Below are 72,089 nucleotides of genomic sequence, written 5' to 3' on the forward strand. Positions count from 1 at the left end.
CTGACCATCACATGTAAACCCATGAGAGTAAACAAGATCATTGGATTGACTTCCCTCCACCTACAGAAGAAGAACCAGACTGAAATTCCTAAGGGGACCTTTTAACCTCTGGTCTCCACACAGAACGTCCTTATGTCAGAGAATGGCACAGGAAGTGTCTCTTATAGATGTAGTTGCACCAAGATGAACTCAAAAAGACTTATAAATGAATATCAGTCCATTGCTTAACTCCATATTCATTTATTTGTAACCCACACATTTGACTATCATGTTTCTAATCACTTATTGTGTATGTCTTTTGACGACCTGGGTATTCATTGGGTTTTTTTTTTCCAGTAGAAGACTGATGACTCCGTAACCTGGTTGCATCCGTGACACCTGTGCCCAATTTCCCTTGCCTCTTTAAGAGAAGCAAGCTCGATGGCAGTGGGTGCGGGCGGCCAACTTGATTGCTTTTCGTTATGGTTTGATAATGTTTCTTTTTGCATACATCACGAGACCACAGCACAGCACATTACATTCTCACACATACCCTTAGGACGCCATTACTGACTTTTGAATACTACTACTTTGTTTTGTATATTTGTCTTATCTAAATAAAACGTTTCTTTACGAATTGGCTCTCTTATGTCCCAGTTTTGTTGCGTCCCCTTTTGAGTCACGGGGCGTAACAAATGTAGGGGCTTGTCCGTTCTTAGGCTAATTCTATGCCTTATTTGAATATGTTTTGATTATTTGGATTGTTTTGTTGTTTTTCTATTCCTTTAAAGGGGATTTGAAATTATTTGGTCGTGACGTCTGGGGGATCCCAATTTGAATAATTACGTCACGATAGGTGATTTGGGACATCTGAAAGCATTTTGTGCAGTTGTTTGGTCGTCGTTTGAATCCTCCGACTGGTAAGTTTCCTTTGTGCAATAGTGTTTGTTTTGACTTGGAATTTATCCCTGTTAGGTTTAGCGGTGTGTTTCCTTTGAAACATATCGGGTTTTGTTATTTTTGTAGTGTTGTGGTGAACGCGGGTAGTAGCGGGTGTCTGGGGAGCTTTTCCATGGTGTTGAGAATTGTCGCTGGTTTAACCAGTTGCAGTTCCACCCACTGGGCTTGTGTGCTTAATTTCCCCCCGCCAGTATCCACATGAAGATTAGGTTTTAGAACAGATTGGGTTGAGCACGATATTGATGTGGGTAATGCTTCCCCTGTCAGACAGCGTTATTATCGTCTGTCACCTGAAAAAAGAGATTTGATGGAAGCAGAGATTAAGTATATGCAAGAAAATGATATTGCAGTTTCTTCGTGTTCCGACTGGGCGTCTCCATGTCTATTAGTAGGAAAACCTGATGGGTCTGTAAGGTTTTGTACAGATTTTCGAAAGGGCAAACGCTGTGACAAAGCCTGATTGTTTTCCACTCCCTCGGGTGGATGATTGTGTTGACCATGTAGGCTCAGCTAGTTAACGCCCCTCTGTCTAAACCCAAAGAGGTTACTGGCAGGTGCCTTTGACTCGGCGAGCTCAAGAAATTTCTTCCTTTATTACTCCATCAGGTCTTTACTCCTACAAAGTAATGAGTTTTGGGCTTAGAAATGCTCCTGCCACCTTTCAACGCCTGATGAACCGTGTGGTATCAGGCCTTGAGGGGTGTGCTGTGTATTTAGATGATCTGGTTGTCTTCAGTGACAGTTTGGACTTGCACTTACAACGTCTGCATGCAGTTTTGATGCGCCTTTCGGAAGCTAGCTTGACTGTGAATTTAGCCAAGTGTGATTTTGCTCGGGCCACTGTGACATACTTGGGTAAAGTGGTCGAAGTGGTGAAGTTCGACCATTAAATGCAAAAGTTCAAGCTATTCAAGAATACTCTGCGCCTACTACCAAAAGAGAGCTTATGCGTTTTTTGGGTTTAGTGGGTTATTATCGTTCCTTTTGCTGTAACTTTTCGTCAGTTGTTGCACCACTTACCGATCTTTTGAAAACCAAAACAAAGTTCATATGGTCGTCAAATTGTGCGCTAGCTTTTGAAAATGTTAAGTCTCTATTGTGTTCATCTTCTGTCCTTGCGGCTCCTTGCTTTGAAAGGTCTTTCTCCATTGCAGGTTGACGCAAGTCAGGTTGGAGCTGGAGCTGTTCTCCAACAGTCTGATGAACAGGGGGTTGTTCGGCCTGTCAGCTTCTTTTCGCGCAAGTTCAACTCATACCAGCTAAATTATTCCGTGGTGGAAAAGGAGGCTCTAGCTTTGATTTGGGCGTTACAGCATTTTGACATCTATGTTGGCTCAAGTCAACCTGTTGTCATTTATACAGACCACAACCCATTGACGTTTTTAAATTCTCTTCACTGTCCTAACCAAAGGCTGATACGTTGGTCTTTGTTTCTTCAGGCTTATTGCCTTGATATTAAGCACATTAGAGGGTCTGAAAACGTTGTGGCAGACGCACTGTCACGTTCCCCTATGAATGATGCTTAAGTTGGTGTTTAAAAAAAAAAAAAAAAACACAAAATAAAAAAAAGCACCATTTTTGCTCTGGTTGCTGTCCTTGGTACTTTATTTTTTTTTTTTCTGTATGGGGCTTATGTTTGTTTTAATTGTTTATGTGTTTGTTTGCAGGGATTCTTAACAGATCCCTGTTCTAAGGGGAGGAGTGTGACGACCTGGGTATTCATTGGGTTTTTTTCCAGTAGAAGATTGGTGACTCCGCCCCCCCGTAACCTGGTTGCATCCGTGACACCTGTGCCCAATTTCCCTTGCCTCTTTAAGAGAAGCAAGCTCGATGGCAGAGGGCGCGGGCGGCCAACTTGATTGCTTTTCGTTATGGTTTGATAATGTTTCTTTTTGCATACATCACGAGATCACAGCACAGCACATTACATTCCCACACATACCCTTAGGATGCAATTACTGACTTTTGAATACTACCATACTTTGTTTTGTATATTTGTCTTATCTAAATAAAACGTTTCTTTACGAATTGGCTCTCTTATGTCCCAGTTTTTGTTGCGTCCCCTTTTTGAGTCACGGGGCGTAATAGCCTTTTTAATAACTATTGAATAAATTAAGTATTCATATTCATGTTTAGTATGTGTGTGTTCAAATCTTCTTGCTTGAAACGTTTCTGACCATCAGTTATTTGTCAAATGTATCATATTCTTATCATAGGAATCATGTCCAAAATTATACCCTGCAAGAGTGGAAAAATTTGGACCACGTGCTTGATAAGATAACATATGATTTATGAATGGGGTAGGACAAACATCGCAAAACACAGAGCAAAGACAATATCTAATTGGTCAAGACAACATTTGAGGTGTGGCCAAAAGGCCAGTTTAAAAACTCAGGACACCATCAAATTTAGCTTTTAGCTTTTGCTTTTAGTCATGCTTTGTCATCACTTTTAGCATTCTTTGAGCGCTGTTCCAGCGTGCCTCGGCCTGCATGCCTGCTGCTACTTCTTCGCCACGATGAGAAGAAACACCACCTAGTCTCGTCAAACTTTACTTCTGTTCTTTTACTTTAGTTTCTTTTCTTTTCCATTGAGAGTTTCGTGTTCTGAGTTAAGTTTTGTCTCTGAGTCCGATCTCGAGTGCCCGTCTAAAACTACAACCAGACCACAACTCCGCATCGTCAGCCAACGCCCAACCACGGGCTTCCCAAGACGTCACTTCAACGACTACTGAACTTCCAGCCAAGCTCGGGAAACCCCCTTTTCAACGACAACAAAGGGAACCCCCTTTACACAGGCAACGCAAGTAATGTACCTCCAGACTCTGATCTGTACTGGTGTATCTAATATAATTTTAACCTCATTGAGGAACTCAATGTGAGGCTTAATTAGATGACTGATGGTTGTTCATGTCTATGCAATTTCACGTATTGCTGTAAACTTGGGATTTCACATTTTCATTCTTAAACCCATTCTTTCCCAACTTTCTATCCTCCTGCAACTTGTGTGAATGTGAGTGTGTGTGCTTGTGTGTTAGAGTAGTTTATATGTCTTAGATTTATCTAATAAGCCTTATTCATATTGAAAAGAGAAGTATCTTGTGTTTTGTGCTTACAAGTTAATGTCTTAAACCGCCGATCTTGTTACTGTGCTAATTAATAGTGTTTTCACTATACTTTGGATATTAATATCCAGCGCAGATTTGATGTTATACGGCTCCTTCAGTGAATCGCTGGTCGTTTCAGTGATCAGCCGTGAAACAGCTCTCTTCAAATTCCCTTTAAAATCTTAAATGATTCCCTTTGAGCTAAATTGACCTGTTTCCCTTACAGTATTATTGTGACATCACGGATACTACGTCCATGTTTTTATGCAGTCTATTGTCCATGCCCATATTCAGTTATAGTCATAGCACTACCTGCTGGCAACAGGAAGTGACATGTTTAACACTGTTATGGACTCCTAGCAACCTATTAAAAAGTGTCAGAAAGTGTTAAATAGCCTGGCAACATACTAGAAACATGCTAAAACATGCAAGCAACACTTAGCTAAGTGTTAAAGCATGCTATTTATGCCATCAAACAGGAAGTTTTTGTAGCTCATGTATACAATGTCCATTCTGCCTCAAACTTCATGTTTGATAAGAATCCTGGCATGAAGACATCTACATGCTCATCGGTTATAGTTATAGTGCCCACTACTGGCAACAGGAAGTGATATGTTGAACATTGTGATGCACTATTAGCAAATGCAGTAAAACATGCCATTATGTGCTAAACTTGCTAGAAATATGCTCAAACATGATAGCAACACTTACTAAGTGCTAAATTTTCCCAGCTTTTAATGGAACCAGTTCCAGCTGTTGCTTGTTTTGGGGAGTTTCTGCCTTTAGTCTCCTCTTCAGCTAGTGAAATTCATGTTCAATCAGATTTAAATCTGGAGATTGACTTGGGCAATCTAAAACTTTCAATTTCTTTGCCCTTATAAACTCCTTGACTGAACTGGCAGGGTGTTCTGGGTCATTGTCCTAATGCAATATGAAGCACTTTCTGGTGAGTCTGATGGCCTTTTCTTGAATATTGGTAGCCAAGATGGTTTCAAACTAAACCCTTCCAAACTAATTCTGCTACTGTCATCATACATTAAGTCATCATTAAAATTGAGAGGGTTTTGAGCCATTTGTTACGGTTTTGTAAATGTTGTCATAATAATTATAATTCAAATTCATTTTGTTTTATTGACCACAGTATTATTGTTGATAATTGTTGAGATGGAGCACTGTATTCACTACATTTTTAAGCAAATGAATACAGCCTTGGTGAGCATTAGAGTTTTTTTTTTTTTTGAACAAATCTTACCGACTCCAAACTTTTGATAGGTAGTGAATTTCTTCCCATTTTTCAGTCTAATGAAGCCTGTAGTACAACATGCTGTATACTACAGGGGCTGCACACACTACAGAATGATTCACTTACTTACAAACATTCATTCATTATGGAGCACTATATACACACTCACCTCTGCCTATAAACAAGCACACCCATAAACAAGCACATACTCAATGGAAATCCCTTCAGTCAGATGCAAAATTCATAGTATGTCTCTTTCTACACACTCACTCACACTCACACACACCTAGGCTTCTTTTAGTCGAGTGAATAATTACTTTGCCAAAGGGCACAGCTATGATCCCTGGCTGGTATTTAAAGTCCCGTCAGTGAATTTAAATCACTTCCTCTGATTCACGGCACCTCACTCTGAAGTGGAGATGTCCTTTACAGCTGCCCCACTGAGAGAGAGAGAAAGAGATCTCTACTGCTGTCACAATGATCGACTTGCAGTGTCTGTTTTAGCTTTGTATGTCTGGAGGCATGTAGGTGTGGGGTGTGAGATCACAGCACAACCCATCATAGGTTCTGTCTGATGCAATGTAAAGCTTGTCCAAGGTGGATTGCTTTAAAATACGTAAACAGTGTCAGGAGAGACACTTAAATATTGATCATTCACATCCTGCAAATTTAAAATTCATTTGTAAAGAATAAATTTATAATAATATATCATTTTTACAATGATTTGAATTAAAGTTATAATAATAATAACAAATGTAACTACTTTTAGTTACTGCTGGGTTTTACAATGTTCATTACTGCTGGGTTTTACAATGATTTGACCATTTTAGGGTTTTTAGGCACCTCAGTGTGAATCATGCCAAAGAAACACCCTCCATGTTGTAAAATCTCTGTAATCTGTGTGTAGCCCCTCATTGCTGTTTTTGTTTAATAATTTATTATTTTTTAAGAATAGAAGTCTTTTCAGCATCCTGACTAAGAGCAAAATAAGCCCTTAGTTATTTAAAAGTTTCCGAGCTGGATGCAGGAATTGCTCAAGGCTTTATGTATTTGGTTGGGTTCCTCTGTAGTCTCTGGAGGAGATTTTGTCAAGCCAGATCATTAAAAAAGACCAAGTCATTGATTCAAGGTGAAAGGTAGTCTAACACTGTGGAGACAAACACACATTTGCTGTAAGAAAAAAAGAATGAAACCTTTGAGGAGTCAGTCAAGCATCTCTCAAATTAGCTATATACAGTAATCTCAGTCTATCTACGTTTCTTCCAAGAGTAAACCTTTTTTTGGACCATGGCGAAGGACCTAGATCTACAATCTAGGTCCTTTGGCCAAAATAATTCTAATAAATACATCTAATGAGATTATTATTGCACACACCATTTCCTCAAAATTCCCTAAAATAATTTAAAATTAGAAATTATCCATTAACAAGGCTGATGGAAAAGACTAATGTGTGCTTCTCCGAACCATTTGTTAAAAGACTCGCACCTTTTTTAGGTTTCAGATCTTTTGACAGCATGATTAAAATCTTCATCATTACAATTCGATTCATCCTATTACATCCATTGAGAGGTCGAGTTTTCAGAGCAATGGAATATTGTACTCACTGTATAATCCAGCCATTAATTTAATTTTGCAAGGTCTGTGGGAGATTATTCTAATTAAATTAGAATGATTAGTTTATTCATGTTATCTTATTCTGGCCCCTGGGGCTGTTTCTCTTCTTTTATTCCTAACAGCCTCGCAGATGCTCTTTCATTTTGTTTTCTCAAACAAGATCTCTCTCTCTCTCTCTCTCTCTCTCTCTCTCTCTTTCGGCCTGTCATATTTTTTCATCAAGTCTTTGGTCTTCCTCTCCTTCCATTTCTCTTTCTGGCCCACTAAAACATGGTGCTGTGCTTTCTCTCTCTCTCTATCTTCTGGTGTGTGTTTGAGTAAATATTGAGTTTTGAGTAGCAGTTGGATTGTGTGCTAGTGACTTTATCTTTGTAAGCCCAGGCTGTGCTAATCTCTGTTGTTGACGTCACAGTCACCTATCCCTGCCTCGATACTTTCCTGGCGTCACGGCGATCTGGAGAAGCTATTAAAATGCCTATACATGGAAACCCTTCCCGAAATGTTTGTGCTCAAGGTTTCGTTCTCTGCTCACAATTCTGAGGCGAAATATTATTACCGAAAGAACAAGACAGAAAAAAAAATATTCACACATATTTGAATTTGATGAGCAGAGCTATGCTAATGACTAGCCTCTGGACTCTTTTGGTTTCCAGGTAACCACTCTCCTAATTGGTTTTCATAGACATGGAGGTCTTCGTCTTTCTACTTATCCTCTCTCATGCTCACTCTCTCCACTTTTTTTTCTGCATTGGACTGCTTTTTGTTTGATGCCTTTTTACTTCGAGTATTCGGGAAGCTTTTTGTGGATCCTTCAGGTTGGATCATAAACTAGAGAGAGCACATCAATATTGATGATTCGTTATGAAAATCAGGCCAACATCTAATGGCAAAGGAAAAATAGCACTCGGCCCACCAGTGCTGGATTCTGCGTTCTCAAGGCCTGCTGTTAATGCCAGATTTGTCAATCTATTCCGTCAGGTCACAATTCAAAACAGACTAGACTAGCCTTTCGTTTTCATCTGAATACTTACATATATTACCACTTACTAGCTTCTGGCTTGGTCTTATATTAAGTTGCCCCAAACCTCTCCAAAAATATCTTCTTTTGTGCTCAGGAGGAAAGAAACTCAGGTTTCAAACAACTTGAGGATGACTAAATGATGATAGAATTTTCAGTTTTAGGTGAAAATCCCTTTAAAAGGGGTGGTTAATTGGCTATTTCGAAGGCTTTATTGCGTTTATGGGGTGCAGTGTAGCATGTGCTCATACTTTGTTTTAAAAAAAAAAACATATATTTTCACACTTTATTCTACACCTCTGTTTCCATTCTCCTAAAATGGTCTGTTGAGTGTCTGGCTCAGAATGGTTAGCTGGCCCAGGGTGCTGTGATTCGCTAACCACCCATTGCAAGTTGTCTAGAAATGTTGCGCCCCCTTACCATTATACTGTAGGTAGCTGCATGTTCCCGGGGGCAGGGTTTAACATCAGGGTTAGTGATGTCACAAACCCAGGAGGAAGCTCATGTAGTCCCTACCCACCTTTTTTGTAGTCCTTAAACAGTGATTTCTTTAAAAGAAAATATCTTACTTTGCATTGAACTTTGTGTCGTAACTTTGCAGATATTGTTTATGCTCTAACAGCAACATTACACATTAACTAAAGGTCGAAAAGTGAAATCATAATCAACCATGCCTTTAAAGAATCATTCCAGGTTGAATATAAGTTAATCCTTATCGACAGCATTTGTACCATAATGTCTGTTAGCACAAGAAATAATTTGAAGACATGTCCCAGAGTGTAGATCTGAACCGAAAGATTCTCACAATGAGAATGATCTGGGCCAGTGATTCTAAAGCAGAAATGGGAAGCTTGTATACTTGTACACACTTCAGCGAATTATTCATTAAAACCTGTTTATTGTTTGAAATTATATAACTGATACAAACCTCCAGAGTCACAACCACTTTACACTTTTTAAGGTGGAATGAAAAATGTTATGTTATGCAATATCAAATTCTGGATGGTGTTCCACATATTTGAGGTCAGTAAGCAATTCTGTCTCCTGCCAACATTATTAGATATTAATCTTGTGATTAAACTTTTGCATTTTAATGTTTACTCATCTTTATTCTATTAGGTGGCTTACTTTAATTGTAATTTAACCCTTTACACATGTAAAGACAGTAGCTATAATAATAACAATAACAATATCCACAACAATCACTTTAAATGCTTAAGCTCTTTACAGCAGGATGATTTTATAACTATAGTTTTCATCCTAGTTGTGAAGGATTCTGATTGGCTATCAAAGTTTTTATCATTCATCAGGAAGGTGACTTTATTTAGCTTATTTTATTTATGTTTGGAACAAGACAAGGTAAAATTAATAACTATAGTTTTCATCCTAGTTGTGAAGGTGACTTTATTTAGCTTATTTTATTTATTTTTGGAACAAGTCAGGTTATTATTTATATAAGGAACAAGTAAATTTTTGTTGTTGTTGTTAACAGTATTTTTTTTTTTTTTTTTTTTTTTACATATGCGGTCAAGACTGCATTGTGTAGAGGACATACCAACCATTATCACCCTTTGTATGCTATTCTCAACTTCATCATCACATTTTTTGCATTACAATCAGTACTAATGTTTTAGTTTACTGAGCATCTATGTTATGATGGTCTGAAAGTGCTTCTCACATGTCTTGTATCATAAATAAGGCCTGCATGTAATTGTCGGAGCACTCCGGAGGATGTAGTGTTATTCCTGATTTCACACCTCACAGCCATTTATTAAAACTCCCAAAAGAAGTGTTGGTGTTTTGCTTCATGCTGCATAGACAGGCAGCTTCTTAAAGGCCTGGTACATTTACCAATATTAACACTAGAATGAAACACAACAAATTTTATAAATAATAACAGCTTCTTAAAGGCCTGGTACATTTCTCCAGTGGCACAGCAGACAGTTTTACTATTATTATTATTAGTATAAAACATATCATCTTTGCTAAAGAATATTAATTGCATGAATAAATATTTGTAATTTATATGTTGCTTGCCAAAAAAGCTTGATTGGGATTTTCTTATGATTTTCTCCAAGTTTTTCTGGTCGGTTGCAAACCATTTATTCTCTTCAGAGGACTGGCCGTAAAACTGACCACTTGTTCAGGGTCACTATAGTGTCCATGATGATAAAGCTGTAGCCACCTTCTCAAGTGTCGGACACTGAATTGGAAGTGGTTTGTCACTGACAGACATGAAGCAGCTTTATACTGCACTTAGAAATGGCTTTTGTGACCTCCAGAACAAGAGAAAACTAGATCGTAAGGAGTAACAACTTGAGACCAAATCCACTAAAAAAAGTTTGGTAAGCTCTGGAAAAAAATAAAAATAAAAAAATAAATAAAAAATAATAATAAAAAAAATCCTATATTGAAATCGCAAGAAAAAAAAAGTGACAGAAATGAATAATAATACAAAGCTTCTGCATTAGGAATCCTTTATGGCAATTAATGGTTGATGAATGGTTACATTTTAATAGCAGCTTACTGATCAAGTTTCTTAAATGGATGTTTATGAATGATGCCTGTACAGAATACGAAGTGACCCCCCCCCCCCCCCCCCCCAAAATGTATAGCATCAAATTCCGTTTACAGTTGCTCTCTTATATTCAGATTGCATGCAGATTCATTTAATGACATACAGGCTAACTTTTAGTTGATCGCAGGCTTTGCTATAAACCTGCTGGCTTATGAAAACACAATAACCCCAAAGCAGCGGTCTGATACTCAGTTATTTATTAACTGTAAAGATTTTTCAGAAATGTTTCAACAATGTGCTTTTTTTTTATTCACCTCCTGTATTTGTTGTACTCCTGCCCTCTTAAACTTGTTTATATCCTCTTATCTTTCACTCCTTTTGTCAGTCTTTATTTATGCTTTTCTCCCTGTTCTCTTCTCGCTTGCTGTGTGATGTGCTGTGGGGCGCCACCGCTGGTTTGTTTTGAATTATGTTATTAACGTTGGGTTGAGCGGGAGCACACAGCCCAAATTAGAGTGGTTTCATCACTCTCTCCAAGGTTATCCTCAGGCAGGCTGTGCAAGAGGCCGGATTGGGAGATGAGAGGAAAGAGAGCAAAAGAGGAGAGAGCGGAGGGCGGTTAGGGACGTGAACTAACATATATAAAGACAAAAAGAACAGAAGGGGGAGCTGAAGTTGCTGTCAGATACGACGTTGTAATCAATCTGCTTTACGACACTATTGTGACATTATTTAAGCTCATTTGTATGCTATGAAATGTCAGGTTTAATTGCGATGCTGGACAGATTTAATGCCAATTATGTCCAAGAATGAAAAGAAAGTGAGAGAAACTTTGTAGACGTTTTGAGTTCAATGTGACACTGTTTAAGTGCAATTTATTGTATAGTTCCACTGTCTCCGTAATTCTGTCATCTCTTTCTCCGTGTCCCTGTGGACCATTGCCTCCTGTTTTCCCCGCTTCTTGCCATGGGCACTGAATACAAGTATGCAAATAGAGCGATAACATAGACTTTCATGTCGTGCTCATGTCATCCCCTCTGTCAATCAGCAGTCAAAACAAGACGAGACCTGAGACGACAGTCACTTTAGCCCTCTGAGCTCGGGAGCCAAACTCAGTGCTTTCCTTCTAATTTATTCAGATTTTTTTTTTGTCAGATGTCAGAAAACCACAATAAATGCCACCATTGTCATCCATACACTATATCAATATGACACACACGTAAAATAAACAATGTAAAAATAGAGAAATAAACGGTAAACCTCAAATGAACCAGAGAAGAGTCCACTGTATGTCTGACATGTAATACAGCTTCATCCAGTTCCCGGGAGTTGGATTATTGTATATATCTGTATTCATATATATATATATATATATATTCATATATATATATTTATAAATATTCATTTATTTATATATTTATGTGCAGTATATGTCTGTTCAGTACATGTTGTACCACATTTCATTGTACAGTTAGTTGCTTACAGAGGCTGCTAGCACAGTTCTGGTTCTCCGGATTGACCAGGTGTCCGATGCTCTGTCCAAGTCCAACAGGCCAGCCAAGGAGCCTGTTGCTATGACAACTGAAGAGTTCCTCCACTTCAACTTTTATCCTTGCTTTGGCAACGCCCAGCAGTGCATGACAGTGTACTCTCCTTAGCCATCTTCTGCAGTCAGAGGGGTATTCGGAGTTGTTTTGGAGACTGGATATAATTGTATCTATACCTGTAGGGGACTAAGTTCTGTATGGGTATAAACAGATTTGCAGCCAGCTTTTTGTGGGTAAGTAGCATTCAGAGTGCTACTATTACCTGAAAGCAATTAGAAGCAAATTAGGATTGATTTCTAAACTACGTTTTAGTGCAGCCCACTTGTGCTCATGTTCAGTGGTTTAATATAGACACACTATAGTCAGCAAACTCTTGTACAAAATCACCAGGGGAACACTTAATGTTCTGTTGTTAGCTAAGTGTGAGAGCGCTATAAAGAAGGGCTCCAAAACATACTGTGACCATGAGAACAGTGAAGGGAACCACTAGGGGTTTGCTGAAGATGTTTCTTGAGGACCAGACAGAAAGAGAGCGAGAGAAAATGAGTGGGAAGGAAGGAAGAAAGAGTGAATGGAAGAAAAAAGTGAAAAAATTGGGGGGAAAAAGGCAGAATGAAAGAAGGAAGCAAACATTAAAGGAAGTGAACAAAAATGGAAAAAGAAGGGAAAATAAAGATTATCAGAAAAAAGCGCAAAAGGGATGCAAGGAAGAAAACATTGAAAGAAAGACAAAAATGAATAAAAAACCAAACAATTTAAAGGAAGTGAACAAACAAAAAAGAACGAACAAGAGGAACAACAAATGAAAACAATTCCTTTTGAAGAAAGTGGAAAAAGGATGTAAGGCAAAGGAAATGAAAAAGAACCAGACAAATGAAAGTAAGTGAACAAACAAAAGAACAAATGAAATATAAAAAAGAAAGATTCTCTATATTTCAGATATAAAGAGAAATGCAGCAAGACAAGAAAGGGAGAATGAAAAGAAGAAAGTGACAGAAGGAATGAGAAAAATGGAGGAAGACTGAATGAAAAACAAATTAAAGTAACTGAACAAAGAATACAAACAAAAGATAAAGAAATGATAAAGAAAGTAAATGAACAAATAAAAGAGAAGGAGAAAGAATGAATGTAAAAAAGCAAACAGAGAAAAGAATGACTGAAAGAATAACTAACAAATGAATTGAAGTTGAACAAATAAAAGAGAACAAAGGACTGAATGGAAAAAGAAACAAAAAAGAAAAATTTGAAATGAACAAATGAAAGACTTAAAGAATAAACAAAAATAAGTGACATCAACAAAATTAAGTTTTGAAATGAACCATTGAAAGAGAACAAACAAAACAGAACCAATAATAAAAAGACGAAAGATTCCTGCAGTTTGAGCAATTACGCTATTACGTGAGCGGCTGTGTGTTTGTGTGTGTGTAGTTAAGCTGCAGGAGATTAGGAAGCTCAGTCCAGACTAGCGCCTGAGGGGAGAAGAGAGCAGAGAGCTGTGAGCCCCGATGCTCAGTTCACCAGCAGGGCAGACCAGACATGCTGCACTGGGCAAAGCCTGGAGCACTGGCAGAGGTGTTTTATTTTCACGTGTCTGTTCTGAGAATTAGACTGAGGCAAATTTGATATGACCAGACTGGCCAAACATTTCCACACGGTTTAGGAAGCAACAGAGACAGATCAAAGCAACACAGTCTGGATCAAACGCTCATTTACACAGATCAGACACAACCTGTTGAAGCAGTCACAGGTGACTCTTCTTCTACATTCTTTAGCAATTATAGGGTACAAAATGAACAATGAGAAGGAACTGCAACATGGTTTAAGTTGGATTGTATGAATGGTAGAGGTGATGTAAAATCAAACCATCTACAAAGCTGAATGGCGATAATTACTTTTCACCATTGTAACTTCATCTGTGATGTCTAAAGGTTTTGTTTAACTCTGCTAATCACTTTTCATTACAGTAAGGACCCATTTTTTTTTTTTTTAAACCAGCCTATATATGATGCTACAAGTTTCCAAATGAATTGCTGGTGATATTATTTTGGACCCTAAGCACTTTTCATTACAGTAAGGACCCTACACAGACTGAAAGTGGAATACAGGCTGTTGTCAGAGTATTTTCTGAAGCTTTGCCTGTAAGTAAAACAATACATTTTAGATTAGAGAGAGGATAAATAGTATGTCTTTTAAGAACATGGATAAACTGATCTCTCCAGCAGGTTATTTCCGTCTTTGTTACTCTCTAAATTGCGTCGAAACCCACAGGGGTGTATTCACCGTAGTGAATTTAACTTCAGGCAAAGAGGTTTTTTTTTCCCTTCGTGGGCTCATAAAAAGCTTCTTCCCTCCAACTCTCTCGGTAAGACGACACTTTGATGTTCCATATTGTGCTTTTATGTTACTCTATTTAGCATCCTGAGTTTGTTTTTCAGTCTTTTTTCTGTGATTCTCTCCTCTTCCCCTCCCCTATATTAATTCTTTCTCTTTCTCATCTGTTTGTTCCTGATCCATCTCCTGTTCATTTTCTCATGTTGTGCATCACATTTTTCCCCTTCCATATCCTCATTCATTCTCCTCTTCACTCTATCATGTACACCCGCTCGTCACTGCAGACGTCATAACTCCCACTGCTGTCTTTTACTTTCCATCCTTCCTCTCTCTTTCCTCTTCCGTCATTTCTTCCCTTCTTCACCTGGCCTGTTTTTGGCTGGTAACATAAAAGGTCTGCCCATCTTTTATCTAAATCCACTTGAATTTTATATAACTGTTTTTCCTTCACAACAATTATCAATAAACAGTGTATTCATTGAAGGTCAGCTTGAATGCCGTTTATCTAATGTGGTAATTTTTACATCCAGAAAAGGCCTTGGCCAGGTAAATCTTATAATGTAATGCAAGCTTTCCCAGTGCAGTGTGATTAAATTATGCAAAATTAACATAATAATATTTCTCGTTTTTTCTCAACGATAAACTGGCTGACTGTAAGGGAATGTTCAGACAAGGACGAAGCAATCGTGCGTTCAGCAGAACAGTTATCACAGCACAAAGTCAGGAATCCTGACCAAACAAAACGTCTTTTCTGCTCTTCCCTAACAGTCAGAACAATAGAGAGATTGGGCTCAATGCAGACTCAACATCTCTTTTTCGGTGCTGTATTTTTAATTAAAGTGCTTTCTATCCTGCATTGGTTCTTTCTCATTGATATTTTATCTTTTTGTGAAATCTGGTAATTTTGTTCTTAGACTTTTGCATTCTGCATTTAAAGTTCTGGCTTTCTTTTATTCTTCTTTTTGTGTCATCCTTTGTTTTTGCGTTTAATATACAGATGTGAAAAAAGTGACAGTGAGTCATGCTGTGTAAATTTTGTGTGTTAGGTTGTGTTAGCTGTGTTTGTTTTTTGGGAAAACAAGCTACACTCTTAAAAGTAAAGGTTCAAAGGGGTGGTTTTAGCGATGCCATAGATCCACAGTTTTTGGTTCCCAGAAGAACCTTTCAGTGAAGTAATAATTTAAAGAACCTTTTTCCACTCTAAAGAACCTTTTGTGCAATGGAAAGCTTCCATGGATATTAAAAAGCCATAGATGCCAAAAAAGAACCATTATTTTTAAGAGTGTACACCAAGTCAGCAACGTCTTCCACCTCTGCATAGCAGCCTGTGGTGACCAGCGTATTTTCTTGTTCCCATGTGTTTATTAGAAGACCGTAACACTGAAAACTGTTAAGCACAGCCAATCAGGGACTCGGAGCGATGTAGCAGACACTTCCACCCTGAGCACCTGGGCCTGACCATTTGGTTTTGCATATATGTGTTTTTGCAGGTCATATTTGCCAGGTTGCTTAAGAGGTTCTTCAAGACATCAACTGCAGCACATCGAATACTGTACATTCACCTTTTAGAGAACCACCTGTGATGTTCAGATCATGAGGGGTTGTTCCATATCAGCTCAGTGATAAGTTTCTGAAGAGTCTTTAGATTAAAAAAACCCTCCCATATTAGCATTGCACATTCATCTTCACATCCGTAATAGAACTGTTCCTTTGTATACCAACTCCTTTCCCCCAACCAGCCCTCCTTGCCCCAGACCATTGCTCCATGAAGCTCTAGCCTGAGGGTAGGTAGGGCATCTCATTGTGGTAGTTATAGTCTGGGCAGACCTTCTGAACCAGTCGGTAGTCTGTGCTGTAGAAGGAAATGTAGATACAAATGACCTTAAAGGGTTTGGAGCAGATCCAGGACACGTGGCTTTGTGTCTGCTCCTGGAAGCAGGTCTTGGAGGGGTCATAGTTGCAGAGCGAGGTGCGTTTGCTGCGGTCCACCTTCTCGTAGTCTACACGACAGTTGAAGATCTTCGAGTCTTTAGGGTATACGACGCTCTGGCGCTCCAAGTCAAACTCCACTGCCTTCACTGGAGGTACCAGGCTCACTGAGATGTTCCCCTGGCCGGTGGAATTGTGACGGAAGTAGACGCTGAAAGTGCCATTCCCGTGGTCCACGATCTTACCCGTGATGAGCAGGTTGAGGCGCACCGTCTTGATGTTGGAGTAGAAGTCGCCCCAGCCGAACATCTTCTTAAATTTGCCAGTTTTGACGATTGGTGGGCGGCGCTTGACACGCGAGTTCCCAGATGCGTCCGTGTCTGATTTGAAAAGATCGCTGCCCAGCATCTCCCAAAATTCCTGTTTGGAAAAGGGCACCGGCGAACGATAGGGCAGCTCCATTGTGGAAGTGTTGGCGGCACGGCCGCGGCTGTGCATCACCCAGCGACTCAGGGGTGAAATCGAACCCTGAGATCCCAGAACCCCCAGAGTTTTGGAAGAGTCTGCTGAGGAGGAGGACTTAGACGTAGATGAGGGGATGGAAGATGACGAGTGGGTATCTTCCTGTCCTAGAGCCAGCTGGAGGAAAGAAAACAGGAGCAAGAGTGAGCCGGTGAGTGAAATTATAATAGAGAGGATGAAAAATGTGACATTTAAAGAGAGAAGAGGTTACACAGACAGGAATTTGAATAGGAACTACATTTGCAGTTCCTGAAGGAAATACTAATGATTGCATGGCAGCAAAAGAATATTGTTACAGTTTACGTAGGCTTAGGTTTTAGACTTCACTTCTGCATAACTTTGCTGTTGTCATGATGTTCGGCATCTGCCTTGTTTTCTGTTGACTGTGAATGTCTGTTGTGCTTCTTTTGCAGATGTGGGAATGAAAATATGAATAAATTAATTGTCGAAACAAATGCAAAGAAAGAGCACTTGCAATTCAGCAAGCAAATAATGCAATAAAGTCATTGCTGTCTGAGTTTTTGAATGGATTCAAGTAAATCTTGGACTGCGATTATGTAATTGTTATTAGCATACTGAATTGCAAAGGGAGGCTTCTGAACATGAATTTTAAATTACAAAAAAATTGTTACGTTTATAAAAGCCAGAATGGATAGAGCTCCCAAGGCTAAAATCTACAAAACAAAGTTTGAATGGTGTCAAATTACTGAATTCTGTTAAATGGTTCAAGCTGAACTGATTGCATAAAATTATCAAGAAGATGAAGAAAATAGGATGTTTGAGGAATATCAGTACAGCTCTGCCTTGTAAACACTGTGATAAAAAGAAGAGGAATATTAATGCTGTGCTCGCCTTGCAATACAGCATAATTGAGAAGGACTGAACTGAAAGGGGGCAAAGCGTCATTGACACCTAAAGAACAACTAAAAAGGGAAACATCATCAGCACTTGAATCAACATTCACCCACAGCAAAGCGTCATTGACACCTCACTAAAAACCGTCCCGTCAACCAGGAATTAATCTCTGTGGTCTGACCTGTACTCTACACTCAGTGGTTCACAATATTGCTTTAGATATTGCACGGGAATCATTTGATCCCTTATGGCTTATCTATTTTTTTACAGAAGATCTTTAGGACTCCCAGAGCTAATCTGACTAAGAGAGAGGAGTGAGAAAGATTGTGAGATTTGAACTCCTTCGTTCTCAAGAAACACACATTTTTATTCCAAATTAACATTAATTAATTAATTTTAATGTATTTTAACATTTTATTTATTAAGGCCCTTCTAGACATGAACAGATACAGAAAACATACAATAGAGGGAGAGGCCTGGGGATGGATGGAGGTAGTGCAAAAAGCGAGAAGGATGTTAAAAAATGGTGTGTTTGTCTCATTGCTTGTATATAGAGAGCTGTGGAGGTGGATGAGAGGCCTCTCTACGTGGGCTCATGGATGGGTGAAGAGCCACAGAGTGGGTGTAACTGATAATTACTAGATGGTAATGATCTATTTGAAACACCTCATATACAGGTAATCCAACAAGAGCTCTCATACCTTGGATCAAACAGTTGGATGTGACTCTTCACAGGTTTGTGTGTGTGTTTGCAGAGTGTCAGAGAACAATGATGCTTTGATGTATTGTTTATTATCTGATGAGCTCTAAATTCTGTTTGGTCTGTTTCTCTGAGCCATGGGCCTGAGATGCATTGTATCTGCACTGTCATGGTTCAAAGAGCTGAAACTCCCCCCAAAAGACACATTAGCTTCTAGGAAACAGTCTCATGCTGTAGAGAAGCTCTCTGACTTTTCCAGAGAAAGAATCACTTCCAGGTTTATGGATTGCAGAGACCTTGTGAGTTGTGGCAACATGGACCACAACCAAGAAAATTAATTCCCGATTTCAGTGGTGTCCAAGTCAACTGATGCCATTTCACACACTACCTATAGTCATGTGACCTCTTGTCTTCACCTCCATCTGTTCCAGGGCATAAAAATATAACTGAGACTTGCCTCTGGAGTGCGAAATGTCTCTGAACTTGAGGTAGGTTCAAAGAGAGAGGACAGATTTAGTTAGCATGTTTTTTATTTTATTTATGTTTTTTTTTCTTTCATATGTCTCTATAGTGCACAGTGTTAATTTTGACAGCAAATTTTGATTTAGTTTTAGTCATAGTCTTTTGACTAAAATGCCATTTAGTTTTAGTCATATTTTAGTCATCTGAATTGTTTTAGTCTAGTTTTAGTCGACTAAATATCATAAGATTTTAGTGGACTAAATCTACAGTAAAATTACCATTAGTCCGGCTAAAATCTAATGTGTTTAGTTACAGTACATTTATTAAGCATTTCTCAATAAATTTCTAAACTCATCATATAGGGTTGATAATAAGGTTTTAGCATGATAGACAAACAGATTTAACTAACCGGTGACACATAACATGCCTTTATGTTAAAATTAAATAAAACCACTTCTAATAAAAATCAAGAACATAGTCTTCTTTTTAATGAAATACCAATGGTAAAATAGGCTAATTCTGCATTTTTTTAAAGTAACTTGTTTACCATATTCTTCGTTCTTTCAAGTAGACATATTTATTTCTATAAATAAATATAAATAAATAGATTAATCTTTAGGGCTACTAAAGTTTTTCAGTCAAGAGCAGTGTGTGATTTTCTGTATTTTATTGCTTGATTAACCTCAATGACTCGGACAATAGCAACTACATTAGGCTCCTATTCCTTTAAAACTGAATGCACAGCTGCAATGGATGCAATATACTGATACACGTTCTCCCTGCTGTTTACATTCATTTAAGACGTAATCAACTGTGTTTACGTGAATACTTATCAAAACGGACAATTCAGCATAATTTTGTGTGTAATTCTCCGTTCATGCGACACGAAAGAGTACTCGCTCTTTCTGTCTGTGTATGCCTCAGTGTCTGCGCTCAGAAAATGAGACCGAATTGAGTTCTGTCTTGCGTCGTCAGATTTATCCATATGTCTGCTCTTCTCTTACTCCCACATATTGACATTTTTTTTAAAGTTTTTATGCAATGTGCAGCAAGTGTATGTTAGCTTATGTCCCGCCGGTTCATACTGTATGTAGGCTACGCATCTAACCTCCGAACTATGCAGCAGATTCGAATGCCAAATGAGAAAGAAAATGAGCATTTTTTGTTTTTGAAAAAGTTGCATAAATTGTGTAAAGTGTTGTTTACTGAATATAAACAATAAATTTAAAAAATAGGGCATAATGTACTGTGTTAATGGAATTTTACATTCTGATTTTTCACAGGTGTTTACCTATATTTTGAATTATGGGTAGCCTATTGATTTTGGGATTAGAATTAGGATTAGGGTTAAGGTAAGGGAAATGAGTTACACTTTATTTTGATAGTTCACTTTAGACATTCTACTAACTATAAGACACTTTGCAACAACATGTCAACTAATTCTTATTTAATTTACCAACTACATGTCTTACTAACTCTCAGAGTAGACTGTTAGGTTAGGTTTAAGGTTAGTAGAATAAGTAGACATATATTTGTTAAGTTTCTTATAGTCAGGATGTTGTACAGTATGTTTTGGACCCATCAAAATAATGTGTTAGAAGATATTAAGCAGACAGTCTACTAATACTCTAATGACTGCTAGTTGACAGGTAGTTGCAAAGTTACTTACTGTTAGTAGAATGTCTAGAGTAGACTATCAAAATAAAGTGTTACTGGGATATGTCCGCAAACTTAAAGGATTTTAAGTTTTTTTTCTTATTGTGTGCCGACACTGTTTTACTCCTACATAGAATTCTTTTTTTTACACAGTCATTGCAAAAATTTAGCAAATCGATTATGCTCAAGAGATTTTATGGACATTTATCATGATTTATCAACCAAAATCATAGTCATGATTAAAAAGACATAGACATGAACAACAGTATTGAACACGTATACCCTTCCATGTTTACAAACACAACACCGGAAGGTGGCAGATGTTTAGAGTTCATTTCCAGTTAATGATGTCACAGAATTTACCGTTTTTTTTTTTTTTTTGTTTCCTGATGTTGTGAATGGCGCTTTACCAATAAAAAGATGGAATGTAGTTGCCTGTGTGAACAGCGCATTTTTGTATTTACCAGTAAAGTCATTCTGGTAATTTTACGGCAATTTACTGGCATTACTGTGTGAAAGGGGCTATTGTTATGATCCCCAGAGAAATCACTGGTGTTGTTTTTTTTCAGGACTAAAATTGTATTACTATTATGCCCCCGATTTATTCTTGTCATCTACTAAAACGATTGAGATATTAAAGAGATATTAAAGGGATGTGTGATTTTTCTTTCATGATGGGTAAGTGTATGATAGTGGTTTTTAAATGTAGAGCATGAAAACGGAAAAGCATAGCAGAAAAGAAAGAAGAGAACAAGGCATTGCCTTAAGAGACCTTATTTGAAACCTGCCTTTATTTCTCAGTGGGTTTCGAGTATATTCCAACCAGAATATATGCCAGTCCACCCTCAGAGTAAATGTATGCAGTCATAGTCAGTGTTTGAGGATTCTGCCTATCTTGTGTGTGTGTGTGAGAGAGATCCCTGTCAGACTATATAAGCATGTATATTCATACAGTGTGTAAGTGTATGCTGTGTGTGGTATATATATATAAGTCTGTTCTCGCTGTCAGGGCAGGCCTGATCCACTGAGCTTAAGGATCTCTCTCCTCCATAATGCATGCTGCCCTGTCTCAACCCTGATCTTTCAGCCCACTCTGATGCTTCACGCCCATCTCATCTCATCTTATGCAGGGTTATTCCCAGCTTAATCAGGCTTACTCATGCCTGATACTCATTTTACTTTACTCTAAGTGCCTATCTTCAATCTTGATAAGACAGACTCCATTTTATACAGCATGGATTAGCGCAACACGCTCTAGCTAATTCAGTCTTCTGTAGTCGTGCTGGTTTTTCTCAGGGCTCTCAGTCGCTTTGCTTGGATCTTACATGGACCTTCTTTGTGCCTATATAAAAGAACGTGTGGATTAATAACTGGCCTTGACAAGCATGTAACACCTCCACAGACTGAATAATTCCAGATTAGCACCATTGCAGATCTGCTAATCTGCTCAGCAGCTATTCAGAGCAGGTCCTGCATGAATGTCATGCCAACTAATTGGGGGTATATAATATTAAATTGCATTATTCTGCAAAGAAATACTGTCTTGTCGAGCCTTTCTATGCAGTGCACATACTGTTGGCTGAGATTCCGGAATTAGTATGGGTTTTAAGTTTTATGTCAGGTTCTACTAAAAATTTATGAAAGAGACATTATTACTGTATATATTATACTACATTATGCCAATATGTTTGTATAATGACCACTAAACTGCATAATTCGCTTTTTGTCCCAGGTAACTGATATCCTACATTGCTGTGCTAGTCATTGCTGTAGCCAATTTTTATATATTTCTTATCTAATTTAAATTTAAATTAAATTAACATTATTTAATTTAATTTAATTTAATTTAATTTAATTTAATTTAATTTAATTTAATTTAATTTAATTTAATTTTTCAGCACGTCCCAATTGTCCTGTCAGGGTTTATTTTATGTTCATTTTAATTTATTTGAATGACCAGCTGACTGTACATTATGCCATGTTGACTCAACGGTTTTATGGCATTGATTGTGGACAGCATTGTCATTTGTGTGACTGCAGTGTAACGAGTCTATACTGCAGTCTAGTTTATAGCCTCCAGTTCATCTCAGATCTGTTTGTAAGAATTTCTTAAAAACACTCATCTCTTTTTATATCTTATTCTATATTGGGTTAAAACTGCTTATAAATGGCACGCACATACACAGTCACGCACACTCTTTGCTGTGTCCCTGTGCTGAATGATGCAATGTTGTTTTCACCAACTAAAGCTTTGTTCTTCATCCTATCTTCCTCTGAGGAGTAAACACTCCATTATGGATACACCATTCTGATGAATCAAGTGTTGTCACTTTCTACCAGAAGGCAGAAGTAATTCCATAATGTCCTGTAAGAGCAATTAATCAATCAATCAGGTCCCAGATATTCATGTCTATGCATCCTTTTCTTTTTCAGTGCTTTTTTTCCCTTGTTCTGCTAAAACCACCTTCAAAAACGGCACACAGGAGGCTCGCAAAGTAAAATCCCATTCTCCCCATATCTCCCTGGAGAAGCATCTTGGCCCCAGATTAATAATGAACAAAAATAAAAAGCAGGTAGACATATTGATTTTAATCTATTCAGACTTCACTCTCATTTTCTTTCTCTCTCTTTTTTTCCCTCACAGAAGAGAGGATGAATGTGAAGCGGGTTCAAGAGAGGAGGGGTGAGGAGGACCAACCGCACCATTACCCCCTGTTCCTATAACCTGATCTCAATTTCAATCTTCATCTGTCTCTCTCTCTCTCTCTCTCTCTCTCTCTCTCTCTCTCTGTCTCTCCTTTACTCCCTATATGTTGGGAAATGGTTGACTTTGCATATTGATCTGTTGCCAGTTTTTCTCCAACAAGCTTACAAGCCTTGACCTCATCAAGAGCAATTGGAAAGCCTGAACAAGACAGAAAGATTTTAGAAATGTCACAAATGTAAAATGGGAACAACTAATTACTTATTATGACTTCATATTTGCAGTATGCAATGCTAAGTTTAGAAGACTAGATTAGTACACAGGAATCAAATGCAAAAAAAAAACCACACAAAAAAAGTGTTTAATACTGCACAAAAAAGTGGGGCAACTGTTTAGTGAGGAGACATGTATTAAAATGCCTTAAAAAGGAGACTTCCTTGATCCTTTTTGGTCAAGAGAACTTGATTTCAAGGTTTCTGTTGACAAATTTCCATATGTAAATAAATAACAAGGAGCAGGCTGTAGGGAATTGATGGGATATTATAATCCACACTATGTATCAAGTAACAAAAAGAAAGCATCTCTGAATGAGATGAATTGGATTTTATAACTTCTTTGCCCTTCATGTGAAATTAAGGACATAATTCATCTAATATCACTGTAATTTTCTGTACCTCTTGACAGGGATGTTCCTCTGCCTTTCATTATTTAAGATCCGTAACTAAATCAACCATTTCATCTCCCTGCAGACTTGATGTGGTATTGACTTCATTCGCTTCCTTATACCACTTAAAGTAAAAAAAAAAGGCAGCCCAGCCATGCTAAACACTGCACATGCGGCTGGAATAACACAATATGTTTTTTTTGCCAGATGAAACACTCATGGGAGGGAAAGAACACAGCTGGAGGTGTTGGTTGCATACGCAGGACTGAAAGTGTAACGGCTGTCTAGACTGTCCAGCTCTCTAATCCTACACTCAACTTTCATGTGGATTACAGTGGGTTGAGAAAGTAGAAAAGGCTCGACATGATAAACAGAGCTGGGGAAAGACAAGACAATAAGGAAGAAAAATAGCTGTGCGGTGAGGCTCAATTAGGGGAGAGAGATTCTCTTTAATATAACATTGTGTGGTATAAGCACACTGGGGTGAGCACAGTAAATCCCATTTATTCATAGAGAATTAATTTGTATGAGTTCTTTACGCACCAGTGACTTGTTTATGGGGATCGCAAGTAAATTTGGACTTTAATGAGTATATGGCGATGATACTTGCTTTGAGCTGCCAAAACTTGTTTCCTAAGAACTCACAACCTCTACTATGCACAAGGACTAAAAGCACAAACATTTAAACACTGAAATAAATGTTAACATATAATGAGCACTGATGCCAGGAATAGAGAAGAGTTAACAACAGAATAGCTTGAGCCTGGCGCTTAGTAAATGTGCTTCTTACGTGAGAAAAAAAAGGCATACTGTACATTTAGATCTGTTTATCATGCAAAGTGATTGTTTTGCTTCATGCAACTGTATTGTTAGGACACTGTACAAAAGTTTAAAAATAAGATTTATTGGAGTACATTTTTACCAGATAATAGCATTTCAGTCTTTATACTTCAAAAATTTCACATTTAATTCAGTTCAGTGTCTTAGTTGCCAGTTCTTTAAAAGTATTTGTAAAATTCACAAATAAGGAAAAATTGCTTTCTACATCATTATTAGTATGTATGTTCATGTGGACAAAGCAGCAGAAAAAAATCTTCAAAATGCTTTTTTTTTGTGTTTCACAGGAGTAAGAATGGCATAAAAGTTTGGAAAGGCAGAAGGGAAGTGAAATGATGACAGTGTTTTCAACTGTTTTAGTGCTATAACACATTTAGCTTTGTGTGCTCGTGGTGGGCAGAGAGAGTTTGAGTCCAGCTTACATCATGTCTTTTCAATTATTTCTTGAATTTTTCCTTATATTGCTATGAATTAAATATAACAAAAAGAAAGAAATGTGAAATACAAAACTAACTGATTAAAAGTGGAGGCCACTGGGAAGACACCGCACACGCTCAGGGACCAAAACATAAATAGTTTTAATAGTTTTAACAGTGAATAGGTCTAGAGACAGCAATCAGAATGAGAAGGCTGTTATAGCCTGTGTAATGGGGCATTCACTGTTAATTTATTGCTGGGGGTCACCGAATGGCTGTATTGTTTGTCGTAGTGTGCTGTTTTACTGTTGAATGTGCTTGTGCTATCAGTGGACTGCAAAACTGGCCATGGCTTTTGAAAAAAATAGGATCACAAATGCAATCTTTTCTCCGTAAAATGTGATGTACTGTATAACAAGGAGTAAGAGGCACTATATGGACTAAAGTACTGGGAAACCTAACCATTACACCAACAGGGGCTTTAACAGGGTGACCATACGGGCCATTTTTACTGGACAAGTCCTTGCCAGGATTTCTGTATTGCCTAAAATAAAATAGAAAGAACGAACACATCTAACATGTGCGTGTATTTGCACTTTGACCATTCTCCGTAGATCCCACTGTCTCATGCACCACGATTGGTTAAATATGTACAATGCCAGGACGTTATGTATGACAGTACAATGACAGCAGTATGACAACAGGAAAACAGAGCCAAATACAGAAATCCTGGCAAGGACGTGTCCCATAAAAATGGCATGTATGGCCACCCTAGGCTTTAATGACACTGCATTCTAAATACACATCACATTCTAAGACATTAATGAAGTTGTTCCTCCTTTGCAACTATAACAGCTTTCAATCTTCTGGGAAGTCTTTCCACAAGACTTTGGAGTGTTTCTGTGGCAGTTTTGACCAATTTTACCCATTCATCCAGTAGAGCATTTTGTGACGTCAGGCACTGAAGTTGAACAAGAAACCCTGGCTCACAAACTTTGTTCCAGTTCATCTCAAAGGCATTTGATGAATATATGCTTATGTTATTAATTTACATTTTATAAAAACTTGTAAACAAACTCATCCAATCAGGTCTTTATGGACCTTGCATTATGCACTTCGCCACAGTCATGCTGAATTAAAAAATGCTTCAACTTTCCAACAGTACCACTTACAGTTGACCATAGAATATCTAGCAGGGATGAAATTTCATGAACTGACTTATGGCAAAGGTGGCATCCTGTCTCAGTTAGTGATGTTCAGTTCTTGAACAAATCGTTCTTTTGAGCCAGTTCTCAGGAAGTAAATGGTCGAGCCGGTTCACAGATCAAACTGAACTGAACTTTAGTTCCGGGTTGATGATGCAGGATGCACAGCCAAAGTAGCACGTCCAACTCAAAAAGAAACCGACTGAGCCGGTTCGCCGAGGATTACCATGGACTCAACAAGAACCGAATGAACCATGGTGAAGTTTGCTGAGGATTACAGAAGATTCTGTTGAGTGAGTGGATGATACTTTGCAAGTTGCTTAAGCGTACTGAATATATGCTTATGTTATTAATTTACATTTTATAAAAACTTGTAAAAACCTTTGTCGAGTGATGTAAATAAATTTTACAATCGTTTATTGTGCATGCATATTATATTTAATGTTGCTTAAGCAAAATCAAGGAGTTTATAATTTATAATTATAATATATATTATTCATTCTTTATACTGTAGACATGTAGAACATATTGTGTTTGTGTGCATCAATGTCTGTAATATGTGCTGTAGGTGTGAAACTTTTAGGAATCTTCTACTTTTAGGAAGTTGTAGGCTAGTCAATATTGGTCAGTCAGTCATATATGACATAAAGGATCCGCAAATGAAAACTGTGACCACAAACACCATTAACTTAAGTTAATTATATGGTAATAATCAGCAATATGCTTTCACACAAATACATTTCTGAATGTTTCAATATGTGTTGACACAAAGGACTTATTTGAATTTTTCATTGTTACAATGAGTAGAGACGTTATTGCTTGATGACATCAGGAACCGATGAATTGGCTTTTTGAACTTGTTCAATGAGCCGATCTGTCCGAAAAGAACCGGTTTGCGGAAATGAATTTTTCCCCGCAAATGTTTGTAAAGGCAGACTGCATGGCTAGGTGCTAGGGTCTAATTGAAACAGCTGTATTCAGGAAATGTAGACCTGTGTCACAATACTTTTGTCAATATAGTGTACAGTATATTTCAAGAGTGCTGAAGAGACAGTGGTCACTGACTTTGAGCGAGTGAATCAAACTGTGGCTGCATCCAAAAACTGCAAAATGCTGCATTCCAAGGCAGGAAGGCATCAAGAAAAAGAAAAAAAAAGAAAAAGATGGCATCTGAAAGTTGCGTTTGGTGGTCAGTTTGTGTGCAAATGTATATTTCTGACTAACTTTTTGCACTTTTGATGTAAGTTCTAGCGAGAAATCAGTATTATAGTAATTAAATATTTGTTTAGTTGTCACAAAAAAACTCGTTCTATTTTGTTGTAGATCATTAAACCATTAGGCTGCCTCAGAAGTCTGTCCGAAATCAGTTTCATGAAGTGCCTTTGTGCAAAAATGCTGCATTCATACGGCAGCAAGTCAACTCACCAACCTAACTTATCCAGCCATTCAGCGTAAAGGGATCTGTCTTTATCAAGGGGTCAGAGTTTGGATGGTCAACATTGTACAATTAGTCTCTGCCGGTACATTCTCTAACTACACCATAGTATTTCTTTTGTGCCGTTAGCAATATAAGCGTCTGGCCAGTCTGCGTGTTTATGGAGACCTAATGGATGATTAGCAGTGTGATGAAAACAAAAAAAGGACAAGAGCACTGCTTTAGACAGCAGATGGCAAATAGCTGAGCAGAAGAAAAAAAAAAAAACGAAAGAAGGAACTTAGCAACTGAGTCATAGAGCTAAAGGTTGCATAAGGAGGCATGGACGGGAGGGATGAGAAGTAGGGAGTAAATGCGAGAGCCTCTTTGGAGGTGAGCCCACGTGGGTTTTGCGATTTGAAAAGATCTGCTATGATGTTGACAAGTGCAGAGCCAGATCAAGACAGGTAACACCTTGGAATCGTATTGCACAGAACACAAATCCAAACACAGAGGCCAGCAGTGCAGAACGTGATGTGTGTAACATCAAAATAAAGAAAAAGATTAGACTCCACACATTATTTACATTTTACATATATGCATTAACGCAGACGCCTTTATCCAAAGTGACTAACCATGCATTTAAAGCATGCTTTTATTTTTATGAGTTCATGCTTTCTCTTGCTTCCTCGTGTCCTGCTCTACTGTTTGAGCTACAGGAATGCTGTGTTATAATTTATGTTTTTGGTGGCTATTAGTCTATGTTTGTTAACTGTGAAGCCATCTATGTGTTACACAGAAAATGAACTAGCCGTAAACTACTGTAAAAGAGCGATTTGCTATGTCCCACCCCAACTGGGACAATTAAAAAATAATACATCAGGAAAGAAAACTGCACTCGTCAAGCAATTTTATGGGGCCTTTATGGTACACACTATATGAATAATCAAAAAAACTAAGCCAGTTGGCTGAAACTGGGCTGTGTTTTTGCCGTCTGGTGTGTATGGTGTGAGTCAGTGAGGATGGAGGCAATGGGGTGGGGGGTTTGTCATTGTGGTAATTGTGACTCATTTTTAGAGTTATTGACAACAAGCCTCTTATAGGTGCTTCTCCAGGCAACAGAAAGAGAAGATGGGTTTTATGGTTTCATGCTTTGGAAGCAGGGATGAAGAAGGAATTGATGGCAGTGAAGAAGCAAAAAGATGTTGATCTAATGAAATGATAGATAGATAGAATGGTACACTGGAGTTTTGCACATTACAGTGCATACACTAGTGTTCAAATTTTAGGGGTGGTTGACTGGATTTTTATTCCACACCACTCTGTCTGAATTTTCAGCAGACATTTATGCTCTCCATGGCTGCATTTATTTGAGGGGTGGTTGACTGGATTTTTATTTCACACCACTCTGTCTGAATTTTCAGCAGACATTACTCTAGTCTTCTGGTGGTGGTTGAGGAGATTCCCCACTTCTATTTAAAGCGCTTTGAGTGCCCAGAGAAGCACTACATATATAAATGTAAGGAATTATTATTATTATTATTATTATTATTATTATTATTATTATTATTATTATTCAGTGCCACGTGATCCCTCAGAAATCATTTTGATATTTTTACTATCAATTTGAAAACAGTTGTGCTCCTTAATATTTTTGTGGAAACTATGATACATTTTTGAAAAAGAAATCTTTTGTAACAATGTAAAAATCTTTACTGTCGCTTCCTCGCTGAAGTCATTTTCTGGTCCCTTACACTAGTTTTTTTCCTATCAATGTCCTCTAATAAAAAGTAGATGAATTGCTTCATTGTATTTCCTATTTGTAAGGCACTCTGGATAAAAGCTTCTGTTAAATGAATAAATGTACAGTAAAAATTCAAAAGCAAAACAGGAAAAAGTCTTGTTTTATACTGCACACAGTTTGGAAATCAGAAAATTTTGAATACTGTACACATACTGCAAAGACAGTATAGTGCAGCTTCCGAACATAGCCAGAGGGAGCGGAAAAGTGGAGAGAAGATGGAATGAGCTGGAGGTACAGCATCTCTGATAATGAAGAAGGCATCTGGAGAGCAGGCAGATGACATTCAAAGCCAGAATGAGACAGACAAGTGTAGAAGAAAGAGTGGGAGCTGGGAAAAAGAGAACAATGCAGGCAGTTTAGAGAAGAGTAGGGAGATGACCGGTGTGGGCCTGTCAGCTCCAGAGGCAATAAACAGGCATTTAAAGAGACAGGTACACAGTTTCACCCCAGCCAATTAAAAAACAGACTGGCACAACATTCTACCTGAGTCTCTTAAAGGGACAGCTACAGTGCTCTACCGAGGCCAATTAAAGAGACTTCAGCACCATTTTACTCAGCAGAGCTCAAGCGACTGCATCTGGGAATATATCTCTGATTCTACTGATTTATCCGTAGGAGAATCTGTTACTGTTCTCAGTGCCACGAGGATCTGTATTCCTTGGGCTCTTGTCTGAAAAAGTTGGATAACGTCTTTCATAATCACTTTACAGTTGAGTAATGGGGTTTACTATAGCTTTCTAATTGAATATATGTCACAGACTAAGGTGTCATGAATGAAAAAAAGTGTGTGTAAAAACTGTGTGTAAAATTTAGAAAATAGCAAACCTAACTTTTGGATTTTGGTTTACACTGTACATAAATATATGATTACATTCTTGACTAAATATATTCAAGCTCTTTTACCCCCAATATTAATAATGATAATGCTTTAGGGTCTAATTTTCTCCATACTGCATGCTTTTTTCAGTGGTTTTATTGTGAAATACTGAAACGGGGTTTAATTAAATGTGTATGCCTATTTTCATATTGTTATGAAAAATGATTGTTTGAGGAGAAAAAACACCCAGCATATAATAACTTGTCATCTTTGAAGTGAATTTTTCAATATGGATTTAAATTAAGCTCCTATCAGAGGTAGGATTGCAGTCTGCTGTGGGTAACCTTTTAAAACAGCAACCTTATGGCCTCAGAGGGCTGAAATATTCCATAACGAGTGTGTGAGAGTGTGTAGCCAGCTCTGGCCCTTTGAATCACATCTCCCCTGGCAATGGTAGAACAGACAGATACACTATTACAGAATTTCAGACTGATAGCACTGGAAAAAGAGGTACATGTTTTTTGCCTAGTCGTTTAAAGAAACAGGCACTGCAATTAATGTAAACCTTCCTGAAGGAAAGAGCCTGTGTCCACTGACCGAAATTTCATTCTGAAACAAAGAATATGGCCGTTTGCTCTGATATCCTATAAAAGAGTAGCTTTGCAACTTTTGTTATATACTTTTTTTCAGAAGGCAACTTGGAATCGAGGTTTACTGTAGAAATGACTCTGGTCTTACAGAGCACAGTATACCAGAGCATGTTATTTTTCTCCTAATGTGCTGGTCAAGAATAATATTGACCAGTAATTTCATAGCTTTCTTTTTCACAAACAACAGTCACCCAACTGATAAAATCAAGGCTCACCCATTTTTTATTTAATCATCCAGTGATGTTCTATGATAACACTTTACTTTGGTTGTCTAAAGTGGAAATACATCTGTATATATTTAGTTTGATTCAAAAATACAAAATTAAATTAAATTAAATGGAAATTAAATTTGTTGCAATTCTATTTTATATAGTCTTTCGTCTTCTAAACCCAGTCCCCTAGTGGTCCTACATTTTTTTCCTTTATAATATCAGAATCAGTAACCTCATCACATTTTAATGCTTTTTGTGGAAGAAGTCTCAACAAACTAATTATTTTGTGACTGTATTATTTTTAAGACCAAGAATCAAGAAATGTTTGTCCAATCAAAACGCTCGTTCCGAGCATTTTCATTGACGATCCTACCTGCCTGTCAACATATTTATTAGCTTACCTCTGCGCACCCTGTTCGCACAGACAGGATACGTCATCAGTGCGTTCACGCACGCTGTGCAGACAGAGTGAGAATACCAGGCAAACATCAACAACCTGATCTTACTTCCTGGTATTGTACTACTGTTACTAACTGTTTCTAACCGGTGAATGACACATGATGTATTGTAGTAGTGTTGTCTCTGGTAGTCTGGTGTGTGCAATCATGCGTTCAGGAGGCGTGGCTTTGGACGGCGATTTGCAGGGAGGGTGGGACATTCGCTTACAGTGCTATCAGGCTAAAGCTAACATTCCAAAATATACAATATCACACCTAAAAATAGCTAACGAAAAAAAAAAAAAAAAACCACGATGATCATCATCTTCTTGTAGATGTGTGCTCATGTAACCCCTTTCACCTGGGTCCTCACTGCTACACCTCTTACTTGCTCCGAGTGGGCCTCGAACCCGGGTCTCCGGCATGGGAGGCGGACGCACTAACAAGGAGGCTAAATGACTGCAGCCACTAGCGCGTCTCTTGAGATCAGGGGAGTGAGGTTTACCTGCACAGCACCTACTCACAGGCCACCGTTACACTCACCCCCCTAAACCTCACTCCCATCCGGGTCAAGGCACCAATGTAACCCCTCTCTCCCGGGTCCTCACCGCTACACCTCGTACTTGCTCCAAGTGGGCCTCGAACCCGGGTCTCCGACATGGGAGGTGGACGCACTAACAAGGAGGCTAAATGACTGCAGCGAGGTTTACCTGCACAGCACCTACTCGCTGGCCTCCGTTACACTCATATAAGGAATTACGCACTTTATGACATCATACAGGGCCATACTTGAAAGAAAAAAACTTTCCGAAAGGAATACGAACCCTGAAGGATTGTCTTTGGCACAGAAATCCTCAGTCATACGTCCAACTTGTTTTTTGAGACTTTGGTCATGTTTAGCATGAGAATCCAACTCTTTAACAGTGTAAGTATGAATGCATGAAATAGCATTAGACCTCCCCTTTTAAGGACTACTGTCAACTAGAAAAGAGAAAGTAACACAAGTGACAGCATTTGAATCCTAGAAAGAAAGATATTGACAAGGCAGATCTCATGCTCTTTACAAATCTCCAAAGAGGAAGGTAGAAAATGAATCAAGGTAACTGACAAGTGTATGTCAATAAGTCTGACAATATGTCTTTAATTTAGTGCTATGATTCACATGATAACCTCCTCTGAGCCTCTGAGTGTCAAGGTACTGCACACTGACAAACACGCACACACTGTATTATGTCCCGGTGGAAACACACTGCGCTGTTAACCTGAGTGTCAAATTAAGTTTGAATATTATGCAGAAAACAATATGTATGAGATGAGATTTTCATTTTCCAAATCACTCCATATTACTGAGGGAGAGGACGGGAAGCAGACAGGGTGCAATGAAAACTACCTCTCTCTCACTCTCCGTCTCTCAATAAGAGCCATGTGCTCCTGTGTTTCCTCAGGCTGTTGGATTGAAATCTCCATCTCTAATATGACATCAATTTTTAATTAAAGGCCCCAGATCCCACTCAGATTCCTGAGTGTTCGCCGACACATTTATTTCTCTCTCTTTGCAACAGACCTCATCCGCTCACGCTGGGAGATTTCTCCTTCTGTTACATGATTAAAATTTGCAAACGGCTCTGCCCTTAGAACTAATTATTCCACACCAAGACAAGAGGCGCAAGGGAGAAAGAGAACACAAAGGGGAGAGAAAGGTAATTTCACAAGAAACAAGCCGTTTGACTCTTAATGAATAATTTATGCCGGCTTCAATGGGGTCACAAGAGCCCAATAAGCAGAACCTTACGCCCACCCACAACCTCAGCCACGGCTACTGGACAAACATCAGTCTCTTCCTTCCTCCTTCTCACTTTTGTCTGTGTGTCCCTTTTTACCATGGGCTGGCCCACTTGAACTGACCATCTGAAATTATTTGGATGGGTTCAGTTCAACGATGCTTTTGGACCGAGGGCTAATTCAGTATTCACAGCGAGATGGTGGTGCCTGAATTGGCTATCAAATTTTTGCATTATGCCGTATTGACAGAGTGAACGTGTGTGTGGGTGCAAATCAGCACAATCTGGTCTGTGATAGGTGAGGCAAGTATAGATGAGCCAGGTATAGATGAGCCGAGAAGAGTAAGGTGGGCTGGGAATGGTGAGAGAAATAGTTTGTGTTAGCAGTGCTAAATGAAAAAAAAAAAAAAATGTAATGAAACATTCTAGTTTTTTTTTTTTTTTGTAACCACAAACCTAGCAAAACAAATAAAAAAATGATACTTACATCCTGTTCAGGTTTGGTGTAGATAAATTTTTTTTTTAGAAAAGAAATAATACTTGAATAAATCAAAGGTGATTAAAAAACTATTTAAAATAGGTACTATACTTTCAAACTTTCTATTCATCAAAGAAACCTGAAAAAATGTGTAATGGTTTTCACAAAAATATGAAAAAGCACAGCTACTAATAAGAAATGTTTCCTGAGCAGCAAATCAGAATATTAGAATGATTTCTGAAGGATCATACAAAAAATAATACAATATTAAAAATACTAAAAAAAAATATTTAAAACACACAAATAAATTGAATTTTAGAATATACTGTTTTTCAAACAGAACTATGCCTATTTTAAATTGTAATAACATTTCAAAATATATAAAGATTTTTTTTATTATCTTTTTTTTTGATCAAATAAATGCTGGTGAGCATAAGCAATGTCCTTCAATGGCTACGTTTACATGCACAAGTTTTGGTTCAATTGGACTGAATTCATTCTGATTTATGAATCTGATTGTAGTGTTTACATGATCACTAAATAAAGTGATCGGATTGATGTGCGCATTTATGTGTCACAAGCTTCAAATCAGAACTGATTTTTTTGACGCACACACTGCACAAATATAGAGTTACTCAGTGTTTGCACATAATAACCACTCTCCTGCACGGTTTCTTTATTTGTTTTTAACAGCAGAATTAATATTTATCCATTTATGGATAAATATACATTTAAACCGCTTTGCTGTGCTGCTCATATTTATCACGCAAAAAAAAAAAAAGCCCCTCCCTGCACCCAAAACGGGTTGCCTGTGGATGAGTATGTATCCAAGACATGGTTGTCCTGCTCCACTTCACAGTTGCCAGTGAAAGGAGAGTTTTATAATGATAGGACACGCATTTATACAACACTTTATTCAAAAGGAAGAGTCGCTCATTCCGCGCGTAATACGTCATTTACGCTATTATACGCTATTTCTGTGTCATTGCACATGCGCAGTACTTTCAGTTTCGGTTCAATCTGATCGAGTGTTTACATGCACTCTCAATCGTATTAGAAGAGGAATAAACCACCCCCTTCAATCCGATCGAAATTTCATTCTGTTTAAGCTCAATCGGATCGATTAAGGTGTTTACATGAAGGTCTTTTCAGTCTGATTGATCCGTCAATCCGATTACAAATGGATAATTTGGTTGCATGTAAACATAGCCTCTGACTGGTAGTGTGTAATTGACTTTTATGCTTCCCATATCTTTTGTTTTTGATGCCAAAGGTTGTGCTAATTATACTCAAACAGGTTCCGTAGCATCCTCAAAAAAAAATAAAAGAAAAAAGAAAGACAATATTGTCTAAATTTAATGTGTTCACTTGCAATGACAGACCAAAAACAGACCACACTGTATTTTGTGCTGTTTAAATACTGTCTGCTAAGAGCATGAAAACAATCAATACTGTAAAATGTGTAAATTGTTATATGTAGTCTGTTATGTTAATTTTGCACATTGTTGGGTCTATTCCGTCAGATTCCTGAAGCAAAGCTATTGAGAGGCACTGTTTATTGTACCCATAAACATTTTGTCCTGGGCCCTATGGATTTTAGCGACGGCCCTGTGAGTGAAGTAGGGTGAAGGCTGGGTGATAAAGGGTGACGTAAGATCCGACAAGGCTATGTGTGGCAGCGGTGCAAGACAGTCTAATGGGAGAGGTTTGATTCTATGTCATCGACACAAACACCATACTAAACTACATCTTCTCTCTCTCCCTTCCTCCACGGCTGAGAGCACAGCTGATGCCCAGAGTAATGGGATTCTCCATAGCACTATAGGACAGGCTCTAACAGGCAGTTTAGATCTCATCTATTTGACCCCATTTGCACTTGTTAGGATCATTCATGGAACGCACCGAGAATCAGAGAGGGAGAGAGAGATGCAGAGAGCAGGAGAAAAAGAAGGGTGGGGAATGAAATTGTTGAACTGACTCCTTTGATAAATTCTCTAGTAAGAAAAGTCATGTATGGTATTAAGGGATGACTCTCAAAGTGATACCATTTCAAAGGAAAAGTATGGTGAACATGATAATTTTATTGGTGTTACAACATCAACTACTTTCTGCTCTATTCTAGGTATGAATGAGACCCACATCTAATAGCTAAAGTCAAGGCTGAATTTAAACTTATTTCTGAACTACAGTATGTCTTTTCAAAATCCTACTGACATATTTTAAGCAATTTCTATTTGAAAATAATTTTAATTTAAACATTTTTTTTTTATTAATTCAGCTATCTTTATATACACTGCTTTCTATACATCAGCCATTAAAAAACACCATACTAATCTCAATATTTTCAAACAGTCTTTGTTAGCGGCCTCAGAGCTAATTTTTGAATTGATGGCTCACTTACTAATTAAAGATTTTAGGTTTCAAGAATCAATATTGAAGTGGACCCCATGGAGGAACAATAAGAAAACAGTATATAACCATTTTCATCCAGCCTTGAATGATTCGCCAACAGATGCCTATGTTACACCCTAATGATGTCAGCAGATGCATTTGTCACACCCTGATGAGGTCACTGCAATGCTCTGCTAGTACAATAACCATCTGTCTACTCTCACAGATGGTGACAGATGTCCATGCTTCAAATAAACTGGATGTAGCACTGCGTCCATGAAAAAACTCATCTTTGCCCCTCTCTACAAGTCTGTTTCTGCTTGGGGAAACTATTTGAAGTGCAAAACCTCCTCAGACACAAACAAATCTGTCCTGCTTTCCAAGTCCATTATTGGTCCAGCAGTTCATTTCTTTTAGATGAAAACTGATTGCTCTGTGTATTGATTAAAATCCACACTGGAGGTAAACCTCAAAGCATAATTTGAAGGTGTTTTTGAATCAGCAATACTGTTAAAAGTCTGAAAAGTGTAAAAATATAATTATTTTCCTTAATGCATGGAAAAAAGACTTGACTCATTTTTTATAAACTGTGTCAAGTTCTTGTAGTTGAACACACAATGCATTTATGGCATTTACTAATCCTGATTAATGTTTTCAATTTTAAAATTAGTATATTTTAACATTAGTAAACATTCTGAACTAACATTAACACTAAGCAAAATGGAATAAATTAACATTTAATTTAGATTTCACTGATAGTTAATATGATTCATATAATTAGCTCACATGATTCATAATGCACAAACCGATGTTAATGTAAAGAACATTAGTGTTACAGAAATTATGAATATTTGTATGTGCACAGACACTTTTATTCTCTTTCTCTATCAGGCTTTACCTTTAACAGCCAGTTTGCTATGTCAGGTACTATGTCTGCCTGAACAACAACACATCTGGTTTAATGTCACAGACATGAAATGACAAAGGTAACTCTGTCGCCCCCTTGAGTACTGAGGCTTTTTTTTTTTAGCCACCACAGTAACCCAAGAGCACATGCACTTGCAGTGCACTGTCTGTGTTGTGTGTTTCTGGCCTTCATTTCATAGCCCTATAATCGCAATAAAGAGAGACCACTGCAAAATCTACATCTTGCCTTTTACTGTATGCTTAGTGTAATGTAAGCACGCTCACTAGCATAGAGTTAGTGTCAATTAAGCAGTGCTTCAATATTTATATAATGGCATTTAACTGAGATATTATTGGATGTTGACAGTAGAGCTTAATAATGTATGCACAGAAGCTGTGCTATTTTAGTTGTCCTGTGCTTTTCTCTAGTTTATCTTCAATGGGGAAATCCTGCCATGTCAATGGTGCCCAATTCTGGAATAAGATGAGGAGGATGGGAAGCCTACAGTACATGAGCTCCACCAGAGTTCAGTCCGTCTGTGCTAATGCATAAAATCATCAGCATTTAATACATGCCACACAGGTAGACAGCAGTGTTTAAAATGTGTATCTCACAGTGCCCTTTATAATGTGCTTTGTCTGTCTTGTTTGTCTGAGTGACTAACATGCCCTCTTACTGTCTCAAGATGAACTGTGGGTCAATCTAGGGGAGAGTTTACAGTTAATCTGACCAGACAAGGCAGCAGACCATGAGGGAAAGAAGAGACGAGTCATTGGACAGGTGAGTCAGAGAATATCTGACCGTTTATGGCATGCAAACAGATTTTTTAAGAGCTTAAAATCAAGCGACACTGTTTAAGCAACACAGTCATGCTTGAAACACTTTCCTTAATGGCTTCAGGTCTATTCTGTCCTGGCTTTTTTTCGGGATTTAGCTCAAGAAGTATGACTAAGATTTCCAATCAGAAATCTCCCTCTAAACTGAATGAGCCTGAAAACACATATAACTTTCATCAATATTGGTCACATGCATTTAACGAAAAGTGTGTGAATTGGTGTTTTGCACCAGAACAAATGCATACACTTTAACAAACAGTCTTTTTTGATCATTTCTGTGTATGCCAAAACCAAAGCTTACTGCACACACCCAGACAGATGGACCGGAGTTGTCTGATTTTAATGTCGATGTGTAGTTTATTTTCCCTCATGACTGTGTAGAAAGTGGACTGCCTGCTCTGAAAAATTACATCTTGTAACTGTATTAATTTAATGAACTCATAATGAGAATGATGCTGGGCCAATATCATCAGCATAAACACGTTTAACACGGTAATTGCCTGCAATAAGCTCTTGACTCCATGACATTGTTCTGTGGAGAAATCACTTAAATCATCACAATCAGGAGAGAAAGCAGGTGCAAAAGATGACCGTTGATTCTGTGAGTGTTTAAAGAACAGGCATTAATTGGCTGCAATAATGTGTATGTATTTTTTATTTTATATTATTATTATTATATTATTTTGTTGTATTAGTTTATATTTGTTATGTATTATTATTTTATACTGTTTCATATTTTAGTGTGTTAACTGAGATGTGTGCAATATACATCTGTTCACTGTATGTTCACACTGTAGCAAAACACTTCTTACGTACAGAATTTGGTTATTTCTTTTCAATCTATCTTTTAGTCTATCAGTCATTGATTGGATGGAGGCAGATTTGAATGTGAGCTTAGGGTTTAAAAGAGGTGGTGTTTAAAAGGACTGAATGATTGGTGAAATCAGACGTACTGCGAAAGAAGTAGAAAGATTAAGTTGACTAAAAAAATACATTTAAAAAATGAAGCATATGCATGGATGAACCATTCACAATAAGATTAATAAGAGGATGATCTTTTCTATTTTTAGAATTTATATTTAATGGAAACTTTAAGTCTATATAGTGTGCACAGAACCAAACTGTAATAAAACAGGCAAAACGTTGATATGGTTTCAAGAGTGACTTCTGTATTCAGTACACACACAAAATGACAATTTAGTGGATTCGCTCCTATAACTCTGCAATGCATATGCAGCCATGTTTTAGATGTTTCTAACCTCATAAGCATCAGTTGATCAGTGGATTTTCTTAGATGCTAAACTAAGTCAGCTCAGGGCACAGGCCATAGATTTAATGAAAACTCCTGAGTTTAACTAGGCAAAAGCTTGAAGGCTTTATTAAAGCAGGCCCTTTAGTTTCAATAAAGCTGATGAAAATTAAGGTTGATTATTAATGAGCTCTACATGTCTATTAATAATAATGGCATAATAGTGTTTAATAAGGGATAATTTATGGATTGTTCTATAATTTATCACTGTCACACAGCAAATGAATTACCCATGATGCCCAATTGAGGTATTTGAACGCGTAAGCCATTTTCTCGCGTCTGACTCTCCCTCAGGTTTTAAGTAATGTGGTAGATAAATGACCTTATGCCGTAAGCTAAATTGGATAATTACATTATTAGTGTCTTCCCGATGTTATATATCTAAAGGTATGCACTGACAGCATTCTGCAAGTTACAAAAGGCAGACCGTGTATGGTATTTTAATTAAATTCCTCATAACCTTCACCAATAATATTATTATTCTCCTCTTATCATCCTTCTTTTCTTGGCAGTGTTTTTTTCTTCTTTTTTCATACAAATAATTGAAAAAAAAAAAAAAAACATCAACTTCACTCTAATTTTTTACATTTATGTAAAAAAAAAGTGTTTGTTCTTTATTAAAATTTGTCAGGCCAAAAGATTGGTGATGCCCTGGTATGCATGCTGTGTATTTCTCTCAGGACTGCCCTCCTTCAAATCCAAACTTGGGTTAGAGATTTAAGGGCATGTGACCTTATTAAATTTCTTCTCACTGGCAGCTCCTTCTCAGTTAATTACAAGTAGATGTTTTGTAATTAATCTAGGGAAGATTTGTCACGGTTATTAGTTGTCCGCCCCCTTTCGAATGGACAAATGTTAGTAACCGTATGGGAGGCTTTAGAGCAGGAAGCTGGATTTGTACTAATGCAACATCCTACCGAAAGTTCCAGTATGTGGCATAATTTAACTGCAAATAAAGCAATGCTTGTTTGTTGTTTCGATTTTTAATTCTGATATGCTTCTTTTTTTTTTTGCCACTTTAATGACAGCGTTTTGTATCCCTGGAGAATACAAGAGGATTAAAACGTGTCAAAGAAGAAGTCATGAATTATTCCAGCTACACAGCAGATAATTGTAACACAGAGACTGCTAGAGGGGGATTAAATTTAGACTGTGGGGTGTTAAGCTATAACACCCTCACAGCAGGTGCATGAAAAACAGGCAGTGTTAAACTATGGATACCCTGGCATATTTTACCCATTGATATCAGTCATAAATATAAGGTCAGCGTAAGCTCTGTACAGTGTGCCAAGACAACAGCTGAACTGAGGACATCCTACTCCTACAAAAAAAACTCATTCTACAAAAAAATCATAGTACAAACGATTCTTATTCTCAAATTAATGACAAAAAAAAAAATTAAAAGTAAGCCTCACATAATAATTAACAGTAATATTATTCATAAAATTGCTTTTCTTATTGTAGTGACAAAAAAATATGTAAAATGATGTTTCAGAAATCATCCATTCACACATCCAAAAACTTTTAGGTAAGCCTCCCATAAATTATTTTCCTTAGTTCACTTAAAACTAAGAATAGTTTTTAAAATTATATGTTTAAAATTCTGTTTTGGTCTATTTAAAATAGGAACGGTCAGGAATTTTAACTTTGGTCTCCTCACACTGTGAACAGCAAATACATACAGTAATTATTTTTCCTCTTCCTTATCTTTAAGTTTATATCAGATTGTGTCACACCACTTGTCTTTGGTCTTGTCCATGCAGATAAGAGTAAGAGTGTTGTGGAGCCAAGTTTTTATAAGTCTTTATAATTTTTTTTACATGTTTGTTTGAAGCGGCAAAATGGAAAACCGTGGAGTGGAGTGATTACAGACTCTCAGGTGCTCCGTTCCATTCACACACACTGTTCCAGGCCAGCTTTCATTCAGTCTGTGATTTGCTCATTGATAGACACCTCACTTCTTATGATCTTTTGGTGTGAAACTAGCTATTTTTTTAATTACTTGTATTAAAGCTGTTGTTTAAAAGCAATACCACACTCACAGCTGTGCTGTAGAAATGATTATCAGTACTCTCACTCAAGTGATAGGCTACTGTACTGTTAAAATATTTTGCACAAAAAGTTTTTAGAATCGTTACATACATTGTGTGTTCGTTTCAGCCTCTCTTTCTGGGTGCTGTCATATCTACCTAGGGCTCCAGGTGAGCCTGTACTGTCACGGTGCCCCCTCGAAAAAATCATGATCGCGACGCCTCTCGCTTTTCTCACTGGAGCTCTCCTCTTCCCCTCTCTTTCCTCCACACACTCACACAGAATAGGCATGGGACCCCTTGCGCGCGAAGCGAACCGTGACGTTCAAAAAACAGTCGATACGCGCTCGAGCGAGTCCATCCTAAACTCCCGCCCTCCAGTGTGAAGCGCGAGCGCACGGCGGGAAGACGCTAACGGTCACCCTTTGACGCGCAGGTGACGGCTACTTGGAGCGCACCACTCAACCGTTGACAAAGACGCCGTTCGGTTCAATAAACGCAAAACTGAAACTTAACATCACCCCTTAGACCTCAAATCACCCCCCTGGCCGCTCACCAAGCAGGCTGTCCCGTTGAGGAGCAGCAGGATGAAGCCGTGGTCGGAGCGCATCTCGTCGGTGTCCTACTGTAGACAGCTCTCCGTTCAAGAAGACGCGGTTCCTCCGGTACCGTATCCAAAACAGCCAAGACCTGGTCCCATGTCCAACAAAAAGTCAAACCCGAGCTCTCCTCTTATGGGAATTCCCACCTGCGGTCTGTCACGGTAAACTCCCGCTACTTGGAGCGCGTCACATCCAGAGGTGTGTGGAAACTGACAGGACACTTCTTCTCTGCCATCTGCGTACACTTTGCTCCGTTTCGTGTTGCTGTGTGAGGGGAATCATCTCCGTTATCCGCGCTTTTATGTGCTGGTGACGGTTAGGATCCCAGTGCGCGAGCCTGACCGGAGCGCAAACTCCTCGAGCGTCGCACATATCAGGGCTCCCACACGCACTGACACCCCAAACTCCCCCCCTCTCTCCCTCTCCATACCCCCAAACATCCCCAATCACCCTTTTCCACACTCTCCCTCACCCACACCCTATACTCACTCTCTCTATATCTCTCTCTCTCTCTCTCTCTCTCTCTCTCTCTCTCTCTCTCTCTTATTTTATTTTTATTGCTTTTATTGGCATGACAGTATTGCCAAAGTATGACCATCGCATGAACACAGAACAAATAACGATGATATATACATAAACAAAACAAGAATATATCTAGTAGATAGGTTAAGGTTAAGGTTAAAAGAATGGTTCACCCAAAAACTCAAATTTTGTTTTATGTTGTCCTCGTGTCATTTCAAACCTTTCTTTCACCCTCAGTCACCATTCGCTTTCATCGCAGTTTCCCCCTGCACTGAGAGTCAATGTTTACTGAGCCTTTTTACAGAAAAACAAAATAAACACGTAAGGGTTTCAAACGACGTTGAGGTGAATAAATTGTTATTTTCAATGATTTTGGATAACATATCTCTGTAAATTTATGATGGGTTGATAATTGACTGCTGTGCATCTTGTTCCAGGAACATGTCCTTCTCTCAGTGTGCTGACGGCAGGAGCGTCACAGGTTATTAAACCTGATGCCAGCGGTACCTTGCCACAAGGTACAGGCTGTTCTTATTGGTTTGTCTGCATCGATGCACCTCTGTTATCTGTTTTGGGTTATTTGTCTTTTTTTGTCACCAAAGATGCTCTCCCCTCCACCTAACTAATTGGCCCTAGGAGAGGCCTACTGTGCCTAGTGCGATGAGATTTGTTTAGCTTTATTGAGTGGAAACAGCCCGATATCCTCTGCCTTACTATGTGAGTCTAATAAGTAATCAGATCACTTGTACTAGGGCCAACTGAGAGCACTTGCTTGATTGCCACACTTTTGTTTTGAGCCATAATTTCTTTTCTTGTCTTGGGTTTTTTTTGTGTGTGGGGGAGCTCAAGGGTGATAATTTCCCTCTTTTTAAACATCATTAATTCTCCCTCCCTTTTGTCTTTTTTCTTCTTTCTATTTCTGTGCTTTCTTGCTTTTTCGATCTACACATTTTGTGACACAATCTCCAGGGTTTCAATCAAAGAATTTGACCCTTTGCCCTCTTGCCATTCCATTACCAAGAAAACACACTTCCACTTAATCATTCACGCACACACTGCTTTAATGCCCAATATTAATATCTGACAGGGGATGTACAGTGACCTCAGAGGGTCAAAGGTCACTTTCCTGCTGTTTCTAAGCATGCACACACACAGAAGATTATAGCAACAGACTTAGTAAGCCATTTCTTCCCCTAATCACGTTTCCAAAAAAAAAAAAAAAAAAAAAAAAAAAAAAAAAAAATGATGTTTAATAAAGAGTGATAAAACATACACATGCTTTTTCTTCCATCAAAATGTGTGCATTGCTATTTGCAGTGAGATATTTTGGCTGACTGTTGGGAAACCTGTCAAGAACATGTCCAGGTTATAATTCACCTCAAAATCATAACTAAATAATAAAATGATTTGCATCATGGTAGTATTGGCTGTATTCGCTTTTAATATATGTTGATTAAAATAAAAAAAAACTTTTACATTCAGGCTATAGAAAATAATGGGAATTACACAAATAAATAAATAAAAGTCTATCATTTAAATGCATTACTGTATTGAGAATTTGAAGGAGAAGATTTGCTTAATCCTCATGAAAATGTCACATTTTCTATCCATTTTATTGGTCATAAACATGCTTAATTTTCTTATGCTGTAGAAACTATGCAGTTTATATAGATTATACCTGTCTGTTAATAGGGTTTTGAGGAAATGTGAACTAGACAAATTGAATTTTTTGTTTTTAAATGTGACTCATTCTTCTGTTACTAAATCAACCTCTTCGGCAGTATTCAAAAGTAATTATGCATAAGGATGATGTTACAAGCCATGCAGAGTGTGTATATGTGTATCAGTGATTGAAAGAGATAGTGTATCTGTTTGTGTATGTCTGTGAGCCTGCATTAGTGTAGGGATCAGGACTGAGGGCGTTAGTGGCTTTATCTTTTTTCACAACACTAATAACATCATATTAATCAGCTTAGTAAAAAACAGCGGGTAATCAAATGAGGAGACACTGTGCTATGCAAGTTATGAACATGTTAGAAAGGACACTAGCTCCATCTTGTGTTGAGTCTAATTACTACACCCATTGTGGAGAAAATTGTCCAACTGATCTACAATGAATGTGAATGAAATTACTAACAGCTGTCTTACTGCTTCATTTCTTAAAGGTTTGAGGCTGTCTAAAAAGCCAATGAGCTCAAGAGACGACACTAGTAAATAGTTTATGAATACTATGCATATATCTCTATAGAGATTAATTCACAACTCTTATCAGATGCCATTTTTTATAACCAAAAGTAGACTCAGAATTGTCAGATTTAAGGCAGTGTATATCTGTGCTGCCTTCAAACAGCATCCAGATGAAGGCATCTTAATAGATAGGATGTTATGTGCACATTATATTCAGATGTCTTGATGTCTCTCTTCTTCCATATATTTTCTGAGAAGGCAGCATTTTTCTTTCTCGGGACTGGTTGCCATTTTAATTTTAGTTATGAGTACAGTACATTTATACATGCATTTATCCTGTTTTTATTTCAGAAGATACATTTTTCACGTTTTAAATAAGGTGTGTTGTACCTATAGCAACTGAAGAGGGCACCATTTCTTTAAAGAAAACAGACCAGCATGTTCTCCATATGTTCTCCACATTCTCCATGTCACTGTGTGTACTGTGTAAGTGGCTTGAAAGTTTAGTTTAATTCCATTCTCAGCAGTTGACACAGCATGGGCTTTTTAAAGGTGGTTTGACATCAAACTGTAAGTGACATTCACTCAGTTATTCCAGCTCAAATGATCCTCACCCGAGAAATATGAATGATATGATTTCACTCCCACTGATATGTCCCCCATGGCTGTTTTTTTTTTCCCTCAGGGGGGAGATTGAGAAAGCAAAAGAATGGGGGACCAAAGCACAGAGAAACAGGATATAATGGAGAAAGGTAACCTGTCTGGAAGAATCAGGGTGGCCAGACAGCCATCAGTTCCAGAAACATAATCACAGCTGCCTCTTACTGTTCAGGCAAGTTCAATTTAACATCATCGTTAAATCTGCAGTGATACACACACATTATGAATCTAAACAGTGTAAGATGAGGAGAGGTAAAATTTAGATCACAAATGTAAACATAATCAGTGAGGAAAAAAAAATGCATATGATTGGTGTTTGTTTTGAGCTGTTACAAATCATGCCGAAATATACGATGCAATTCCCCAACCTCCAATTCTCCACATGACCAGCATTTACTCAGCTTGAGTACTGTTTGTGAAATGTCAAAATTATGCTTAAGACTTTAGAGGAATAAAGGAAGAAATAGATAACATCAAGAAGGGGACAGATGGGACAAAAAAAGAATACAAATCAAACCCTCAGCATGAAAGACGTGAGAGATGTGAAGATGAAGGATGAAAGCGCTGCAGTGTCAGTAAGAGGAGAGCAGAGAAGAAGGTACTAGAGAGCTGGCCTGCAGAGGTCGAGTTCACTTCTCTTTGAGCTCCAGAGGATCAGGCTTCATCAGTGCCTTATTCATGCTTTTTTTCTTTGTTTCATCTGCTGCCCCTTTTCTGAACGATGGCACGGAATGAAAAGAAATGCAAGCATCCAGTTTTTCTCTTTTTCACAAATTGTTTCATTGAGGTTGATCCATTTGGCTGCTTTAAATAGACAGGCTCATTACAGGTGGCTCATTCTAAAGCTGATTGTCAGGCCATAATGATTGTAGGAATGATTTGTCCTGGTTGGAGTCTGGCTATAACTACACAATAAAACAATATCATCATAAAAAAAACACTACTCAAAAAATTGTTTCAAAAAAAAAAATAAAAAAAACTACAACACTACAAAAAAATTTAATAAAAATTTTTAATATTATTATTATTATTATTATTATTATTATTATTATTATTTCATACAAATGCGAGTCTTTTTGACTTTCTATTCATCAAAGAATTATAATATTAAAAAATATTAAGCATGCAGCACAACTGTTTTCAACACTACTAGTAATAAGAAATGTTGATAACTCTTTAGTAAATGCATTAATAACATTAAAGCGGTCATATGATGCTGCGAAAAAGAACATCATTTTGTGTATTTGGTGTAATGAAATGTGTTTATGTGGTTTAAGGTTAAAAAAACATAATTTTCCACATACTGTACATTATTGTTTCTCCTCTATGCCCTGCCTTCTGAAACGCGCCGATTTTCACAAGGCTCATCTCTCTGATTTTGAGCTTGAGTGAGCAGAGGCCGGAGGCCTAGAGTGAGCCATGACCAGCTTGAGTGAGCAGAGGCCGGAGGCCTAGAGTGAGCCGCGGTCTAGAGTGAGCCACGGTCGGCTTGAGTGAGCAGAGCCACGGCCAGCTTGAGTGAGCAGAGCAGGGCGGAGGCCTAGAGTGAGCCGCGGTCTAGAGTGAGCCACGGCCAGCTTGAGTGAGTAGAGGCCGGAGGCCTAGAGTGAGCCGCGGTCTAGAGTGAGTCATGGCCAGCTTGAGTGAGCAGAGGCCAGAGGCCTAGAGTGAGCCGTGGTCTAGAGTGAGCCGCAGCCGCGGCTTGAGCGACCGGAGGCCAGAGGCCTAGAGTGAGCCGCGGTCTAGAGTGAGCCACGGCCAGCTTGAGTGAGTGGAGGCCGGAGGCCTAGAGTGAGCCGCGGTCTAGAGTGAGCCGCGGCCGGCTTGAGTGACCGGAGGCCGGAGGCCTAGAGTGAGCCGCGGTCTAGAGTGAGCCACGGTCGGCTTGAGTGAGCAGAGGCCGGAGGCCTAGAGTGAGCCGCGGTCTAGAGTGAGCCATGGCCAGCTTGAGTGAGCAGAGGCCAGAGGCCTAGAGTGAGCCGTGGTCTAGAGTGAGCCACGGCCAGCTTGAGTGAGCAGAGCCACGGCCAGCTTGAGTGAGCGGAGGCCGTAGGCCTAGAGTGAGCCGCGGTCTAGAGTGAGCCGCGCTAAGGCGGGCGGCCCGGAGGATGGCCGGAGGCCTAGAGTGACGGCTTAAGAACGGTGCTACGAAGGAGCATACCTTGGTCTTGCAGCGGAGGCCTAGAGTGAGCCGCGGTCTAGAGTGAGCCGCGGCCGGGACGGCTTGAGTGACCGGAGGCCGGAGGCCTAGAGTGAGCCGCGGTCTATAGTGAGCCACGAGGGGCTTGAGTGAGCAGAGCCACGGCCAGCTTGAGTGAGCGGAGGCCGTAGGCCTAGAGTGAGCCCTGGTCTAGAGTGAGCCGCGGCCGGATTGAATGAGTGGAGGCCGGAGGCCTAGAGTGAGCCGCGGTCTAGAGTGAGCCGCGGCCGGCTTGAGTGACCGGAGGCCTAGAGTGAGCCGCGGTCTAGAGTGAGCCACGGCCAGCTTGAGTGAGCAGAAGCCAGGACGCCTAGAGTGAGCCGCAGTCTAGAGTGAGCCACGGTCGGCTTGAGTGAGCAGAGGCCGGAGGCCTAGAGTGAGCCGCGGTCTAGAGTGAGCCATGGCCAGCTTGAGTGAGCAGAGGCCAGAGGCCTAGAGTGAGCCGCGGTCTAGAGTGAGCCGCGGCCGGCTTGAGTGACCGGAGGCCTAGAGTGAGCCGCCGTCTAGAGTGAGCCACGGTCGGCTTGAGTGAGCAGAGGCCGGAGGCCTAGAGTGAGCCGCGGTCTAGAGTGAGCCACGGTCGGCTTGAGTGAGCAGAGGCTGGAGGCCTAGAGTGAGCCACGGCCAGCTTAAGCTACTGGAGGCCGGAGGCCTAGAGTGAGCCGCGGTCTAGAGTGAGCCGCGGGCCGGCTTGAGTGACTGGAGGCCGGAGGCCTAGAGTGAGCTGAACAATATATCGTTATCGTATCTATATCTAGATATGAACTTTCAAGATATTACTATCGAAAAAAGCAACGATATAGACGATATAGATTTCCCCTCTCCGCGCTCGCCCTGCATACAACTCTGGCAGTCACAACAAACATCAGTTTTACGAGTGCCCTTGAATGCACCGCTAAAGCCAGCGCGCAGACACTACCAGGGACGTGGGAACTTTATTGTGAGAGGGGGGCGGCGTTTCCATGGTGACGCGTCATTGCTTGTCACGTGACACACCGCAGCAGCAACAGCGCTGAATGAATGATGATCTGCTTTTGTCATTTTTCCTTTTTTATTCAGAATATTCACAAATGTGTTAGCTATGGCATGAAATATCTGATATTCCGATTGTCAAATACATGCAAGTGGAAGTATATTGTTGTTTAAACACCTTTATAATGATCGCGTTAGTTGAGCTGTATGCGCGATGGGCGCCGCCGTGTTAGTTTGTGCCGCACACGCAGTTCAGAAAATCGGATCTGTTGGATTTACAACCTCTATGTTTACAACACGTGAATTCATCCACTTCTCCCGAAATACTTTAAAAGTAAGTGGCTGGTGAACTGGGAATAGAATAGAGTAAACACTGAAGTTACTTACACAATGTGTATCTGATATGAATAAAAAGTGTTGAATTATAATGGAAAGGATTTTTATTACCTCTTCCATAGACATCCTGTCTGAAGCTAGACATGGTTAACAAGCTAGTGTTCCTGGCAAAGAATCTGTAGAAGTTGTGCTGCCTGTAACTACCTCTGTTCTGTTAGTAGCAAATGCATTTTCTGTATACAGTTATGTGATCTTTGAAGAATATAAATGTTGTTGCACTTCAATGCACTTTCAATGTTCCACCAGCTGCTGCATTTGTTATTTATTGTTAAAGCAGAGCTGCAGTAAAAGGTTTGATTTGTAATTTATTTTTTGGTAATTTATGTTAATGTTGATGACTTGTTCTTAAAAATAAAACTATAATTTCCACCTTTTTTTTGTATTATGATCTTTTTATTTTTCTATGAAATGCTTGATTTTCACCGAACACGTAGTCATATCGTATTGTATCGATATCGAGATATCTGGCATGAAAATCGAGATATGAAATTTTGTCCATATCGTTCAGCCCTAGTCTAGAGTGAGCCACGGTCGGCTTGAGTGAGCGGAGGCCGGAGGCCTAGAGTGAGCCACAGTCTAGTGTGAGCCACGGCCGACTTGAGTGAGCAGAGGCCAGAGGCCTAGAGTGAGCCACAGTCTAGTGTGAGCCACGGCCGACTTGAGTGAGCAGAGGCCGGAGGCCTAGAGTGAGCCGCGGTCTAGAGTGAGCCACGGCCAGCTTGAGTGAGCAGAGGCCGGAGGCCTAGAGTGAGCCGCGGCCTAGAGTGAGCCACGGCCGACTTGAGTGAGCAGAGGCGGGCAGCTTAAGGCGGATTCTACGAAGGAGCAGGAGCGTATATTGGTCTTGCAGCAACCACATGTGACGACTCCGGGTTGGACTCCGCTTCATCCACGGTGAAAGCCCATTCTGCGATCCACAGTGCCACGTTGATGTATTTCCTCAGCGACCAGCACAGATCAGCTCCAGGCATGACAAAGCGGCTATCATCCTCATTTGGAAGGCCAAACAAAGTAGTTTCACTTTCACAGTTAAACACACAGCGTCTATATGACATGGCGGCAGCAACAAAAATACTACAATGAGAATAAAAGGTACGCCTTCTTTCTTTGCGTGAACATCTGGGATGCGTTATGCAAATCTTCCCACATACTGACGTAGAGATGTGGGGGCGTGTTAGAACGAGCCATTTTAGGGGGCGTGGACGAGTCTCAACTTTTATAAAGAATATCTCTTTGGATTTGAGACTTTAGTATTTGCAACTTCACAGATCTTCTTTATGCACCAAGACCTTGTAACACTCCAAAGAGAAAGGAAAATTTGAAATCGCGTCATATGACCCCTTTAACCATGAGCAATACATTTCTTACAGTATTTATTATTCTTTGTTAATTATTATTGTAACACAGCTGTTCCTTGTTACTTCAAGTTAGCTCAGGTCCATTAAATAATATTGATATTTCATTAAATAATTCATGCTTTAGAAATATTTACCAAAATTGTTACCAAAATGTTTCTTGGGCAGCAAATCAGCGTGTTAGCATGATTTCTGAAGGATCATGTGACACTGAAGACTGGAGTAATGGCTGGTGAAAATTCAGCTTTGACATCACAGGAGGAAATTACATTTTCAGAATGTATTAAAATTAGCAGCAATTATTTTTTAAAATGTAATAATATTTCACAAAATTACAGTTGTACTGTATTTTTTGATTAAATAAATGCAGCCTTGGGCAGCATAACCGACTTCTTTCAAAAACAAAATCCAATAGACAGTCTTTTGAACAATAATATATTTTTCCCTTTCTGTTCACATTTACTTAAAACACAACAGACTACATTAATCCTAGATTAAGATGCAGTTGGTATTGTTAAATATGTTTTAGCACAATAGTACCTCACATAAACACCACTACATATGAGCTTTTTTAATATGATAAAAGCTGAGGTGTGTAATTACTGCAATGCAATTGTAACCAAATGGCATAGGTTTTCTAAACACTCCTTCTGTCTGACAATTCTGTCTGAAATCTTTTAGATCTGAGAAATGTTGCATGCAATTGTTTTTTTTTTTTTCTTTCTCTCTTTAATATACAGAATATCTGACGCCTGACCAGCCTTACCAGCGAAGGCTACAGGGGACCAGCATGGAATGGGTGTGTATTTTGTCTTCCTCCTGTCTCTTTCATTTTAAAGGAATTGTTTCCAGACGTTATCAAAGCCAAGCTCTCAACTCAGCAATGTCCTCACCTTTTCACTCGCACCACATTATCTTTCACTCGCTCTCTTCTCGCTCTATTCTTCAAAACTACCCTTCTTTTAGTTTCTCTGGTGGCTGTCATTTACAGAGCACCAAACAACTTAATCAATATGACAATAAGCCATTAGACTCCAGCATTTATTCCAATGACTGTCTGTTGCTTGAGTCTGAATCCGACTGTGGGTTTGATGATGGGATGGGGCCAGAGGGGCAAGCAGGTCTGTCCTCTATGGCCTCTATTGATCTGAGCCTTAAATGGACTTCATCAGACTGCATCAGCATGCTTAATATAAGCCCACATATGTCCGCAGAAGACATAAAAACATAGAGATAAAACTGCAACGTCGCCATACTTATTTCATTTTCGTCTGCCTGTCTGTTTCTGCCTGTCTCTGTTGCTGGCTTTCTCTTGCTTTTTTGCTTATTATACAGTTCATAAGTATATATAATAATTCATGCAGGCTAATTAAAGATTATTCCATCTTATTCGGAGCCTGACAGCATCACTTGTCTGTTTGTATGATTTCTCTCCATTTACTTTTGTGCTTGTTTGAAAAGACTTTGAGTTATCTAGAAATAATTTCTATCATCTGTCCTCCTCAAGTAAACTTTGTTCTTGATATAGAAGTTGAGAGAGCTAGTGGGCCTCTTATGTAATTTTGTCATTACTTCAACAATAAAAAGATAAAAATATTATGGAGTATTTTAATGGCTTTATGGTCCTGTTGCGTCCTGTTTGATGCTTAAAACACTTCAGGTCCAATTCATTGTGCTAATCATGTTCTCCTTTTGTGTTTTGCAGAAGAGATTGGAAGAACATTAAGGTAAGTAAATGATTTTCATTTTTAGATGAGCTATCCCTTGAAGTTAAAAATGTTCTGCTAGCATTTGTTCTGTTAGCATTTTTAACAAAAGTAATAGGATCTCATGGGAGAGAGGCAGACCGCAGGTGTTTTGCTTTGCTGACAGAGACGCACACATGAAGAATAGCCGTTAGACATGCTTCGCTCTGTTGAAAGAGGATGAGAATCCTTTGATAAAGGTGAATGTGGAGTCTATTGAAACAGTTCAGACCCCTGCCACAGACATACACACACAGACTACGGGCCTCTGTGGAAGTGTAATTTGAGAGGTTTCTGTGTATGTGTGTGTTTGTGTGCATTGGTCCCGCATCGCCCTTTTGCCATGATCAGGTCAAAACAGGAAGCAGCCATGACCTTCTAAAAAAGGGTTAGACACAACCTAAAAAGCTGACAATTGAATTAGTGTTTTCATATGTTTAAGAGAAAGCAGAAACCAAAAGGCTTGTGATGGTTTGGTTACATATTTCATTCAAACACATCCAAAAGTCCAGACCCCGGTCATTTTCTCTGGAAATTTTACCAAGATCCTTTAAACATGAAGGTCATCTCTGTTCTTCATTTTCTGACTCGGTCATACTGTCAAAGATGTGGAACCAGACATAGTAGTCCTCATTAATACAGCAGTGATGCATGTTTAATGTCTGTCGATGAGGATAAATGGCTTTAAGAGACTTTGGTTAAAAGCGAGTGAATACACTTCATATAAAAATCAATAATCCCAGCTACTTATCTCCATCTGATGTGACTCATGCCGTTAAGGGCTATGGAGCCTGTTCTGGTGTTATCTCTAAATGATGCTTGTTTATTTATTTAAAGATGGATGCTTTGGACAGGAGCATCTTCACTGACATTTAGGTGCTTTATTATTAAGAAGCTTTTTTTAGTATTTAATTATCGTTATTTTATATTATGTGCATTTATGTGTTTCAGATTGGTTAGTGTGCACAGTTGGGTTTAGGTGCTGGGGTGTAGAGGGTGGGGAAAGAGAGAGATAGAGAGACTAATGGAATTCATAATTAAAAAAGCTTTTAGTGCAAGGAGGACCTCTGAGGTTGAGTGATCACACACACTCACTTGCTCACTCACTCATACAGACAGTGGATATAAGTGTCCAATCATTCTATATATGCAGGTCTAAACAGAAACAGAAACTTCTTGTCTGTTGCTTATTTTGTATTTTAAATAATTAATTATAAGTTTAGCTATAACAGCCTTTGTAGTATTCCGTGCTCCATGTAATGCACATTCAAATCTGTTCCACAGAATTCTGCAGATTTTCCTTTGAATTCACTACAGATATTAAAAGAAAAAAAAAAAAAAGTAAGCAGATTCGTCTGGCCCTGAGTTTCAATGTGAATGTGAATACATTAAGTTTGCTTTTCCGTTTATCTTTTTGTGTGTGAGATTTCTTTTTAACCTCATTTTGGTGCATATTATCTATGGTTTGATTTTGTGATCGTTTGTCCTTGCTTCTACAGTATGTAGGAGCTGCATGCACAGTGCAATTCTTAGAGTGAGTTGCTGAGTATTGTGACCATAAAAAAAAAAAAAAAAACTAATACCATTTTGTGTATATACTGCAGTATGTAAATTTCAGCATGCACACTTCAACACTTATATCAATAAACATATTACTAAACACGCTACCAACTTTAAAATGCACAGTGCAATTCTTAGAGTGAGTTGCTGAGTATTGAACACGTTACCATTTTTCTCAGTAAATATATTTCTAAAGGTGCTGTTTACTTGAAATTTTCACCATATGTCGGTAACAACCCAAGTAATCCATACATACAAATGAAACAAAACAAATAAGTTCAGAAATTAGGTTATGTGTAATAAAATGGAATTATACAGGGAATTTCAGCTTAATTTCTGAACTTAGGCTATTTGTTTTGTCTTCTTTGTATGTATGGACTACTTGGGTTGTTACCTACATCTGACCTTCAACATAAACCATAAAGATATATGGAAAAAATGGTGATGTGTTCAATACTTATTTTACCTGCTGTATATAGCATGCTGTTGTATGTGCCTGTGAATTTGCTTCCGTGCTTGAGGCGTATAACTGCAAGAAATTTTGTTAAAACTGTTGTACTGTATGTCATTAGCCAGAAATATTTTAAACCACTAACGAAGAGGCACTGTTTATTTGGGGATAAGTGCATGGTTTAAGCAACTGTGTGTTCAGAGACTTAGGTAAGTCCCCCTACCTGAATTTCTAGCCAGTTTTCAGCCATAAGTCTCATTTGCAAAATCATTAGAGAATCAGGAGGAAGTCGGTATACAGCAGCAGTGGGGGAACATTAACAGCCCCAGCAGCTCATTCCCTGCTAAAGCAAAAATTTATGATGCCATTGTTGTCCGATTTTATTGCAGATTTGAAATATGTTATTGAAACAAAATTGAGGCAATCCCTTTTGGAGATTTTGGTCTTTCCCCGTTCATGTAGGAGGAGGTTTTACTCAAGGGCACCACTATTGATTTGTTAAAGGGGATGCAAACATTGTTGCCAACCTTTGATGATATGATACACTATAAAGCATTTTATAGAAAAGCTTTATGTCTTGCAAATGGGTAGGCTATAGCCATGCATATTCCAAATAATTAACAAATAAAAAATAAAAAAAAATAAAAAAAAAATAAAGAACAAATGAATGAACGAATGAATGATTGAATGAATGAATGAATGAATGAAGAGCAATGTGTAATTTAGTTTGCAGTTCAAAATTGTGATTTTGATCATTATTTTTATGTGATGCATGTGCACTCCTTTTTGCATCAAAGGTTGCACATGCATGTATGCTGTTACCAACTGTACATAGAAAAAAGCTGCATGGTTGGTTTCCAATAAATTCCTGAGTGAACTGACTTGCCTTAAATGGACTTTTGCTGTTGCTGACCACTCTGATTGTTTACCCAAGTGTTTTACTGGGGTTTTTCCTATCTTTTAATGACTAATAAAACATGAAAGTAAAGATAGAATAGCTTGTGTTTATGTAAATCTTCTCGACAAAGCTGTGCCTGAATATAGTTTTTATGACATTCCCTGAAGGGGCAAACACATTGACAGTGCAACGTTATTCCATGAATTTGCATGCCAAAATATGGCAACATGACAGGGAGAGAATGTCGGAGAAAAATGTCAGTCCTTTAATCTGTCATCCCTCCTCTATTCTTAATTGGTGAGTGTGACAGACCTCTGACAGAAGAGACAGAGATTTCTGTAAAAACAGTCAGCAGATGTTGTTTTGAGTAGACTTGTGGGATGCAGCTTTATATTAAGTCAAGATTTTCAGTACTCCACAAGTAAATGTTTTGGAATTACTGCTTTATCTTCTTCAAAGTTTTGACATTGGTGCAAACATTTTGACATCAGACTTGTCAGAGCACCTTAACCTTACACATTTCAACCAATAGTTGTTCACACACACATACCATAAATGTTCTAACAGTCCAAAGCAACCTGTAGCCTTTCTTTTCTCCTTCTGTGCTGCGGATAATGGCTCTTTTCTTTTCTCCATCAATGCAAGGAGCACCTCTGCTGGACCTGTTCTTTTTGATGGCAGCTCTCATCTGTGGACTCTTGTGGAAGTTTCATGTGTTCCAATTACATTCTGTGCTGAAATATCTGCTTTTCTCTGTCCTTCCTACAACATCTGTTTGCACTTATTCTGCATTGTGCTTAATTTGCATTAATTATGTTTTTGCAAGTGATCAGTTTGTGAGCTTCTAGAAATATCATGGATAGAAAGTGGAACACCAGAGCATGAAAGACAAATTTGCTGAACTGTTTGACTGCTTTATATTGAATAAATCTATAAAGCATCAGTGGCCACAGGAAGAACATGCTGTTACACCTTGAATTCAATTTTAAATAAAATGTCTTTTGAACTTTTAATCAAGGAATCCTGAAAAAAATAATAAAAAAAATTGTATCTTGTTGTTTACTAACACGTTAAGTAGCAAAAGCTTAATTTTTGATTAGTTATGTGCATTGCTAAGAACTACATTTGGACAACTTTAAAGGCGAATTTCTCAATATTTATATTTTTTTGCACCCTCAGATTCCAGATTTTCAAATAGTTGTATCTCAGCCAAATATGATCCTATCCTAACAAACCATACATCAATGAAAAGCTTATTTATTCAGCCTTCAGGTGATGTATAAATCTCAGTGTCGATGATGATGACTGGTTTTGTGATCTAGGGTCACATATTAGAATAGAAAAGCTATTTTGAATTGTAATACAATTTCACAATATTACTGTTTAACTGTATCTTTTGATAAAATAAATGTAGGTTTGGTGAGCATGAGAGACTTCTTTCCCCAAAACTTTTAAATGCTAGTGTAAATAAAAATGTACATCTACAATACATGATTCTATTTTATAATTATTTGTAGTCTTATCTCACTTCATATAAAACTATACATAAATAAATAAATCAAAAATAATTTGAGATTCTACATGGCCTGTTGTGCATATGTGTATATGTATGCATATGCTTGTTTATTCAAGAGGTATCAATTGTATATTACCAATGTGGTTATGATTAACAGACACTCTAACTCACTCAAGCTGTCAAAACATTTAGAAATGACTTTTCCTTTCTTCCAGATGAACATGGCACATGTACAAGCACACATAGTTGCATACATCTACTGTAAAATGAAAACAAAGATTCGTTCAGTGACCCAGGTCAGAGATCACACATGGGGACAAACTTCCATCTCAGGTCATATTTTGCAGTATTTTACTAGCACTAACAGCACCCCAAACATTCTCCCAGGGGGTACACAACGTTTTCATAACATGCAAGGCACACCTAGATCATCTCAGCTAGCCCAGCATGATCCAGCACCACATGCTGTAAAGGAGAAGGGTTGATGTAGAGTTAAGGGGGACATGGGAAAGGTAAGACTCCCCTGGGCAGTTAGGGCTGAAATCATGGACAGAAACCCCTTCAGGTCCGTCTACTGACTACTCAGGGGTCGAGTGATCCACTGCCAGATCAAATTTTTATGAAAACTGAATTGACTGATGACTGGCTGCGCTCTATGTGTCGAAACAGTTAACCTTCATCACGTAGATGTGAAGAGCAAAGGAAGAAGTAAAACCAAAAAGCGAAACCAGCTTTGCACTTTGGACTTTCTCTCCAGGCACTGAATGGAATACCTAAGTCCCATGGCAGGGAGTCCTTAGGGGGTCCTCATGTTCAGGAAGAGGGGTTTAGACTCTCAGGATCTGTGTAATTACTTTGTTTTGCTTCCAATGGAACTATTTATATATGAGGCTTTGATATGATTTTGACAGCTCAAGCTGTATGAACTCTATGGAAAATACACAAAATTTTTAGAGTAGAGCTAAAATGGTAGTTAAATAGAGACTAAGGGGAAAGCAAGAAAAAGAGTTTTAAGGTGTGACTGCAAAATATATATTACAGTAGAGTTGTGACTGTGGTTGCATGTGATAAGAAACTGTCAAATTCTTTTTTCTCCTCTATGAGGGATCAATGTGATGCCGCCTTAAAATTTGGCTAAAATGAAGAATCTTAAAAGGTGTTTCAAGGTGCCCACTTTTGGAACAGACTTCACATGCATGCCTTAAAATGCTATTTTCATAGGCATCTCACTAGGTTTTGGAACAGAGCATTAGAAAAAGAAAAGGCATGTTGAAATGTCTGCATGATCTGTAACTGATTAGTCTTCTGTCAATGTTAAACTACTAAGGGTTTCAAGTTTTCAGCACTGAAGCATGTGGGTGGTCATGCTGATCTTGCTGATGTACACAAAGTGAGCATGTGGAAGTTTGGTTTGGTGTTTTAGTTCAAGTATCTCTTTGTTAAGTGCATGTAATGTGCACTGAACATCTGCCTATCTTTGCCATTGAGTTTGTCTTTGGTTTCCTCTTGTACAGTCATCTGTGAGCGGACATGAACTGTGACAATGTGACACATTCATCTCATCACATTCTTTTTCTGTTCACTCTCATGCTTGCTCTAAACGCCCTTTAAGCTGCACTTAAAAACTGCTCTTATAATACAGTGTGCTCTGTTCATGTCCCACTGAGATGTATTGAAGTAAGCTTGTTGAATTTAGATAGCCTCTGTCATCCAGGCACAGTCAGATACAGTGCATTTTCACTCACACTTTATATCAGCATAAACACACTTGAGATTTTATTTTTTTTCTAGGTGAAAGATGCATTGAAATGGAGTTTTTCACAACTCTTATGCATGCATAGAGTTGAACTCTCATGCACTCCACTTGTCAGGCAGTGCGTGATTAATGTGAGCAGGAGTACAAGGTATTAAAGAAGTGTGCTTGACTAAGACCACCGTAACCAAGGTCGTCTAGCAGACGCTTCAGGGAGAACGACTTCATTGCTTCCAGAGCTGGATTATTGACGGATGTCTACAGTTGATCCTATGCAGGATATGAGAGGGACTAATTGTTCTATTGACTTTTTCCTAGATCTCTTGCCATGAGTTACACATGCTACTTCTGACTACACACGTGTTGCTTTTTGGATATATATGTCACTCTTTCCAACAGATTATTCCTTTTGTTCATTTATTTAAGTTTTTTTATGTTTGTTTTTGGCATTTGCTTCACTTACAATATGTTGAGTGAATTAAAATCTCAAAAATAGAGAGACAGTAATCAAATTACTTGACACATTTTAACATGCAGAAAAATTTGCTCCTTTTTGGAAAGTGGTTTTCTGTGATGTTCTGTGTTAGCCTCTGAAGTTCAAGCAATTTTTTTTTTTTTTTTTTTATTTATTTACTATATCATAATGTCTTTATGCTTTTTTTGGATGATAGTTCCCCTAGACAATTCAGTTAGCATCACTGAAATTGTCTAACCGATTACATATTACAGTCTTCATCATTTTCACATCTCCAGTTATCACCACACATTGTGTTCTGACGAAGACTGATAAGCACTTTTTATAGTCCCGACAGTTTCGTCTTCATCTGCTGGTTGTGGGCTTGGTAAATGAAGCTTTAGGTATCAGCTTTACAAGGTGTGACGTGCATGTAAAATGTCAGTGATGACTGCCAGTCCTCTATTAATCAGAGAATCCCCCAGGGGGCAGATGATGAACAGCCCATTCGAGCATGATTACACTAATTTATTCCACCATTAGAGGATGTAATTTGATTTTTGTAATAATGAAAAATGATCAGCTTTGTCGTCTTGGTCCATTATGTAGCCCTTCCCTATTTTCCTTGACAGTTCAGACTTTTTGGAGTGCTAAGCCTCAAGGTTTTCTTTTTAATTCTTGACATTTTTCTTCATTCATTCATTCAGCCCTTCTTCCCCTTGGTTTTTCTTTGTATCAGATATCCAATATAGAGAGAGGCCGAAAAAAAAGAAAAGAAAAATGAATGAAGTTTTTTTTTTTTTTTTGATAGAAAGCAGGGCACAGTTATGTTCCCCATGATTGAATACAGGCTTATGCCACCCTCAAAGTCGCACTTTAGCTGACCAGAATTGCACTGATTGCCACTTATTACCACAGTGACAGATTGGTGACAGATATTGAGGAAGCCGAGGCATGTCCGGCTTAGTTGAATTATGGGACTTGAAGTTCACCTTGGACACATAAACAAAAGCATCCCGTTAAACCCAGCATTCCCCGTGGCAAGTAATAGGAGACATCCTTTCAGTTTGGGAGCATTTATTTTAATTAGAAAACTCTTAAAGCCACTGACAAAAAATAATTAATTTATGTTGTACTGTATGAAAAGATGGAACATTTTATTTTTCTATAAAGACTTACATGAGACCAAAGGTTATTAAAAACCATGTCTCAAGTCTTTCCATTCCTCAAACTGCACAACAAGTGAGTGAGGTCTGAAGAGTGATGGCAGCAATACTCTCCAATCTGTATACATGTGAGAATACTGCAACTTTATCTACACAATCAGTACCCTTCTCCTAGTGTTACCCACTGAGAGCTTTTGGGCGTCTATCTGAGAGACTGATGGACTGATCTGAGAGGGTGTCCTCACCTCAACTTACACCACTTTTACTTTAACCTACAACAAATTCAACTCTCAATTTAAAAATTGGTTCAGGCTTTCTCAACCTTTGCCCTCAAGTGAAAATGGATGTAGATTTTTCATCCTTCCACCTCTGATATGTTACTTACAACAAATCCCCCTGTCTGTTTCAGTATTCACAGTTTGATTAAAGGTATAGATCAATAAAAGTATACACTAACAAATAGTACTTTTCTGTGAAAGATACCTATACTTTTTTTGTTCATATGTCCAATAACCAATTTACACAACCGATTTTAAATCAATACTTTAAAAGTTAAATTAGTTGTTATTGTTTTTATTTGTATTTATGCAATTCTAATCATTTTACTTAGCAAACTTAATGGCTGTCCAATCTTATTTTCGTTTTTGGTTTGGGCTTGCTAATTTTTAACACATTTCTCACGTGATAATGAATAGTTGTTACTTAAAATGTTAAGAAATTATTCAGACAATTAATTAAATAATTTATGGTAATTTAACTTAAAACCTTTATGTATAATGCATTATAATTATTCATAATGTTTGTTGTAATACATTATATCTTGTCGTAAATAATTACAACCAAATTTAAAATGCATTGTGTAACAATAAATTTATAAGTGTTATAATGTATTAACTGTGTTTACAATTATTCATGAGATTGTTCAATGCATTATAATGTGCAGTAAAATGCATTAAAACTACTTTTATAATTATTTTAGAATTTGTTGCTTTTTATATTAAACACTTATGTCCTCAGCATCTGGTATACTGTAGCAGCTGCTTTCAAAACACCATAATATTAAATATGAAGAAATCTGTTACTTTAGATTGCATTGTAAAGTCATCACATAATTGGATATACACACGAGCACTCAGCCACACACTGCTGTCTTCAGCTGATTGCATTATTTCCTTCACTGGCTTCAAAGACATGGTGACGTCGTTTTAAAGTAAAATAAAGCAACTTGCACTGAACATTAAACATCTAAACCACTGGCAGATTCTTGAGCCAGCAGGTAACGCTCACACATTTGTTTATTTTCCTGCTTTATCGCGATGGCGGCCATCTTGAGTTCTGTTTGTTTTTATGGCACATGAAATGGAGGGTACAAAAGACCTTGACTCCAGAGTTGGTGCCTGCTCAGACGGAAGAGAAATGAAGAGAAAAACTAATAGAGAAACATGCCGGTGAAGATTGATATGGTGCTGCTGAGGCTGGGTGGCCTGGGAGGCTTCAGAGGAACGGGACATCAAGTGACTTATGTTTAGAGAAAGTAAGGAGGTGTATTTTCCTGCCGTTGTTGAAGTGCTCAGACCTAATTTTGTGTAGTTACTGTGCTGACTTTGCTTCTGGTGTTGGTGTGGGTGTAGTGCTGTCCCCTGATGATCTCCAGACACACACTCTCACGGGAAAATCATGTCTGCACTAATCTGTTTATCAAGGCTCACAGGATTCAGTTAGAAAGAAAACAGTCTGAGGTAACTGACAGTATAATGGACAGTAGCAGTGGACAACAATTAGCATAGATTTTGATGGTCACTCATTCACTCTCTCTCACACATACACACACACACACACAAACACTTGGGTGCATAAGCAGTTTCACTTCTGTGTTTGGAAGGGCAGTTTATATCTAGCGGGCCAAAAATTATATATATTTTTAAAGTCACATTAAAAATGTATTCATTTCAAACAGTTAGCAAACAAATGGTGGATTTATTTAATTTTTTGTCTGAGATTATAATTTGTTTTCATTAAAGTTTAAGAGGCTATCTTGCAACATTACACAGAAGTTGGTCAGCTCAGAGTATCTGGACACTCGCTGGTCAGTTAAGTACCCCAGAGCAGCGAGACAGTGAGTGAGAAGAAGGCTAGACTGTGATGGTTTGAGACTGAAGTGCCAGTGTTAAAGTAGACATTTAATACAAAGCATCCAGTGTTTTAAGAAAGTAAACAGATACAGTAGTTAGTTATATAAATAGTAGCTTAGTAGTAGTTTGACCTTTCATTGGCCCAAGTATACATAGTTACACAAACCATAGAACACCATCTACATGTATGCTTGCTTTTCACATTTGACTTAGGAAACACGCACTCATACATGCACAAATATGAATAGAGCACCCAAACCATACAAAAGAGTGTGAAAATCAACCTGGCAGCAGCTCATGTTATATGGCCAGGTGTGGGAGGACAAGAGAACATTGCTCCATGTAAGCGGACTCATACTCGAGTTAATCTCGTCCCCATGCATAGGCGTAAATTGCGGGGGGGATCGGAGTGGACAGGAACCCCCCCCATCTGAGGGTTCTGCCCCCAAAAATATGATTAAAATCCATGCTGTGTATTGTACATAACAATGTTTTGTACTTTAAATAATTGTGTAAGTAGTAGAACAACACAAACGGGGCAAAGATGCGTTTTTAGTTTAAAAAAACTACAAACCCACACAACCCCGCCTAACAATAACAAAGTATACAACCAAGGAACTCAAAGCCATTCAATCATCACCTACACACTCACACAAGTCCGGTGAGAGAGAACAAAGTCAATAGTTGTGGAACTCCAAGGCTGTCAAGGCTATTTTATTCACTTAAACATCGGATGGAGTGATTATTTTCTCTTAAATACAAGCCAATGTATTTTTTGACGAGTCGCTATGTTAGCAATAATAACTTTACTTACTTGACGGAAAGGGTTGCCAGGTTTTCACAACAAAACCTGCCCAATTGCTACTCAAAACTAGCCCAAACTATCCGTGTTTCGAGTGGGTCCCCCAGTTAAAAACACGTTCCGGGGGGCTAAAATACACATTACATTACAAGTACAATTTTAGCTGTATTATTACTGAAATTTTATTATCAGCCCCTTCTTCAGTTTAAAGTCAGGTCTGTGTTGCCTCTCTGAGTTGCCTCAAGGAGATCGTGCCACTGCTGTCCGAGCAGGCACCGGATAATGAACAACATAAGCTGTAGCTCTGAACTTAGTCACCCTCTATGCTGAAGCGAGACTCAATAGCTAATATGTTAAAGGATGTGTTTATTTGTGGCTGTGCTGGTTTTCCCATCAGCTTGATTATAACTAGTGTGTCAATACACTGATAAAAATTCAGTTTATTACAAAAAAAAACAGATAAGCAAGAAAAACTTGTTTACATGTAATTGAAAATTCTCTGGATTTTTTCTCCATTCATTACAATAAAACGTAAACTGACTTGCACATTGAATAAACAAGCAGAATGATGCTAAAGGTGTTTACATTCAGACTGAAATCGAGGGTTTAGGGGCAAAAGTGCAAGGTGTTGATAAGGTTTTGCTCAATATGCTTATGAACTGTCCCAGAAAGGGTTTTTACATGATCATACACTGTGTTGGGATTTTATTGCAAGCAAAATCAAGTAAGGTTTAATATGATGATTCAGTCTGGATCAGGATGGAACTGCATACTGTGAAAGAGATCTTAGTGGGTCAGACTCTGGCAGTGATGGGATACAGCTCATGGATAAGTTAAGAACAGAGTTATCATCTTTCAAAAACCATTGTTTGTTAAGAACTGAATAGTGTATCTAATCTAAACATTATACTACATTGAGATGAAAAACAACATGCATCCAATTCCTCCAGATCTGTTCTCTCTCTATCACACATGAAGTTTGTTAGGAGCATATGTTGGTCATTTGGTGTGTGTGACAGTAAGATGATGTGTATTTTGTAGTTTGATATGGTATTTAAGTGATGTGGTGGCCCTGTCTAGTTTGTCTTTTGTTCATGTTCAAGTGTGTGTTTTCTAAAGACAATATAATAGATTAGGTCAAATTAGATTAGTCCAGATTACAGCAATACTGACCATGTACTGTATGTGCATACATACACATAGATGTCTTCTACGAGACCACCCCAAACTTTGACATTGTGACTTCTCTATCTGTAGAAAGCTACCATCAGATCCAGCTGTTCTTTTGCCAAGCTGAAATCAGGGACATTTTCACAGAGCATGGGTTACCAAACACACAAACACACATGTGTTTTTCTATCACGGTGGGCACTTTCCATTGAGTGTGTTTACATGTTCAACAAAACACTGATAACTATCAAAAATCAGCTCATTATAGCAACCAAACATCGAAAGAAAAACAGTGTTTACATCAGATTTGGAATTTGCAACACAATAAATAACCTGAAATAACAAATTCTTATTCAAAAATCAGGATGCTGTTGAGCCTAATTGGTCTAAGATCATGCCAGTGCCAATACTGTATATTGGTTTTATATTGAGATAATGACATTTTTTCCCTACCCCCTTCAACTAAATATTTTTACATACACTACTGTTCAAAGATTTGGTATCAGTTGGAAAAACAAGATGCATTAAATTGATTAAAAGTAACAGTAAAGACTTTTTATGTTACAGAAAATATTTAAATAAATGCTGCTCACTTGAAGCATCAAAGAATCCTAAAAAAAAATCACAGTTTCTACAAAAATATTAAGCAACACAGCTGTTTTCAACATTGATAATAGTAAGAAAGGTTTCTTGGGCATCAAATCAGCATATTAGAATGTTTTCTGAAGGATCATGTGACACTGAAGACTGGAGTAATGATGCTCTAAAATCAAAAGAATAAAATATATTTTAAAATATGTTCAAATGGAAAACAGTTATTTTAAATTGTAATAATATTTCAAAATATTACTGTTTTTACTATGTTTTGAACAAATTAATTGCAGCCTTTGTGAGCAAAAAGATTCTTTCACAAATGTTAAAAAGTCTTACCGACCCTAAATTTTTGAAGTGAAGTGTGTAAATTTTTTCCATTAAGACACTATTTAGTATACTTTTTTTTTCTTGTGAAAAACATTGGCCTTTTTTTCAGGACCCACCTTCTTTCTTTCTGTAATGACTGTAATCATCCTTCCTGGGGCTCGGATCAGGGCTCTATTCTTTCTTTACTCCACTCCACTCATCGCCACAGTACTCTCTATTTAACTGACACATCTTGTGTCCCATTGCCTTCACTTTTCTTTCTCTTCCATTATTCTCTTTCCTCGGGAGAGCTGAAAAAACCCAGATCCACAGATGCACACACTTCCAGTGGTGACACAGTTTTGTTCTACAACAGATGCAGCTATGATGATGATGATGAATGTTAATTACACTATAATATGTTTGACCTACATTTCTCTCATTCTTTTTCTCACTCAGAGGTACTGGACTGGCCATAGGGAGCACAGGTACACATGTACACATTCATTTATCCTACTCTAAATAAAATATTCATTTGTATGCTTCTGAATTTATAACAGGAGCAGGAACACATTTGGTTTCATTTGAGTTACTTTTGGCAAAATACATAGCCAGAGCAATTGTGACAGACAATGAAAAACAGTGCAAAATAAAATAAACAGTGCAAATTAAATTAAACATCTTACAAATCACAGAAAGAGCTCAGTAGATTTCTGCAGACCTGGAGCTCTCATTATTCATAATAGCCTACAGATCTTCTTGTGCGTTCACTTATTTAGTATTGTGCCTAATTTGATTGTGATTTCAGCTACTAATAAGAGTATAATACTCTCAGCTCTGTGTGACACATTTTATTGTCTTTAAACCTACAGATCTTCAGTCAAAATCATGGCAGAAATAGTCTGCAGATTCCCGCTGGGCCTGGTTATTGCTTATGTCAGTGGTGACTGTCTGAATGTCATCAGCAGTGTGGTGTAAATGCTTTTCGTGAAGCTTATTGACTTTAAAACCCTCGGATGGCACTTATCTGAACAGCGTTTGACTTAAGGAAGGAAAAGGTCAGGCGATCTAACCTTTTAAAGTCAGCTTTTGGTAGCTTAAGACTGTGTGGTCTCTTAAGTCTAGCTGTGATCCCATCAACTTATCCCATTGAAATCTATTTCTGTCTGTCTATCCGTGTGAAATGTTAGTATTTCAAACATACACAGACCCTTTTCTGACCTTTAACCTTTAAACTCTCTCGCCTGAGTTGTTAAAAGCAGAAAAGCTGTAGAGGTTTAGTCTTTATGTATTTCTTAGCAATACTCAGAACCTATAGATGTTGACCATCTGGTTTTGATCAGGAATGATGGCTAAACAGTTTTAATAATGGTTCCATCTTCTAGTTTTCTCACAGTCTGGGTTTTTACTCTGAATTTGTCTTCGAAGAAGAGCAGAGTACAGACACACCTGTCTTATACATTGTGTTTGACCTTCACTCCCATGTTCCTTTTACTTGTACCTCGAAGCTCTTAAATACATGCAGACAGACACAGAAACATAAAACCAAATACTACACAAAACAAATAAACATTACAAAAGAAATATATTATTTGATTCAACATAGAATTTATTAAACATTAAACATTTAGGCTACAACAACCTAAAATAAGTTTTTTTTTCTTCTTCTTCCGTACAATGGAAGTCAGTGGTAACCAAAACATTTTTCTTCTTCTTCCGTACAATGGAAGTCAGTGGTAACCAAAACAGAAAGTAAGTGTAGTAAATGTTGACAGAATTTAAATGTTTTTGGGTAACTTATCCCTGTTTTTTATTAATATGGAGATATTAGAAAATAAAATATATATGCAAGTATGGATGGAATATGAAAACGTTTCATTTTTTGATCTAATAATACTATGTTTTATGGTGGTTGGCAAACCCGCTTTTGGTGCATATTCCGCCACCTACTGGGATGGAGTGTGGAGCATGGATGTTGATGGGAAACAAAATAAAATACATATTCGTCCTTAAATCCTGCTTGAATTGTTTGTCTAAAATTATTATCAAATTTGCACTTATGATATTCGGGATGCAAACAGCACTTTTATGATATTGCTTATCTAAATAATATGATATAAAAAATCTCATACTAGGGGCATTCTTGCCCCCATTCTTCATATGTTCATATATAATATACACATGTTGCTCCAACAACATTAACTGTTCAGCATAATTAGTGTTTCTTGAACAATCGGTTGAATGAATGATCCAATAACTTCTTCATATGTTCATAAATAAAGTCACTTGATTCACTCCTGAATGATCCATCTAAAAAATGTTAGATATTAGGTCAAATTTTGAATATGCATGTCCTTATATGCCCCAACAAACCTTTTGTGCTTTATGAGATTGGCAAACAAACTGTTAATCTGTCAATTTTGCCTGGGTAGTTATTAACACAAATAACATTTGTTATTTATAAAACATTTACAGCAACACCAATCAACACAGGCAGCTCTCTATATTTTCTTTAATAATCTACTTATACCAACAGTGGTTTGGATTGGATGTCGCCGACCTTAAAATAATTTAGAGAACTTGAAATGGTGACATTATAAATGCCGTTTTTGATCGGATAACCTACTGTTATATGTAACGGCACAGAGTGACTCCAGTGGGAAACATATAATTATTGGAGTCTAGAAATGCAAAGTATTTCCATCAGTATCACACATTTTTTTGTTGTTTTGTTTTTTATTGCCATTTAATTAACCTTAATTAACCTTAATAGACCTGTGCTGTATTTGAATGCCAAAGTTGCATATTTCCTGTAAAGCTTGTGGCAGATTGAGGATGTGGGTGTCTCGTTTCACAGTGATGGCTTGTTTAAATTGGTTAGTGAGACTTAAACCTCAGTCTTTTAATTTAAAAAGGCAGAGAATTACAGCTGCACTATCGCTGACATTTAAATTTTACTTTTTCAGGGCAATTAATACTGACAAGAATACTAAACTCTTTAGAATCGAATAAACACCACAAATATTCACCAAATCAGCTTGAGTCAGGAATCAGTTTGAGAGGACGATAGAAGATCAAGTGGCAACAATTAAGACCAGACTTGCTTTGCCATTTACTTACGTGTCCTTAGAGGATAAACGGGAAAGAAATAAGAGCTAAACTGGATCCAAATGTAGATAAGTTCAAACTCATTTTGCCTCCAAATTTTAATGAAAAGAGGGTGTATGATTAAATGTTTGGCTTTAGTTTTTTTTCTTCTTCTTCTTTTTATGTCCTGTCAGTGTATTTTGTATTAAATATATTTTACTCAAATTTGATTGCAAAATTTGCAAAAAATGTCAATCTATCACTTAAGATCAGTGTTATACCTTTATAAAGGTATAAAAATAAAGGATTGTATCTTTCACTTTCCATGATTATTGAAATCATGGGCTCATCTCACACCATTTCTTCCTTATTGATCCCTAAGGCATCAGCATTGATTAATGGCTATTGGTTTGAGGAAGGGAAGGAGATCCCAATAAATTATGTTTGAAGTGGCCTTTATGACAGCAGTGTATTGGAATATGCATGAGTGAGCACTCTGGACAGAGGACCATTAGTGATTTTGGCTTTAAAGTGCATAAAAAACCTGATCATCTAATTATGATCAAAGTAACTTATTGATCAGTTGAGTGGCCTAGGAGAGCCATAACAAAGTCAGCCCCCCTCCCCCATTTCTGTCCATTTCACCATCTAACACTGACTGATTAGGTGAAATAGAGAAACTCCCCTGCTAATGTCTAAATTTAGGCCCTTTATGGTCGGGGCCTCCAGACCAGGAGGCCCCAGTGATTAACCTACCTAGACCAAAGCCACTAAGAGAAGTACTGAAATGAAGCTGGAGTATTTTAAACATGTTTACAGTGAATAATTGTGCTCCTAGGGTTGATGAAAGCGACGGAAGTGTCATATTTCAGCATGCGACCAACAGAGAAATACGGTATTATCGTTCTGCTTCTTAAAGGGGCAGCCTTGGACTGGTATAAAATACATTATACAAAAGTGTTTAGTGCTTATTCTAATTGTGTTCCTTAGATCTTCACCCTCGTCCTCACCCTATCTCTGTTCCCTGTGCCTCTGTGATATTGGGCTGAGGAGTCCTGTCAGCCCCCTCACTGATGCTTGAGGTCTCTAGGGGCCCAGTGATTCTTTGTGAAGGTAAAAAGGCACCCTAGAGCAGGACAGAGATCATCAGTAGTTCCCTGTTTGATCTGAACAGCACTGACACATGATATTGAGACCACGGTTGCCCATCAACCCACATTAATCTGTCCTTCCCAGGGGAGGGCAGAGAAAAAGAGCTGGGTACGTTGTCGTTAATATAGGAGGAAGCATTTGTTTTTAGAGAGACTGAGAGAGTATTATAGTGTAAAAAACAGCAGAATATTTGGTGGTGTCGTCAGTGTTTGGACCATAGTCAGTCATGCATCTGTCTTTTTCTTTTTGATCACTGTTGAAAAAATGACAATATAGCCAGTCTTGGAAAGGTTACTTTGGAGATGTAATAAGTTGCAGATAACAAGTTGCCCTTTTTAAAAAGTAATAAGTAGTGTAACTATTTCAATTATTTTCTTAATGTAACTGATTACATTTGATTACTTTTCTAAATTTCTATAGAATGTTTTCAACTGTTCCAACATACAGTAGTCCTCAACACTAATTACTGTCAGACTTTCAAAATCCTTCAGCTCTTGAATTATGATTATAATCATTTAATTTCAAAGCACAGCCACCATAAAATCAGACTTTAGCACCTCTTTTTACTTTTACTGAGATCATTCTGAGGTTAAATACAGATTTAGAAGTGTAACAAGAAATAGTAAATATTGATATAAGAAATATTCAGATGTAACCCCCTTTGTAATCATTAAGATTTTCATAAGTAATTGTATTTTTTTACACATTTCTTTAAAATACTGTAACTGTAACAGATTGCAGTTACATTTATTTTGTAATTAAATTACGTAACCCTATTACATGTAACTAGTTACTTCCAAACACTGCCTGTAGCATCCGCTTTGTACTGTATGTTTCAAAAGAGTTTTAAAGTTTTTGAAAGAAGTCTCTTATGCTTAACAAGGCTGCATTTATTTTACAGTTTTTTACTGTATAACATATATTTCTTATTATTAGCATTGTTAAAAACAGTTGTGCTGCTTAATAATTTTGTGTAAACCATGATACATTTATAAATATAACAGTGTAACACAAAATCCAGGACACTAAAATGTTCTGGCAATGGTGTAAAAAAAAAAAAAAAAAAAAAAAAAATCCTTTATATACCTTACATGCAAATATTTACAGCCATTGGCTGATACTTGAAATTAGTCAGTTCATACAAAACACATACTGCACACCACTTTGTGATTATGGAAGTCTTCTGATGTCTTTTTGGTGTTCAAGGTTGGTTAAAACATACAGTTCTCCTGTTTTATTCTCACAGTGTTTGTTAACTCATATGGTTGGAAATGATTATCTTTGAATCACAGGCAAAGTTTTTTACAGAGTAAGTGGGATGGGAGATATGTCCAGTGCTAAAATGACACCTACAGGCCCATACTAATAAAAAAAAAAAAAAAAAAAAAAACAAAAAAAAACAGAGGATTTCCATCCAAATCCAAATTTTTTTTTTTAAACCAAAAAACAAAAAAACAAAAAAAAACCTTAGTCCGTCTGTTTTCAGTACCAAAGTCTTGATCTAACAGGGAACTGTGAGAATTCTCAATGTCCGCATTAACATGTTTTTAAGACAATAAAAAGTGTAAAAAGGTTGTGTCACTCAGGAAATTGGCCCACACATCTGTGTGTGTGCATATCCACATATGACATATGTGCGCACATGTTAATGTAAGAGAGAAAAAATATTCAAACCACCCAACATGCAGGATGTTCGTACTCTCTTTCTCAGTGCAATAGTAATAAAACATACGCACACACTATTCAGTGTCAAGCATCCAAAACCAAAAGGGAAAAAAAGAACTGTTCGAGTGAGGCCTCATAGTAAATTAGATACAGTTAAGATCAAATTAAGCTACAAAAACATTAATTCCAGTTAAGACCACACTGAAAATTCCCTGACCTCTCACTGGACCTTAGTCTTCAGTGGAGCCCTGAACTAGAACAAATGTTTATGTAGTTTAATTAAGTTCTGGTTTTTATCTTGTTTGAAGGATTTCACTCATTGTATTGGAATAGAGCATTTCCATTAGAAAGCATGTTTGCGCTCTCTTCTGAAAGGCCAATAAAATTACTCATAAATGTCCATAGTTTTATGATGTAGCCTTTCCTTCACCTTCTAAAAGGCTTTTTGCTCTTCTGTTTTTTTATTCACTTTTAATGGTTTGGTGCCTTAAGAGCTTGACACCTTATTGCCTGACCTTCCCTGTACAAGGTAACTGACCCAAGAATGCTGTGACACAATTGGCTGACCTCTGTGCTGAATGTGTATTCTTATTGGGCGCTTAGCATAACCCACACTCCCTCTACAGGCTAGTGAGATTGAAAGGAGAGCCAATCACACCTGACCCTTATGTTATGATTTTATTAAATACAGACAGACAGAGAGAGAGAGAGAGAGCTGCGGTGATATAATTTTCAGCTGTTGATTGGTTCCATATGTTTGGGGTTCGACTTTAGGGATATGAGGCTGAAGTGGATTGATCCCAAAAGTCTGGCTGGTAAAACCTTTCCCCTGGTTTCTCTCTCTCTCTCTTCTCTGTGCTTTCTATGTTTCTAACACTCTTTCCTTTTCCTTCCCCTCTATTACATAAATCATCAAACCACCCAGACAGACTCTCACAACTCCTAATGCGCTGAAGTATAGGATTAGTTTGGTTTAACTTTAGTAAGATCCTGTCGGTACGGCCCAGACTACTAGGCTGTCATCTCAATACCCAGCAATCTCCCAGATCCTAATGAGGATGAAGCCATTTTCAGACATAGATGAAGATCATGTGCAGTATGATAACATGAAGTTGACCTGCAGCTTGATGTGGATCGGTCATTATTAGTTTGCATGACAACAGTAGTTGTATTTTATCCTACTGTAATTGATTATCTGTGTTTAGAAAGGAATAGTTGCTAATTTATTTAGAATACAGACATGTTTTTTTCTTATGCAGTAATTTCCTCTACTGTGTCCTTGCCTTTGTGTCTTTTTTTTTTGTCCTCACAGTACACTTCTGTGCTGCCAATTGTCTGTAATGTGTATGATACACATTTACTGTAATTTCGCACAATAAAAGACAGGGCCGTCATATAGCATCAGGGCCTCG

The 72,089-nt window shown here is 38.0% G+C and overlaps 1 protein-coding gene and 1 long non-coding RNA gene across 2 annotated transcripts; one reads left to right on the forward strand and one right to left on the reverse strand.

Moving 5' to 3' along the window:
- Positions 1 to 14,430: 14,430 nt before the first annotated feature.
- Positions 14,431 to 42,324, reverse strand: LOC109094105 (neurexophilin-1-like). Its single transcript, XM_019107786.2, has 2 exons — positions 41,889 to 42,324; positions 14,431 to 16,884 (listed from the first exon to the last, which is right to left on the reverse strand). The coding sequence occupies exons 1-2, from the start codon at positions 41,940 to 41,942 to the stop codon at positions 16,090 to 16,092; spliced, it is 849 nt and encodes a 282-aa protein (XP_018963331.1). The 5' UTR covers positions 41,943 to 42,324; the 3' UTR covers positions 14,431 to 16,089.
- On the forward strand, positions 42,005 to 45,690 carry LOC109094117. The gene is made up of 3 exons (XR_006154238.1): positions 42,005 to 42,132; positions 42,894 to 42,974; positions 45,329 to 45,690. It is a non-coding gene; the product is annotated as an uncharacterized LOC109094117 (long non-coding RNA).
- Positions 45,691 to 72,089: the final 26,399 nt, after the last annotated feature.

This window comes from Cyprinus carpio, chromosome B3 (assembly GCF_018340385.1).
Source record: "Cyprinus carpio isolate SPL01 chromosome B3, ASM1834038v1, whole genome shotgun sequence".
NCBI lineage: Eukaryota > Metazoa > Chordata > Actinopteri > Cypriniformes > Cyprinidae > Cyprinus > Cyprinus carpio.

Bases quoted from the DNA above. Each gene is read 5' to 3' on its own strand.
- LOC109094105 (XM_019107786.2), bottom strand. From the start codon at position 41,942: ATGCGCTCCGACCACGGCTTCATCCTGCTGCTCCTCAACGGGACAGCC. The intron at 16,885-41,888 runs GTGAGCGGCCAG...TCTTTCCTCCAG, and splicing joins TCAACGGGACAGCCTGCTTG to CTGGCTCTAGGACAGGAAGA.